This window comes from Salmo salar, chromosome 28 (genome assembly GCF_965601325.2).
Source record: "Salmo salar chromosome 28, fSalSal1, whole genome shotgun sequence".
Classification (NCBI taxonomy): domain Eukaryota; kingdom Metazoa; phylum Chordata; class Actinopteri; order Salmoniformes; family Salmonidae; genus Salmo; species Salmo salar.
This window is the reverse complement of record NC_138318.1, coordinates 35,135,049-35,206,934: the sequence shown is the minus strand read 5'-3', so window position 1 is coordinate 35,206,934 and position 71,886 is coordinate 35,135,049. Positions and strand designations below refer to the sequence as shown.

The 71,886-nt window shown below is 46.8% G+C and overlaps 3 protein-coding genes across 3 annotated transcripts in view; all 3 read left to right on the top strand.

Annotated features, from left to right (window-relative positions):
- The window catches only part of LOC106589873 (pre-mRNA splicing regulator USH1G-like), a 30,896-nt gene extending 17,440 nt beyond the window's left edge, over positions 1-13,456 (top strand). The window contains exons 3-5 of the mRNA XM_014180282.3: positions 11,490-11,720; positions 11,995-12,156; positions 12,698-13,456. Coding sequence (XP_014035757.2) covers positions 11,490-11,720; positions 11,995-12,156; positions 12,698-13,456 — 1,152 coding nt within the window. The remainder of the gene's footprint in view (positions 1-11,489; positions 11,721-11,994; positions 12,157-12,697) is intronic.
- Positions 13,457-20,486: 7,030 nt separating this feature from the next.
- Positions 20,487-40,633, top strand: LOC106589887 (fatty acid desaturase 6). Its single transcript, XM_014180301.3, has 6 exons — positions 20,487-21,586; positions 26,545-26,711; positions 26,797-26,977; positions 35,819-36,006; positions 37,564-37,743; positions 38,153-40,633. The coding sequence occupies exons 1-6, from the start codon at positions 21,235-21,237 to the stop codon at positions 38,300-38,302; spliced, it is 1,218 nt and encodes a 405-aa protein (XP_014035776.2). The 5' UTR covers positions 20,487-21,234; the 3' UTR covers positions 38,303-40,633.
- A 544-nt stretch (positions 40,634-41,177) lies between these two features.
- LOC106589889 (tripartite motif-containing protein 16) lies at positions 41,178-58,858 on the top strand. Its single transcript, XM_014180302.3, has 7 exons — positions 41,178-42,330; positions 49,585-49,680; positions 52,210-52,290; positions 52,496-52,648; positions 53,545-53,716; positions 57,436-57,531; positions 57,797-58,858. Exons 1-7 carry the CDS (start codon positions 41,449-41,451, stop codon positions 58,435-58,437), a joined length of 2,121 nt encoding a protein of 706 aa, XP_014035777.2. The 5' UTR covers positions 41,178-41,448; the 3' UTR covers positions 58,438-58,858.
- The last annotated feature ends 13,028 nt before the right edge of the window (positions 58,859-71,886 follow it).

The following is a 71,886-nucleotide window of genomic DNA, read 5'->3' as shown; positions in this document are numbered from 1 at the left end:
GTACGTTCCGTCTGCTGTCCGCGACCATTTGATCTATTGGGTCCACACGTCACCCTCCTCTGGTCATCCGGGCATCGGTCGGACAGTGCACTGTCTTAGTGGGAAGTATTGGTGGTCCACTTTGGCTAAGGATGTGAGGCTTTATGTTTCCTCCTGCTCGGTGTGCGCCCAGTGCAAGGCCCCTAGGCACTTGCCCAGAGGGAAGTTACAACCCTTACCCGTTCCACAATGGCCGTGGTCGCACCTGTCGGTGGATTTCCTTACGGATCTTCCTCCCTCACAGGGTAACACCACGATCCTGGTCGTTGTGGATCGGTTTTCTAAGCCCTGCCATCTCCTTGCTTTTCCCGGTCTCCCTACGGCCCTACAGACTGCGGAGGCCCTGTTTATACACGTCTTCCGGCACAAGGGGGTGCCTGAGGACATAGTATCTGATCGAGGTCCCCAGTTCACGTCAAGGGTCTGGAGGGCGTTCATGGAACGTCTGGGGGTCTCGGTCAGCCTTACCTTGGGTTTTCACCCCGAGAGTAACGGGCATGTGGAGAGAGTGAACCAGGATGTGGGTAGGTTTCTGCGGTCTTATTGCCAGGACAGGCCGGGGGAGTGGGCGGCATTCATGCCCTGGGCAGAGATGGCCAAGAACTCCTCCACTAACCTCTCCCACTTCCAGTGCGTTCTAAGGTACCAGCCTGTTCTGGCGCCTTGGCATCAGAGCCAGATCGAGGCTCCTGCAGTGGACGACTGGTTTAGGCGCGCTGAGGAGACATGAGACGCCGCTCATGTGCACCTTCAGCGGGCCGTGAGGCACCAGAAAACCAGCGCAGATCGCCACCGCAGTGAGGCCCCGGTGTTCGCACCGGGGGACCGGGTCTGGCTCCCGACCCGAAACCTGCCCCTTCGCCTGCCCTGCCAGAAGCTGGGTCTGCGGTTTGAGGGGCCATTCAAAGTCCTGAGGAGACTGAACGAGGTTTGTTACAGGTTACAGCTTTCCCCCGATTACTGTATTAACCCCTCGTTCCATGTGTCTCTCCTCAGGCCGGTGGTGGCTGGTCCACTCCAGGAGTCTGAGGCACGGGAGGTTCCTCCGCCCCCTCTGGACACCGGGCGTATGCAGTTCAATCCATACTCGATTTGAGGCGTCGGGCGAGGGGCCTTCAGTACCTTGTGGAGTGGGAGGGGTACTGTCCGGAGGAGAGATGCTGGGTGCCGGTGGAGGACGTGTTAGACCCGTCGTTGCTGCGGGAGTTCCACCGTCTCCATCCGGATCGCCCTGCGCCTCGCCCTCCGCGTCATCCCCGAGGCCGGTGTCGGCGCACTGCTGGAGCAACTGTCACGACTTCCGCCAAAGTCGGTCCCTCCCCTTGTTCGGGCGGCGTTCGGCGGTCGACGTCACTGGTCTTCTAGCCATCGCCGATCCACCTTTCATTTTCCAATTGTTTTGTCTTTGTTTTCTACACTCCTGGTTTCATTCCCCAATTACATGTTCATGTATTTAACCCTCTGTTTCCCCCATGTTTTTGTGCATGATTGTTTCATTGTTCATTCGGTAGGTTATGGCTGGTTTTCGACGGGTGCTGTTTTCACCCGTGCATAATTGATTACCGTTTATTGTTGGTCAAGTGTATTGTTACCTTGTGCCTTTATTTTGAGTAAAGTACATTGCTCACTCATTCTGCTCTCCTGCGCCTGACTTCATGCACCAGCAACACCCACCTTCTGACAGAATCACACACCACAACCATATGGAGTCAGCAGGAGCAGACACCCCCGTATTAGGGGTCGAGGAGCGTGTCCAGCAGCATGCGGCCATGCTACAACATCTCGGCACCGCCATGGATCGCGTCCTGCAAACTATGGATCGCTGGGAGAGAAGAGGAGTTCCTCCACCAGCACCACCAAGGGCACCACTACTCACCCCTCCTTCACCCAGTCCCAGTGGGATTCAGCTCGATCTTCCGAGGGAGTATGATGGGACGGCTGCGGGATGTCAGGGGTTCCTACTCCAGCTGGAGCTCTACCTGGCAACCGTCCACCCGGCTCCTTCGGGCCGTGAGAGCGTGTCCACCCTCATCTCCTGTCTCCCAGGGAAAGCCCTGGAGTGGGCCAATGCCGTATGGGGGGAAGGAGAAGAGGTGTTGGACCAATTCGAGGATTTCACCCGCCGCTTCCAGGCAGTTTTCGACCACCCGCCTGAGGGTAGAGCGGCGGGTGAACGTCTCGTCCACCTTAGGCAGGGGACGAGGAGTGCACAGGAGTTCGCTTTGGACTTTCGGACCCTGGCCGCCGGCGCGGGATGGAACGTCAGGGCCCTAATCGATCACTACCGTTGTAATTTGCGCGAGGACGTCCGTTGGGAGTTGGCCTGCAGGGACACCACTCTCACTTTTGACCAGCTGGTGGACCTGTCCATCCAGTTGGATAACCTGCTGGCTACCCGTGGACGTCCAGATCGGGGTCTGTCGATTCCATCCCCCAGCACCACCGCTGGGAGGTGCTGCACTTAGGACGACCGGAGGAGGGGCCGGTACATGCACCATCTGTGGCCGCAGAGGGCACACTGCCGGTTGGTGCTGGGGAGGCTCCTCTGGGAGTCGAGGCAGCAGGCAGGGCACTCTCGTGTCACGCCAGGTGAGTCGGCACCAGGCTCACCCAGAGCCCTCTGTTGCAGACATGTTTTTGTATATTAATTTTCCTGAGTTTTCCCCGCATTCCCAGCATAAGGCGCTCGTAGATTCAGGCGCAGCTGGGAACTTTATTGACAGATCATTTGCCCATAGTTTAGGGATCCCTATTGTTCCAGTGGATATGCGCTTCCCTGTTCACGCCCTAGATAGTCGACCATTAGGGTCAGGGCTAATTAGGGAGACCACCGCTCCACTGGGCATGGTGACACAGGAGGGTCACAAGGAGAGAATCAGTCTCTTCCTTATTGATTCTCCTGCGTTTCCCATGGTGCTGGGCCTACCCTGGTTAGCCTGTCATGAACCCACAATTTTGTGGCAACAGAGGGCTCTCACGGGGTGATCACGAAAGTGCTCGGGGAGGTGTTTAGGGGTTTCCGTTGGTGCGACTACGGTGGAAAGTCCAGACCAGGTCTCCACCGTGCGCATCCCCTCTGAATATGCCAATTTGGCTCTCGCCTTCTGTAAGAAGAGGGCGACTCAATTACCACCCCGTCGACGGGGGGATTGTGTGATAAATCTCCTGGTAGACGCAGCACTTCCCAGGAGTCGCATGTATCCCCTGTCACAGGAGGAGACGGCGGCTATGGAAACATATGTCTCCAAATCCCTGGGGCAGGGGTACATTCGGCCCTCCACTTCACCTGCCTCCTCGAGTTTCATTTTTGTGAAGAAGAAGGATGGAGGTCTGTGCCTGTGTATTGACTATCGAGGTATCAACCAGATCACTGATAGGTACAGTTACCCACTACCTCTCATAGCCAGTGCAATTGAGTCAATGCACGGGGCGCGCTTCTTCACCAAATTGGATCTCAGGAGCGCTTACAACCTGGTGTGTATCCGGGAGAGAGACGAGTGGAAGATGGCTTTCAGTACCACCTCAGGGCACAATGAGTACCTCGTCATGCCGTACAGGTTGATGAATGCTCCATCAGACTTCCGGGCCTTTGTAGATGAGATTTTCGGGGACCTGCACGGGCAGGGTGTAGTGGTGTATATTGATGACATCCTGATATACTCCGCTACACGCGCTGAGCATGTGTTCCTGGTGAGCAGGGTGCTTTGTCGACTGTTGGAGCATGACCTGTACGTCAAGGCTGAGAAATGCCTGTTCTTCCAACAGTCCGTCTCCTTCCTAGGGTACCGCATTTCCACTTCAGGGGTGGAGATAGAGAGTGACCGCATTTCAGCCGTGCGTAATTGGCCGACTCCCACCACGGTAAAGGAAGTGCAGCGGGTTTCTAGGGTTTGCCAACTACTACCGGAGGTTTATCCGGGGCTTTGGTCAGGTAGCGGCTCCCATTACCTCACTGCTGAAGGGGGGACCGGTGCATTTGCAGTGGTTGGCTGAGGCGGACAGGGCTTTTGGTCACCTGAGGACTCTGTTTACCTCGGCTCCCATGCTGGCTCATCCGGATCCCTCTTTGGCGTTCATAGTGGAGGTGGACGCATCCGAGGCTGGGATAGGAGCCGTGCACTCTCAGCGCTCGGGTACGCCACCAAAGCTCCGCCCCGTGCCTTCTTTTCAAAGAAGGTCAGCCCGGCGGAGTGAAACTATGACGTGGGGGACCGGGAGCTGTTGGCTGTCGTCAAGGCCTTGAAGGTGTGGAGACATTGGCTTGAGGGGGCTAAACACCCTTTTCTCATCTGGACTGACCACCGCAATCTGGAGTACATCCGGGCAGCGAGGAGACTGAACCCTCGCCAGGCAAGGTGGGCCATTTTTTTTACCCGTTTTGTTTTCACCCTATCCTACAGACCAGGTTCCCAGAACACGAAGGCAGACGCACTGTCCCGGATGTATGACACAGAGGAGCGGCCCATGGATCACACCCCCATACTCCCGGCCTCTTGCCTGGTGGCACCGGTAGTGTGGGAGCTGGACGCGGACATCGACCGGCGTTACGTACAGAGCCCATTCCCCTCCAATGTCCAGCTGGGTGTCTGTACGTTCCGTCTGCTGTCCGCGACCATTTGATCTATTGGGTCCACACGTCACCCTCCTCTGGTCATCCGGGCATCGGTCGGACAGTGCACTGTCTTAGTGGGAAGTATTGGTGGTCCACTTTGGCTAAGGATGTGAGGCTTTATGTTTCCTCCTGCTCGGTGTGCGCCCAGTGCAAGGCCCCTAGGCACTTGCCCAGAGGGAAGTTACAACCCTTACCCGTTCCACAATGGCCGTGGTCGCACCTGTCGGTGGATTTCCTTACGGATCTTCCTCCCTCACAGGGTAACACCACGATCCTGGTCGTTGTGGATCGGTTTTCTAAGCCCTGCCATCTCCTTGCTTTTCCCGGTCTCCCTACGGCCCTACAGACTGCGGAGGCCCTGTTTATACACGTCTTCCGGCACAAGGGGGTGCCTGAGGACATAGTATCTGATCGAGGTCCCCAGTTCACGTCAAGGGTCTGGAGGGCGTTCATGGAACGTCTGGGGGTCTCGGTCAGCCTTACCTTGGGTTTTCACCCCGAGAGTAACGGGCATGTGGAGAGAGTGAACCAGGATGTGGGTAGGTTTCTGCGGTCTTATTGCCAGGACAGGCCGGGGGAGTGGGCGGCATTCATGCCCTGGGCAGAGATGGCCAAGAACTCCTCCACTAACCTCTCCCACTTCCAGTGCGTTCTAAGGTACCAGCCTGTTCTGGCGCCTTGGCATCAGAGCCAGATCGAGGCTCCTGCAGTGGACGACTGGTTTAGGCGCGCTGAGGAGACATGAGACGCCGCTCATGTGCACCTTCAGCGGGCCGTGAGGCACCAGAAAACCAGCGCAGATCGCCACCGCAGTGAGGCCCCGGTGTTCGCACCGGGGGACCGGGTCTGGCTCCCGACCCGAAACCTGCCCCTTCGCCTGCCCTGCCAGAAGCTGGGTCTGCGGTTTGAGGGGCCATTCAAAGTCCTGAGGAGACTGAACGAGGTTTGTTACAGGTTACAGCTTTCCCCCGATTACTGTATTAACCCCTCGTTCCATGTGTCTCTCCTCAGGCCGGTGGTGGCTGGTCCACTCCAGGAGTCTGAGGCACGGGAGGTTCCTCCGCCCCCTCTGGACACCGGGCGTATGCAGTTCAATCCATACTCGATTTGAGGCGTCGGGCGAGGGGCCTTCAGTACCTTGTGGAGTGGGAGGGGTACTGTCCGGAGGAGAGATGCTGGGTGCCGGTGGAGGACGTGTTAGACCCGTCGTTGCTGCGGGAGTTCCACCGTCTCCATCCGGATCGCCCTGCGCCTCGCCCTCCGCGTCATCCCCGAGGCCGGTGTCGGCGCACTGCTGGAGCAACTGTCACGACTTCCGCCAAAGTCGGTCCCTCCCCTTGTTCGGGCGGCGTTCGGCGGTCGACGTCACTGGTCTTCTAGCCATCGCCGATCCACCTTTCATTTTCCAATTGTTTTGTCTTTGTTTTCTACACTCCTGGTTTCATTCCCCAATTACATGTTCATGTATTTAACCCTCTGTTTCCCCCATGTTTTTGTGCATGATTGTTTCATTGTTCATTCGGTAGGTTATGGCTGGTTTTCGACGGGTGCTGTTTTCACCCGTGCATAATTGATTACCGTTTATTGTTGGTCAAGTGTATTGTTACCTTGTGCCTTTATTTTGAGTAAAGTACATTGCTCACTCATTCTGCTCTCCTGCGCCTGACTTCATGCACCAGCAACACCCACCTTCTGACAGAATCACACACCACAACCATATGGAGTCAGCAGGAGCAGACACCCCCGTATTAGGGGTCGAGGAGCGTGTCCAGCAGCATGCGGCCATGCTACAACATCTCGGCACCGCCATGGATCGCGTCCTGCAAACTATGGATCGCTGGGAGAGAAGAGGAGTTCCTCCAGCGCCTCCACCAGCACCACCAAGGGCACCACTACTCACCCCTCCTTCACCCAGTCCCAGTGGGATTCAGCTCGATCTTCCGAGGGAGTATGATGGGACGGCTGCGGGATGTCAGGGGTTCCTACTCCAGCTGGAGCTCTACCTGGCAACCGTCCACCCGGCTCCTTCGGGCCGTGAGAGCGTGTCCACCCTCATCTCCTGTCTCCCAGGGAAAGCCCTGGAGTGGGCCAATGCCGTATGGGGGGAAGGAGAAGAGGTGTTGGACCAATTCGAGGATTTCACCCGCCGCTTCCAGGCAGTTTTCGACCACCCGCCTGAGGGTAGAGCGGCGGGTGAACGTCTCGTCCACCTTAGGCAGGGGACGAGGAGTGCACAGGAGTTCGCTTTGGACTTTCGGACCCTGGCCGCCGGCGCGGGATGGAACGTCAGGGCCCTAATCGATCACTACCGTTGTAATTTGCGCGAGGACGTCCGTTGGGAGTTGGCCTGCAGGGACACCACTCTCACTTTTGACCAGCTGGTGGACCTGTCCATCCAGTTGGATAACCTGCTGGCTACCCGTGGACGTCCAGATCGGGGTCTGTCGATTCCATCCCCCAGCACCACCGCTGGGAGGTGCTGCACTTAGGACGACCGGAGGAGGGGCCGGTACATGCACCATCTGTGGCCGCAGAGGGCACACTGCCGGTTGGTGCTGGGGAGGCTCCTCTGGGAGTCGAGGCAGCAGGCAGGGCACTCTCGTGTCACGCCAGGTGAGTCGGCACCAGGCTCACCCAGAGCCCTCTGTTGCAGACATGTTTTTGTATATTAATTTTCCTGAGTTTTCCCCGCATTCCCAGCATAAGGCGCTCGTAGATTCAGGCGCAGCTGGGAACTTTATTGACAGATCATTTGCCCATAGTTTAGGGATCCCTATTGTTCCAGTGGATATGCGCTTCCCTGTTCACGCCCTAGATAGTCGACCATTAGGGTCAGGGCTAATTAGGGAGACCACCGCTCCACTGGGCATGGTGACACAGGAGGGTCACAAGGAGAGAATCAGTCTCTTCCTTATTGATTCTCCTGCGTTTCCCATGGTGCTGGGCCTACCCTGGTTAGCCTGTCATGAACCCACAATTTTGTGGCAACAGAGGGCTCTCACGGGGTGATCACGAAAGTGCTCGGGGAGGTGTTTAGGGGTTTCCGTTGGTGCGACTACGGTGGAAAGTCCAGACCAGGTCTCCACCGTGCGCATCCCCTCTGAATATGCCAATTTGGCTCTCGCCTTCTGTAAGAAGAGGGCGACTCAATTACCACCCCGTCGACGGGGGGATTGTGTGATAAATCTCCTGGTAGACGCAGCACTTCCCAGGAGTCGCATGTATCCCCTGTCACAGGAGGAGACGGCGGCTATGGAAACATATGTCTCCAAATCCCTGGGGCAGGGGTACATTCGGCCCTCCACTTCACCTGCCTCCTCGAGTTTCATTTTTGTGAAGAAGAAGGATGGAGGTCTGTGCCTGTGTATTGACTATCGAGGTATCAACCAGATCACTGATAGGTACAGTTACCCACTACCTCTCATAGCCAGTGCAATTGAGTCAATGCACGGGGCGCGCTTCTTCACCAAATTGGATCTCAGGAGCGCTTACAACCTGGTGTGTATCCGGGAGAGAGACGAGTGGAAGATGGCTTTCAGTACCACCTCAGGGCACAATGAGTACCTCGTCATGCCGTACAGGTTGATGAATGCTCCATCAGACTTCCGGGCCTTTGTAGATGAGATTTTCGGGGACCTGCACGGGCAGGGTGTAGTGGTGTATATTGATGACATCCTGATATACTCCGCTACACGCGCTGAGCATGTGTTCCTGGTGAGCAGGGTGCTTTGTCGACTGTTGGAGCATGACCTGTACGTCAAGGCTGAGAAATGCCTGTTCTTCCAACAGTCCGTCTCCTTCCTAGGGTACCGCATTTCCACTTCAGGGGTGGAGATAGAGAGTGACCGCATTTCAGCCGTGCGTAATTGGCCGACTCCCACCACGGTAAAGGAAGTGCAGCGGGTTTCTAGGGTTTGCCAACTACTACCGGAGGTTTATCCGGGGCTTTGGTCAGGTAGCGGCTCCCATTACCTCACTGCTGAAGGGGGGACCGGTGCATTTGCAGTGGTTGGCTGAGGCGGACAGGGCTTTTGGTCACCTGAGGACTCTGTTTACCTCGGCTCCCATGCTGGCTCATCCGGATCCCTCTTTGGCGTTCATAGTGGAGGTGGACGCATCCGAGGCTGGGATAGGAGCCGTGCACTCTCAGCGCTCGGGTACGCCACCAAAGCTCCGCCCCGTGCCTTCTTTTCAAAGAAGGTCAGCCCGGCGGAGTGAAACTATGACGTGGGGGACCGGGAGCTGTTGGCTGTCGTCAAGGCCTTGAAGGTGTGGAGACATTGGCTTGAGGGGGCTAAACACCCTTTTCTCATCTGGACTGACCACCGCAATCTGGAGTACATCCGGGCAGCGAGGAGACTGAACCCTCGCCAGGCAAGGTGGGCCATTTTTTTTACCCGTTTTGTTTTCACCCTATCCTACAGACCAGGTTCCCAGAACACGAAGGCAGACGCACTGTCCCGGATGTATGACACAGAGGAGCGGCCCATGGATCACACCCCCATACTCCCGGCCTCTTGCCTGGTGGCACCGGTAGTGTGGGAGCTGGACGCGGACATCGACCGGCGTTACGTACAGAGCCCATTCCCCTCCAATGTCCAGCTGGGTGTCTGTACGTTCCGTCTGCTGTCCGCGACCATTTGATCTATTGGGTCCACACGTCACCCTCCTCTGGTCATCCGGGCATCGGTCGGACAGTGCACTGTCTTAGTGGGAAGTATTGGTGGTCCACTTTGGCTAAGGATGTGAGGCTTTATGTTTCCTCCTGCTCGGTGTGCGCCCAGTGCAAGGCCCCTAGGCACTTGCCCAGAGGGAAGTTACAACCCTTACCCGTTCCACAATGGCCGTGGTCGCACCTGTCGGTGGATTTCCTTACGGATCTTCCTCCCTCACAGGGTAACACCACGATCCTGGTCGTTGTGGATCGGTTTTCTAAGCCCTGCCATCTCCTTGCTTTTCCCGGTCTCCCTACGGCCCTACAGACTGCGGAGGCCCTGTTTATACACGTCTTCCGGCACAAGGGGGTGCCTGAGGACATAGTATCTGATCGAGGTCCCCAGTTCACGTCAAGGGTCTGGAGGGCGTTCATGGAACGTCTGGGGGTCTCGGTCAGCCTTACCTTGGGTTTTCACCCCGAGAGTAACGGGCATGTGGAGAGAGTGAACCAGGATGTGGGTAGGTTTCTGCGGTCTTATTGCCAGGACAGGCCGGGGGAGTGGGCGGCATTCATGCCCTGGGCAGAGATGGCCAAGAACTCCTCCACTAACCTCTCCCACTTCCAGTGCGTTCTAAGGTACCAGCCTGTTCTGGCGCCTTGGCATCAGAGCCAGATCGAGGCTCCTGCAGTGGACGACTGGTTTAGGCGCGCTGAGGAGACATGAGACGCCGCTCATGTGCACCTTCAGCGGGCCGTGAGGCACCAGAAAACCAGCGCAGATCGCCACCGCAGTGAGGCCCCGGTGTTCGCACCGGGGGACCGGGTCTGGCTCCCGACCCGAAACCTGCCCCTTCGCCTGCCCTGCCAGAAGCTGGGTCTGCGGTTTGAGGGGCCATTCAAAGTCCTGAGGAGACTGAACGAGGTTTGTTACAGGTTACAGCTTTCCCCCGATTACTGTATTAACCCCTCGTTCCATGTGTCTCTCCTCAGGCCGGTGGTGGCTGGTCCACTCCAGGAGTCTGAGGCACGGGAGGTTCCTCCGCCCCCTCTGGACACCGGGCGTATGCAGTTCAATCCATACTCGATTTGAGGCGTCGGGCGAGGGGCCTTCAGTACCTTGTGGAGTGGGAGGGGTACTGTCCGGAGGAGAGATGCTGGGTGCCGGTGGAGGACGTGTTAGACCCGTCGTTGCTGCGGGAGTTCCACCGTCTCCATCCGGATCGCCCTGCGCCTCGCCCTCCGCGTCATCCCCGAGGCCGGTGTCGGCGCACTGCTGGAGCAAATGTCACGACTTCCGCCAAAGTCGGTCCCTCCCCTTGTTCGGGCGGCGTTCGGCGGTCGACGTCACTGGTCTTCTAGCCATCGCCGATCCACCTTTCATTTTCCAATTGTTTTGTCTTTGTTTTCTACACTCCTGGTTTCATTCCCCAATTACATGTTCATGTATTTAACCCTCTGTTTCCCCCATGTTTTTGTGCATGATTGTTTCATTGTTCATTCGGTAGGTTATGGCTGGTTTTCGACGGGTGCTGTTTTCACCCGTGCATAATTGATTACCGTTTATTGTTGGTCAAGTGTATTGTTACCTTGTGCCTTTATTTTGAGTAAAGTACATTGCTCACTCATTCTGCTCTCCTGCGCCTGACTTCATGCACCAGCTACACCTACCTTCTGACACCCCGTCTGGGATAAGGGAGGCCTTTTGCTTTTTAGTAGGCCGTCATTGTAAATAAGAATTTGTTCTTAACTGACTTGCCTAGTTAAATAAAGGTTAAAAAAATATAATATTAATTAGGAACAACTTCCTAATATTGAGTTGCAAACTCAAACTGGTGCGCCTGGCGCCTACTACCATACCCCGTTCAAAAGCACTTAAATATTTTGCCTTGCCTATTCAACCTCTGAATGGCACACATACCCAATCCATGTCTCAACTGTCTCAAGGTTTAAATATCCTTCTTTAACCTGTCACCTTCCCCTTCATCTACACTGATTGAAGTGGATTTAACAAGTGACATCGATAAGGGATCATAGCTTTAACCTGGATTCACCTGCTCAGTCTATGTCATGGAAAGATGTTCCTAATGTTTTGTATACACAGTTTAAATTGTATAGCCTGAACTGCAATGGTGCATTTGTGATATTTAAATAGTGAATAAATAGATCTACTTCTTGTACAAGCTGGTGGGCAAGCTGAAAGACAGAGCATTCCGTGCAGCGGAAAGGAGGATAAAGGACTGTGTGAAGATGCAGCAGAAACACCACCAGCGGCTGGAGAGAAAGTTCCTGAAGGAGGGCATAGCGTCGGATAACTCAGACGCCATGAGTTTCTCTAGTTATAACAGCAGCAGCACGCTAAGCCGCAAGCTTCCTCAGTTCAACACTGTCACTTCCAACATGCCATACTCACAGGTCAGAGGTCAAAAGCATTTCTTCCCTGCTACTTCACTGTCAATTTCTCATGAATGCATTTCATATTATTTTGATAGTCAATGGCAGTTTGAGTAAATCATTTGATATTGTTTTACGTTCCCTGATGAATAAGTTTATGAGTAAGCTCAAGAAATTTCAGCTATTGATCATTGTCCTTTTTCATATGTCAAGCTCTGTCTTGCTTTACATTTAGTAAATTACCTGTTTAATGTCCTCTCCTGAGTCCACGTTTCGATCTTTGCAATCTATACAGGCCACTGTACACTCCACAGCCAAGGGGAGGACCAAGATTCACAAGAAGCTAGAGAAGAAGAAACAGGTGGACGGCACCTTTAAGATCTACGAGGATGGGAGGAAGAGTGTTCGCTCGCTGTCTGGCCTTCAGCTTGGCCAGGACGTCATGTTCCTCAAGCAGGTACAACAAGTAGCTACTGTATGTAAAGACATAACATCCAAAACAGTTGGTTCTGACTAATGGAAAGTTAACTTTAGAAAATAAACGCACTCTATTCTTCCAAACCCATTACATTTCCCACAGGCTTAGTGCTGAAACCTGGGTTATTTCCATTACATTTCCCACAGGCTTAGTGCTGAAACCTGGGTTATTTCCATTACATTTCCCACAGGCTTAGTGCTGAAACCTGGGTTATTTCCATTACATTTCCCATAGGCTTAGTGCTGAAACCTGGGTTATTTCCATTACATTTCCCACAGGCTTAGTGCTGAAACCTGGGTTATATCCATTACATTTCCCACAGGCTTAGTGCTGAAACCTGGGTTATTTCCATTACATTTCCCACAGGCTTAGTGCTGAAACCTGGGTTATTTCCATTACATTTCCCATAGGCTTAGTGCTGAAACCTGGGTTATTTCCATTACATTTCCCACAGGTTTAGTGCTGTAATCTGGGTTATTTCCATTAAAATTATTTCTCTTCATTGATGTTCCTTCAACAGGGCACTTACGCCAACTCTAAGGACCGCTCGCGCCTCAACATCCGGGACATGTTCCCTCACCACGGCAACAACCACGATTACCATGACAACGACCACTACGATGATAACGAACGTGCCGACACCATCTCCCACATCTCCCGTGCCATCAGCGACCCGGTTCTCCATGAGGCCGCCTATTCCGAGATCAGCACTGACTCGGGCCGTGACTCCCTTTTCACCCGGCCCGGTCTTGGAACCATGGTGTTCCGACGGAACTACGTCTCCGATGGCCTCTTCGGCATTGGAGCCCGGGACGAGGGTTCCGTGGCTGGCTCCGAGCCGGTGGGCCGTGCCCCTAACGTCCGCCTCCGTGGCCGTCTCCCCCGGCGCCAGCCCAGCCTGGATGATGCAATAAAGATAGACAGCATCGTGAGCGCCCTGAGCCTCCAGGAGAGGAACCTGCAGGGGCTGCCCTGGGAGGAGGCTGACGTGGGCCTGGACGAGGAGCTGCCCTGGGAGGAGACTGACGTGGGCCTGGACGAGGAGCTGGAGCCTGAGAGCGGACGCCTGGAGACTTTTCTGGCCTCCCAGAGCCTGGGGGAGTTCATGCCCATCTTCAGGAGGGAGAAGATTGACCTCGAAGCCCTGTTGCTCTGCTCAGACCAGGACCTGACCTCCATACACGTCCCACTGGGACCCAGGAAGAAGCTGCTAAAGGCTTGTAAGAGACGGCTGGACACCCTAGAGGAACCAGAGGGCATCAAGGACACTGAGCTCTGATGGTCAGTATTACTGTAGAAATTACTATATGAAGTCTATAACCGGCAAAGCACGTTACTTTGTTAAACATGGCTCAAACAGCAGAAGGAATCAAGGACACTGAGCTGTGAGGGTCAGAATTATATGATTTCTATGACAGGCAAAGCACGTTACTTTGTTAAACATGACTCAAACAGCAGAAGGAATCAAGGACACTGAGCAAGGACACTGAGAGGGTCAGTACAACAGACTTCCTTCCTATGTGTTTGTAGCTAATAGATAAATAGGGCCAGTTTGTAGCTGATAGATAAATAGGGCCAGTTTGTAGCTGATAGATAAATAGGCTCAGTTTGTAGCTGATAGATAAGTAGGGCCAGTTTATAGCTGATAGATAAATAGGGCCAGTTTGTATCTGAAAGATAAATAGGGCCAGTTTGTAGCTGATAGATAAATAGGGCCAGTTTGTATCTGATAGATAAATAGGAACAGTTTGTATCTGATAGATAAATAGGGCCAGTTTGTATCTGATAGATAATTAGGGCAGGTTTGTAGCTGATAGATAAATAGGGACAGTTTGTATCTGATAGATAATTAGGGCAGGTTTGTAGCTGATAGATAAATAGGGCCATCTAGTGGAGTGCTATAGTAAAACACCTGTCATTGAAATACATGTAGACTATTAGTAATATTTATTTCCTCTATATAAAAAGTCAATTTCTAGAACAGAGATCATATTGTATGTATTTTGTTTTTCATCCACAGAGAGATGACATGGTGACATCTGGATACTTTACTGTCATTCAAGATGACACAGAGTCCTGTCTGACTATCAGCTCTAGTCCATGGAGGGCTGTGGTCCTGTCTGACTATCAGCTCTAGTCCATGGAGAGCTGTGGTCCTGTCATGGAGGGCTGTGGTCCTGTCTGACTATCAGCTCTAGTCCATGGAGGGCTGTGGTCCTGTCTGACTATCAGCTCTAGTCCATGGAGTCCTGAGATGGTGTTAGGATTATCCACACAGAGCTGTGGTCCTGCCTGACTAATGCCTCTCCCCAGGGACAGCACTCCCTGGCTGGGGACACAGAGAACATTACACTGGGGTCTGGTAGAGTCCCTAGGGTCCTGGTGCCGTGCATGAGAGGGCGTCTTTAATTACACACCCAGATGGTCTGGCATGGCCGGGTGTGCTGTGGGATGGTGCCCACTCACTTACTGTCACTGGAACAGAACAAACACACTCACATGTTTCCCATATGGAATACTGTCATTCATTTGCAACAGATTTTGATCATGTTTTTGTCTATAAATTTGTGCAAACGTGTAACGTTATTTATGTATTTATTATTACTGTACAGTTTTGTTACTTTAGTATGTATAATAGTTGTACAGTACTCCAGTTAGCTCAGATGAAAAACTGACCATGTCCTTGACACAGAATATAAAAAGGATTAAACTCTGTTTAGTTTATTTTTAATGTTTATTTAACCTTTATTTAACTAGACAAGTCAGTTAAGAACACATTCTTATTTTACAATGACATGTGTGTGTCCCACATTGCACCCTATTCTCAACATAGTGCACTACTTTTGACAAGGGCCCATAGGGATCTGGTAAAAAAAAAAAAAAAAGTAGTGCACTACGTAGGGAATAGGGTACCATTTGGGACATAGCACATTTCTGTTTTTAAGGACAGTTAGCGTTTTATTGAAGATACTGGAACATGAGGTTCCTTGAGGTTATCAGTCAGTCTGTCTGTGGCTACCTCCCAAATAACACTCTATCCCCTATGTAGTGCACTACTTTTGCACAGGGCCCATAGGGATCTATATAAGGAACAGGGTACCATTTGGAATGCATTCTGTCTGTGCCAAGGTAAGTGTTATCTCAGGTTGCTCCGGGCATCCAGTTCGGGATATAGTGTTTCACAAGAGTTCTGCCTGTGGACTGGTGGACTCTTATGCATGACTGTGCATGAACAACCTCTCCCTCAATGGTTTTTTTTAACCTTTATTTAACTAGGCAAGTCAGTTAAGAACAAATTCTTTATTTTACAATGATGGCCTAATGTGAGCAAGACAAAGGAGCTGATCGTGGACTATAGAAAAAGGAGGACCAAACGGGCTGAAGTGGAGCGGGTCGAGAGTTTCAATTTCCTTGGTGTCCACATCACCAATAAACTATCATGGTCCAAACACACCAAGACAGTTGTGAAGAGGGCACGACATAACCTTTTTCCCCTTAGGAGACTGAAAAGATTTGGCATGGGTCCCCAGATCCTCAGAAAGTTCTAGAGCTGCACCATCGAGAGCATCCTGACCGGTTGCATCACCGCCTGGTATGGACACTGCTCGGCATCTGACCGAAAGGCACTACAGAGGGTAGTGCGTATGGCCCAGTACATCACTGGGGCCAAGCTTCCTGACATCCAGGACCTAGGCGGTGTCAGAGGAAGGCCCAACATTCTATCAGGCACATAATAACAACACAATTCCCAGAAAATAGCCTTAATTAAAGGTCCAAGCCTTTCTCCGGCAAGATTCTCACATGCCAAAGGAATAGATTAGCAAAGAGTTAAATCAACATTCATTGACTAGGAAACAGATCTTGTGCTTTTTTAATAAAAGTAGATTATGTTTTCTCATGCAACGTATTTCAATTACTTTACTACATCACATTAATCACGCAATGATAATTAGTTTGATGGATACACTAGGCTTTGTACGACATTATAAATTACGTTGAGATTCCATCTTAATTCGCTCTAACTTTATGGGGAACAGTTTATTCAATGAATCCAGCATCTCCTCTCATACTGGAAAGAGAAAAATAAAACACATTTTCAGGCCCTAAGTTAAGGGCAGTTTTATTTCAAATGTAGTAGTACCTGGACGGAGAAAATCCAATAAGCGTTTTATAGTTACATCGTTAGGGTAAGTTAACCAAAAGTGGACACACTCCAATCAGTTTCTGAGACAATTTCCCAGACTTTGTAGACAGTTTAATAATGCTTAAACCTCATCTTTATCAAATGATCCATTAAAGGGACCAACTCAAACCTACGTACGTCTATGTATTGGTGGTTTAAAATGTATCTAATTATATTCCCAGCATTACTTTATCAAATCTTTAGTAATCGATTATACATACATAGAATTCATCACATTTTCATATATTCACGGAATCCATATAGAACATTAGAAATTCTTAGGTACTCACATCAACCATTCCATTTGCGTTTTCAAGGACTCCACAGCTATGAAGCAGCTCTCTAAACATACTCCCAGCAGAACCAAAAAAGTAACTTTTGTTTCCCAGAGAATGACCGTCCCGTCATGGGATCCTCACCGGTTCTCTAACCTCCCAGAAACTACGGCAAAATCAAGCCTCACAGGAACTATAGAACTTCCACTGCTTTCTAAAATATCATCCCGCTCTCAATACCACCCCGCGATATTATATGATGGGCAAAGAAGGAACAGAACTCCAAGACAACGCTATATCAAAGCTTATTATCCACATTTCAATCATCTGATTAAGCATATTTCTATATGTTACTATCCAAACTTCAGATTAAGACTAATTTCCATATTCACACAACTCTCATATCACAGTCACACAATGCTATTCTCAAACATACCTAATCAGTTAGTTGTTTTTCAACAATATTTTAACCTGCAGGAATATTTTCTAATTTCTGTCTCATGATTAGTTCCTAGGATAATGCAACTCATACATTTACATCTTTCAATACTTCTAAAATGGGGTACATGTTTAAAACAATTACAGGTTTAAAACAATTACAGGTGCACCTTACTATCTTATACTATATCATAAATGGTCTTAACCTGTTAATCTAGTTCACACAGATTCCGGATGGTTTAACATTAAATGGCCAAAACTAGTTCACACAGATTCTAGATTTTTAACACTAAATTACCAAACCCAGGGCATACCTGTCTAGCACATTTAAAATAATTGGAATTCACCACCTCTGAAGATCACTTAGAAGGTCTCACAGACACTTTTCAGAATGAGGTCCTTCTTCCAATAGGGTTTCACCAGGTACCGTGCTTCACATAGAACCCACAGTCACCGTGGCCCCTCACCCCTAAAGACCGCACCAATCCCCACTGTGATCAATTCAGTGTCAGGACGGCTCTAGGTGGCCCGCAACCGACCAATGATAGGTGTCTGAGTTGACTAACTCTCAGATCATCCTCCACTGACTCTGCTCTGCTTACGCCTCCAAGGTGCCCCCCTCACACAGGAATACACACTCAGAGCCTACGTAACAGAGGCTTTTCTAAAAACTCAACTTTGCGTGTTTCGCTCACCTCTTTCTTTTTTTTAAACTAAGTTCGAGATGTGGTATCCACTCGGCTCGCTGCCTCTCAGATCAAAGATGGGTCCATCTGCTTTGTTCCTGAAGTATGGTCTCCCTGAGATCCCAAGTTTGAGGGATCCCTCGTGCACAATTTACCCAGGTCGACAGGTGCGGTCACCAAGTGAAGATTCACATCCCATCCTCGTCGCCAAATGTGGTGGTTAATTTCTTTACTACCAAATGAGGAGAGACAAACTTATCACACAAGTCAGAGTCCTACTTAAACTAAATCTTTAATCACTTATTAATAAGGGAGCAGATCAATACAACACACACATATGAAGTGAATCAATTGAGTTCTCTACGATAATGATGGTTGGTCATGGCTGGTCGACGATTCACGGTCAAATGATTCGTTGAGAGCCCCGAGTCAAAATTACAAAGGTCTTTTATAGCCAAGATACACCCCTTTCAACCTACATGACGAACAACCGATATATAGAATGGGTCACAAGGTTAACCTCTTACATCTAGACGTTCCGCTAGCGGAACACCTGCTCCAATATCCAATGATAGGCGTGGCGCGAATTACAAATTCCTCAAAAATCCCAAAACTTCAATTTTTCAAACATATGACTATTTTACACCATTTTAAAGACAAGACTCTCCTTTATCTAACCACACTGTCCGATTTCAAAAAGGCTTTACAGCGAAAGCAAAACATTAGATTATGTCAGCAGAGTACCCAGCCAGAAATAATCAGACACCCATTTTTCAAGCTAGCATATAATGTCACAAAAAACAAAACCACAGCTAAATGCAGCACTAACCTTTGATGATCTTCATCAGATGACACTCCTAGGACATTATGTTATACAATACATGCATGTTTTGTTCAATCAAGTTCATATTTATATCAAAAAACAGCTTTTTACATTAGCATGTGACGTTCAGAACTAGCATTCCCACCGAACACTTCCGGTGAATTTACTAAATTACTCACGATAAACGTTCACAAAAAACATAACAATTATTTTAAGAATTATAGATACAGAACTCCTTTATGCAATCGCGGTGTCCGATTTTAAAATAGCTTTTCGGTGAAAGCACATTTTTCAATATTCTGAGTACATAGCCCGGCCATCATGGCTAGCTATTTTGACACCCACCAAGTTTGGTACTCACCAAACTCAGATTTACTATAAGAAAAATTGGATTACCTTTGCTGTTCTTCGTCAGAATGCACTCCCAGGACTTCTACTTCAATAACAAATGTTGGTTTGGTTCAAAATAATCCATAGTTATATCCAAATAGCGGCGTTTTGTTCGTGCGTTCAAGACACTATCCGAAGGGTAAAGAAGGGTGATGTGCCCGGCGCGTTTCGTGACAAAAAATATCCAAATATTCCATTACCGTACTTCGAAGCATGTCAAACGCTGTTTAAAATCAATTTTTATGCGATTTTTCTCGTAAAAAGCGATAATATTCCGACCGGGAAACCCTGTTTTCGTTCAAAGATGAAAAAATAAAAACATGGAGTCGTCTCGTGCACACGCCCCCAGTCTCATTGTTCTCAGATCGACCACTATCCAAATGCGCTACTGTTTTTCAGCCATGGCCTGCAAAGTCATCATTCAATGTTCTGGCGCCTTCTGGGAGCCTATGGGAGCGTTAGAAAATGTCACGTTACAGCAGAGATCCCCTGTTTTGGATAGAGATGATCAAGAAGGCCAAGAAATAGTCAGAGAGGGCGCTTCCTGTTTGGAATCTTCTCAGGTTTTGGCCTGCCAAATGAGTTCTGTTATACTCACAGACACCATTCAAACAGTTTTAGAAACTTTGGAGTGTTTTCTATCCAAAGCTAATAATTATATGCATATTCTAGTTTCTGGGCAGGAGTAATAATCAGATTAAATCGGGTAAATTTTTTATCCGGCCGTGAAAATACTGCCCCCTATCCATAACAAGTTAAGACTTGTATGAAAGATAAAAATGTTTATTACAATTAATGAAGTAACTTTTTTGACACTGATTGTTAATATCCTGGTCATTGCAACTGTAATTACAAAGATGATTGAGCTGGGTAGGTCTTCCTACTGTTTCTGTCACCAGTGTTACAGTGTGATAACATGACTGACAGCTCCTGTTCTGATTAGAACAAAACAGAGTTGATGTAGAGGGAAGGTCTGATAGCCCAGTGCTCTGATGTCCCCTGGGTCGTGTTCAATTAGAGAGGAAATATTTTTTAAATGGTGAGATAATACCTGAACTTGTCCAATTAAAAACTGATATTTTAGTTTTCTGTTGCGAAACATTTTGCCAAGTGTGCTCAACTGAACACTACCCTGCACTCTGCTAAACCAGTTTCAGTGGTAGTCCAGTTCACTCAGGATCCCACCAGCGCTCCTATTCCCTTAAATCATTAAGAGCACTGCAGCCAACATTGTACCTGGCCAGCAAAGAACACTGGCCAACAGCCCATTAAAACACTAAACTACTCATCTCTCTCTCTCTCTCTCTCTCTCTCTCTCTCTCTCTCTCTCTCTCTCTCTCTCTACACAGTGAGCACTAAGCAGTCGCTGCTAATCCTGTCCTCCTGACTTAGCCCCCCTTTCCCCCACTCCCCCTCCTCCTCCTTTCCCAGGCCCTCTGCCAAGGTTACAACAGGGATGAGAGAGGGAGGAAAGAAAGGAGGGGGAGGGGAAACAAGGACTGCAGGGGAGGGACCTGCAGTATGCATGAGGAGCTTCGGTGAAGAGAGAGGGAATAAGCAGCAGAATCCTTTCTGGAGCTGAGCAGCTGCAGGGTATAGAGTTGTGTGTCCGTGCAGTATGCATGGCTTTGTGTGTGGTGTGTGACACAGGGACTTGCCCGGGCTCACTTAGCTCACACCCATAGAAGCCACAGGACGTCCCCAGAGCTGCTGCTGTATTAAACATGGACTGCACTACAGGAACAACCTGACAAGGAGAGAGGAGAGTAGAGAAAGGAGAGAGAGAGAACACAGAGAAGCAGAGGAGGAGAGGAGAGAGAGGAGAGAGAGAGAGAGAACACAGAGAAGAAGAGGAGGAGGACGGGGAAAGAGAGAAGTACACAGCGTGTTGGAGAAGAGGAGGAGAAGAAAAGAGGAGAGGAAGAGGAGAGGAGAAGAGGAGAGGAGAAGTGGAGGAGGAGAGGAGGAGAAGGGGAAGAGAAGGGGAGGAGAGGAGTGCACACCGCAGCTTGTAGTAGAAAGAGAAAAGGAAGGTGAGAACCGTTAGAGTGGTTGTAAAGGAGCTGAACTTCTCAGAGGAGAGTTCCTATCATGTTTACTTCAGTCCGGACCCTTTGTGTTCAGGGCACAATGTCCAGGCTACTATCCTCAGAGTCTGGCCGCTGCCTATGAGTCCGTCCATACGACCGCTGCACACACCGAGCACTGTCGCTTTTACCGTACTTTGTTGTTGGTCAGGAGGGAGGCACAAAGGGAGCTGAAATGCAGAATGTACCGGAGGAGTGGAGGGAAGAACAGAGAGCTGGAGGAGGAGGAGAGATGGATGCTAAACCCTGGGAGGGTAGAGAGGCCTTATTCCAAATAAACACGGGTAACTCCAAACAGGATATGGACAGAGGGAAAGAGAATGGAGAGACCGGGGTTAAGGAGAGGAGGAAGGAGAATGGAGAGATGATGAACAAAGGGGGAAAGGGGATGAAGGGGACGGATAAAGAGTCGCTGATGATGGAGCTGACCCGTTTGGTTCAGAAGACAGTGAAGGAGAGTAGCTGGTGGGAGAGGAGAGGCATCGACATCGCTATCCTGGTCCTGGCCTTTCTCCTGTTACCCCCAGGTAATCCATACACCTGTCTCACACACTTCATACACCTGTCTCACACACTTCATACACCTGTCTCACACACTTCATACACCTGTCTCACACACCCGTCTCACACACTTCATACACCTGTCTTACACACTTCATACCTGTCTTATACAGTTCATACACCTGTCTTATACAGTTCATACACCTGTCTCACACACTTCATACACCTGTCTCACACACTTCATACACCTGTCTTACACAGTTCATACACCTGTCTCACACACTTCATACACCTGTCTCACACACTTCATACACCTGTCTCACACACTTCATACACCTGTCTCACACACTTCATACACCTTTATCAAGGCCCACATGTTATTATACAGTATATGTATATAATGTAGGTTTACCTCATTCAGTTCATCCTACCCCAAGGTAAGACATCTACCTGCACACCGCAATACATACACCCGTCTCACAGAATTTATAGTGGTCCTCTCTGGCTCAGTTGGTAGAGCGCGGCGCATGAAATGCCAGGATTGTAGGTTCGATTGCCGCTGGGTCCACGAAAACGTATGCACGCATGACTGTAAGTCGCTTTGGATAAAAGTGTCTGCTAAATGGAATTATTATATACTAAAGGTAAACATATAGCATAGTTTTACCACATTCAGTTCACAAGGTAAGACACCGTGTCACAGCTTGATCTGAAACACCTGTCTTGTGCTTGTCTCCACCCCCCACCAGGTGTCTCCCATTTTCCCCATTATCCCCATTATCCCCTGTGTATTTATACTTGTGTTTTCTGTTTGTCTGTTGCCAGTTTGTCTTGTTTTGTCAGCTCTTACCAGAGTATTTCCTGTTTCTCCTGTTCTCAAGTTCTTGTTTTCTAGTCTTCCCGATTGTAACTTTTCTGCCTGTCCTGAACCTGAACCTGCCCTTTGCATGTCCATGCCCTTTGCATGTGTTATAATAAATATTCGGAGAACCGAACTATCCGCCTCCTGTGTCTGTATCTGGGTCATATCCTGAGTCGTGATAGTATGAACTGGCCACGACTGACCCAGCAGACTCGGACCAGCTCCGCAACGCTGTCTCCTTCCAAGGAGCTACGATTGGAAGACACGAGGAGTTACTTCAAACCCTTATGGAAGGACTGTAGATCTTGGCAGGATGCGATGACCACGCTTTCACTGCACTGCTTGAGTATTTTCCGCAGATTAACTACTAGGCAGCAAGCCTCTACGGTAAACCCCAAGACTCTCGGTAACCCCGCTACCAGCGGCGCTTCTTCCCAGCCTACCCGGCTTCCCGAGAACCCTGCTTACCTCCTCCGGAGCGCCATGCTGGAGATCTGAGAACCTGCTGCGCGTTTCTCTCTCAATGCTCCCTCATCTTTGAGCTGCAGCCCTCTTTGTTTCACTCGGATCGCTCGAAGATAACGTACCTGATAATGCTGATGTCCGGGAGGGCACTCGCCTGGGCTACGGCAGTGTGGGAGCAACAATCCACCGTTTGCCTCAGTTTGTGGCGGAGGTTAGAAAGGTGTTCGATTCTCCATTGTCTGGGAGAGAGGCTGCTCGGAAGCTACTTCAACTGTGCCAATGTGCCTCCCCCTTCTCTTTTTAGAGAAGAAGGACAAAACCCTGCGTCCGTGTATCGACTGTATCGAATTACATCACGGTTAAAAAACTTTACCCTCTACCACTCATCTCCTCAGCTTTCAAGCCTCTCCTGGGGATGACGATCTTCTCGAAGTTGGACCTTCAGAATGCCTACCATCTGGCTCGGATACAGGAAGGAGACGAATGGAAGACAGCCTTTAACAATGCTAGCGGGCACTACGAGTACCTTGTTATGCCATTCGGACTGACCAACGCTACCACAATGTTCCAGGCCCTGGTCAATGATGTGCTCTGTGACATGTTGAACTGGTTTGTGTTTGTCTACCTTGACGACATCCTTGTTTTTTCAGCTCAAGAGCACGTCCTCCACGTCCGACAGGTCCTTCCGCGTCTCCTGGAGAACCAGATTTTTGTTAAAGCAGATAAATGTGACTTCCGTCGCTCCATCATCTCCTTCCTAGGATACGTCATCGCTGCAGGAAATATTCAGATGGATTCTGACAAGGTGAAAGCGGTGGTATATTGGCCTCAACCCACATCCAGAGTGCATCTGCAACGTTTCCTGGGGTTCTCATTTTTACTGGCGTTTCATCCGGGGTTACAGCACCCTAGCTTCCCCTATCTGAGCCCTAACCTCTCCCAAGGTTTCATTTACGTGGTTTCCAGCAGCTGACCAGGCGTTCTCGGACCTCAAGCATCGATTCACTACAGCTCCCATCTTAATCCATCCGGACCTGTCCTGTCAGTTTGTGGTGGAGGTCGAGTCCCAGCGTTCTGTCCAGGACCAAAAGCTGCACCCATACGCTTTCCTTTCCCATCGTCTTAATGCTGCTGTGATGAACTATGACGTGGGAAATCGAGAACTACTCGTGGTCAGAATGGCATTGGAGGAGTGGAGGCGCTGGTTAGAGGGGGCGGAACATCCATTCTTAGTGTGGACTGACCATAAGAACCTGGAATATCTCTGCACCGCTAAGCACCTCAACTCAAGGCAGGCTCGATGGGCCCTGTTGTTAAATGAAATTTGACTATCTCCTACCGCCCTGGGTCCAAGAATGTGAAGCCTGACGCGTTCTCATGCCTGTATAGCAGGTTGATACACCGTCTGACCCTGAGACCATCCTCCGTACCTCCTGTCTAGCGGCTGCAGTCATCTGGGGTATAGAGAGCCTGGTCTGTACCCAGATGTTTGTCCCAGACTCTGCCCTTTCTCTCGGTCCTGAAATGGGTGCATTCCTCTAGACTGACCTGCCATCCTGGTTCCCGTCGGACCCTGGCTTTCATCCGACAAAGTTTTTGGTGGCCCACCATGGTTCCTGATGTCTCTTCAATCGTCGCTGCCTGCACTGTATGTGCACAGAATAAGACTCCACGGCAAGCTCCGGCTGGCCTCCTTCAACCACTCCCTGTTCCTCACCACCCTTGGTCCCATATATCCCTGGACTTCACTGGTCTTCCTCCGTCAGATGGCAACACCACTATCCTTTCGGTGGTGGATAGGTTTTCCAAAGCTGCCCATTTCATTCCCCTTCCCAAGTTACCCTCAGGCAAGGAGACGGCCCAGCTCATGATGCAGCACGTCTTCCAGATCCATGGACTTCCGGTCGACATGGTCTCTGATCGCGGTCCTCAGTTCTCGTCCCGATTTTGGAAGGCGTTCTTCACCCTCATCGGGTCGTCAGCCAGCCTGTCATCCAGTTTTCATCCCCAGTCTAATGGCCAGTTGGAGCGAGCCAATCAGGACCTGCAGATGGCTCTTTGTTGCCTCATCTCCGCCAACCCCATCAACTGGAGCAAGCAACTTGTTTGGGTGGAATATGTCCACAACACTCTTCCCTGCTCGGCCACTGGTCTCTCGCCTTTCGAGTGTTCCTTGGGATATCAGCCCCTGCACTTCCCTGAGCAAGAGGAAGAAGTCAGCATACCCTCTGCCCAGATGATTGTCCGCCGCTGTCGCTGTACCTGGAAGAGAGCCCGGTCCGCTCTTATCAAGACCACCTCCAGGTATCGTCTCGGGCAGAGGGTATGGCTTTCTACTCGGGATCTGCCCTTCCGGATGGAGTTACGCAAACTTTCCCCCCGTTTTATCATCCCTTTCCCCATCTCTAAAATCCATAGCCCCACTGCTGTTCACCTTCTATTGCCCCGCACCCTCCGTATACATTCCACTTTTCATGTGTCTAGGATTAAACCTCTGTCTCACAGCCCTTTGTCTCCTTTTGCCAGTTTGTCTTGTTTTGTCAGGTCTTACCAGCGTGTTTCTCGTGTTCTCCTGTTCTTGTTTTCTAGTCTTCCCAGTTCTGACCTTTCTGCCTGTCCTGAGCCTGCCTGCTGTTCTGTCCCTGATAGACTCTGCCTTGGATTACGAACCTCTGCCTGCCCCCAAACTGCCCTTTACCTGCCCCTTTGTTATAATAAATATACTGAGAACCAAACTATCCGCCTCCTGAGTCTGCATCTGGGTCATATCCTGAGTCATGATACACCTGTCTAACAACGGCAAAACTGGTTGAAATGACATATTTTCAAACTATTTTGCTCACTGGGTTTTAGCCTGGTCAAACCAGGTTGACAACTGGTTCAATAGTGAGAGTAACATTTAGTCTGGTTAAACCGGGCTAACAGCCTTATAGTCTTTATAAAGGTAAAACATATTTGTATAGGTTTACCACATCCTGTGTAACATGCAGATGTGTTGTAAATACACAGGGAGAAGGGAAGTGAGAAATCCACTGTACTAAAACATCAAGGATTTATGGCTGTAAAGTAATCCCAGATTTGAGTCATCTGGCCTAACAAGGTCCTCCAGAGGAGAAGGGGCAGGACCAGAAACGGATACCACGTGCTTGATAGCGGAATAGAATGTTCAGGGAAGCTGTTCTCTAATGTGTTTCAAATGGCAGGAGTAGAATGGAGTGGAATTGTGTTGCAAAATTGTCTAATGAAGATCTTTTTTATGCTTATTTATGTAGCCTGGTTGCAGAGCTGTTTGGCATGACAATGACGATAGCAGTTGGCAAGAGATGAAAAACAGATCTGGGACCAGGCTAACGCTAACGGCTAGATGTTTGCCTGTTCTACATTCCATCATGTGGAATATTTGCATCTAGAACAACGTGTAAACTTTCCACCCTTTGTTTGACCCCATTTCCTCTCAACTCCTTCCCCCATACCCCTCTCTCCTTATCTCCTCAACTACACCTCTCCTTCCCCATATCCCTCTCTCCTTATCTCCTCAACTACACCTCTCCATCCCCATATCCCTCTCTCCTCATCTCCTCAACTACACCTCTCCATCCCCATATCCCTCTCTCCTCATCTCCTCTACTCATCTCCCCTTCTTCGTTGTTCCTCCAGCCTTTCTGCTGCTGGGCTCATCCCAGGTCCTGGTGTTTGTCCTGGGCATGGTGCTGATGGGAGTGTCCCATGCTGTCATTACCGTTAAGGGAACCCACCTGGCCAGCCACGGATCGCTGAGCGAGTCCCCTGCCTGGGCCGAGTTCTGGGCTGTGTTCTTCATAGAGGTAAGAGAGAGTGAGAGGGGTGTCACCAGATAGATGGCATAATTGCTGTCATTTTAGCTAGTAATTCAGCTATCTGTCTGTCCAGGTGTGTGGGTCGTTCACAGCAAGGGCAGGTGTAACAGGCCACATTAAGATGCATCATGCCCACACCAACGTGATTGGCCTGGGTGACTCCAGCACCTGGAAGATACCCTGTCTACCCCGGAGCGTCTACCTGTTCACCGCACCCCTGGCTGTACCCATTATCACTCCTCTGGTGGCTCTAGGTGAGACAAAGACAGGGTCTGTGTATATGTGTGTGTGTGTGTGTGTGTGTGTGTGTGTGTGTGTGTGTGTGTGTGTGTGTGTGTGTGTGTGTGTGTGTGTGTGTGTGTGTGCGTGTGCGTGCGTGCGTGCGTGCGTGCGTGCGTGCGTGCGTGCGTGTGTGTGTGTGTTTCCGGGTGTAGCGTCTACATGTGCACTGTGTAAGATACATAATCCTCTGTCGCTATTAGGTTGCTGTTGTTTTGAAACAGGAACATGTTGATACCTGTGTTAAGCTAATCATGTTTGAAAGGCTGACAATAACATTATTGTTTAGGCCCCTTCTTATTTACATTGATATTTTCACTCCAGGCTGTGATGGTGAACTGTCTGTGTCTGTATCTGTCTGTATCTGTGTGTCTCTGGTCTCTGGTCCCTGTCTCTGGTCCCTGGTCCCTGGTCCCTGTCTCTGGTCTCTGGTCCCTGTCTCTGGTCCCTGGTCCCTGGTCCCTGTCTCTGGTCTCTGTCTCTGTCTCTGGTCTCTGGTCTCTGGTCCCTGGTCTCTGGTCTCTGGTCCTGGTCCTGGTCCCTGTCTCTGGTCTCTGGTCTCTGGTCCCTGGTCTCTGGTCCCTGGTCCCTGGTCCCTGGTCTCTGGTCTCTGTCTCGGTCTCTGGTCTCTGGTCTCTGGTCCCTGTCTCTGGTCTCTGGTCCCTGGTCTCTGGTCCCTGGTCTCTGGTCTCTGGTCCCTGGTCCTGGTCCCTGTCTCTGGTCTCTGGTCTCTGGTCTCTGGTCTCTGGTCTCTGGTCCCTGGTCTCTGGTCTCTGGTCTCTGGTCCCTGGTCCCTGGTCCTGGTCTCTGGTCTCTGGTCTCTGGTCCCTGTATCTGGTCTCTGGTCTCTGGTCTCTGTCTCTGGTCCTGGTCTCTGGTCCCTGGTCTCTGGTCTCTGGTCTCTGTCTCTGGTCCCTGTCCCTGGTCTCTGGTCTCTGGTCTCTGGTCTCTGGTCCTGGTCCTGGTCTCTGGTCTCTGTCTCTGGTCTCTGGTCTCTGGTCCCTGTCTCTGGTCTCTGGTCTCTGGTCTCTGGTCCCTGTATCTGGTCTCTGGTCTCTGGTCTCTGTCTCTGGTCCTGGTCTCTGGTCTCTGGTCTCTGGTCCTGGCCTGGTCTCTGGTCTCTGTCTCTGGTCTCTGTCTCTGGTCTCTGTCTCTGGTCTCTGGTCCCTGTCTCTGGTCTCTGGTCTCTGTCTCTGGTCTCTGGTCTCTGGTCTCTGGTCCTGGTCTCTGGTCTCTGGTCTCTGGTCTCTGGTCTCTGTCTCTGGTCTCTGTCTCTGGTCTCTGGTCCCTGTCTCTGGTCCTGGTCTCTGGTCTCTGGTCTCTGGTCTCTGTCTCTGGTCCCTGTCCCTGGTCTCTGTCTCTGGTCTCTGGTCTCTGTCTCTGGTCTCTGGTCTCTGGTTTCTGGTCTCTGTCTCTGGTCCCTGGTCCCTGGTCCCTGTCTCTGGTCTCTGGTCTCTGGTCTCTGGTCCCTGGTCTCTGGTCCCTGTCTCTGGTCCCTGGTCTCTGGTCCCTGGTCTCTGGTCTCTGGTCTCTGTCTCTGGTCCCTGTCCCTGGTCTCTGGTCTCTGGTCTCTGGTCTCTGATCCCGGTCTCTGGTCCCTGTCTCTGGTCTCTGGTCCCTGGTCCCTGGTCCTGGTCTCTGGTCTCTGGTCTCTGGTCCCTGTATCTGGTCTCTGGTATCTGGTCTCTGTCTCTGGTCCTGGTCTCTGGTCTCTGGTCTCTGGTCTCTGGTCTCTGGTCCTGGTCCTGGTCTCTGGTCTCTGTCTCTGGTCTCTGTCTCTGGTCTCTGGTCTCTGTCTCTGGTCCCTGTCCCTGGTCTCTGTCTCTGGTCTCTGGTCTCTGTCTCTGGTCTCTGGTCTCTGGTTTCTGGTCTCTGTCTCTGGTCCCTGGTCCCTGGTCCCTGGTCCCTGTCTCTGGTCTCTGGTCTCTGGTCTCTGGTCCCTGGTCTCTGGTCCCTGTCTCTGGTCTCTGGTCTCTGTCTCTGGTCCCTGTCCCTGGTCTCTGTCTCTGGTCTCTGGTCTCTGGTCTCTGTCTCTGGTCCCTGGTCCTGGTCCCTGTCTCTGGTCTCTGGTCCCTGGTCTCTGGTCCCTGTCTCTGGTCTCTGGTCTCTGGTCTCTGATCCCGGTCTCTGGTCCCGGTCTCTGGTCTCTGGTCTCTGGTTCCTGTCTCTGGTCTCTGGTCTCTGGTCCCTGGTCTCTGGTCCCTGTCTCTGGTCCAGGTCTCTGGTCTCTGGTCTCTGGTCTCTGGTCCTGGTCTCTGGTCTCTGGTCTCTGGTCCTGGTCTCTGGTCCCTGTCTCTGGTCTCTGGTCCCTGTCTCTGGTCTCTGGTCTCTGGTCTCTGGTCCCTGGTCCCTGTCTCTGGTCTCTGTCTCTGGTCTCTGTCTCTGGTCCCTGTCTCTGGTCCCTGTCTCTGTCTCTGTCTCTGGTCTCTGTCTCTGGTCTCCGGTCCTGGTCTCTGGTCCTGGTCTCTGGTCTCTGGTCCCTGTCTCTGGTCTCTGGTCTCTGGTCTCTGTCTCTGGTCCCTGGTCCCTGTCTCTGGTCTCTGGTCCCTGTCTCTGGTCTCTGGTCTCTGTCTCTGGTCTCTGGTCTCTGGTCTCTGGTCTCTGGTCCCTGTCTCTGGTCTCTGGTCTCTGTCTCTGGTCTCTGGTCTCTGGTCCCTGGTCTCTGGTCCCTGGTCTCTGGTCTCTGGTCTCTGGTCTCTGGTCCCTGGTCCCTGGTCTCTGGTCTCTGGTCCCTGTCTCTGGTCCCTGGTCTCTGGTCTCTGGTCCCTGGTCTCTGGTCTCTGATCTCTGATCTCTGTCTCTGGTCTCTGGTCTCTGGTCTCTGGTCCCTGGTCCCTGGTCTCTGGTCTCTGGTCCCTGTCTCTGGTCCCTGGTCTTTGGTCCCTGGTCCCTGGTCTCTGGTCTCTGGTCTCTGATCTCTGGTCTCTGTCTCTGGTCTCTGGTCTCTGGTCCCTGGTCCCTGGTCCTGCTCTCTGGTCTCTGGTCTCTGTCTCTGGTCCTGGTCTCTGGTCTCTGGTCTCTGGTCTCTGTCTCTGGTCTCTGTCTCTGGTCTCTGGTCCCTGTCTCTGGTCTCTGTCTCTGGTCCCTGTCTCTGGTCTCTGGTCCCTGGTCCCTGTCTCTGGTCTCTGGTCTCTGGTCCCTGGTCTCTGGTCTCTGGTCTCTGGTCTCTGGTCCCTGGTCTCTGGTCCTTGTCTCTGGTCTCTGGTCTCTGGTCTCTGTCTCTGGTCCCTGTCCCTGGTCTCTGTCTCTGGTCTCTGGTCTCTGTCTCTGGTCTCTGTCTCTGGTCTCTGGTCTCTGGTCTCTGGTCTCTGGTCTCTGGTCCCTGGTCCCTGGTCCCTGTCTCTGGTCTCTGGTCTCTGGTCCCTGGTCTCTGGTCCCTGTCTCTGGTCTCTGGTCTCTGGTCTCTGGTCCCTGGTCTCTGGTCCCTGTCTCTGGTCCCTGGTCTCTGTCTCTGGTCCCTGTCCCTGGTCTCTGTCTCTGGTCTCTGGTCTCTGTCTCTGGTCTCTGGTCTCTGGTCTCTGTCTCTGGTCCCTGGTCCTGGTCCCTGTCTCTGGTCTCTGGTCCCTGGTCTCTGGTCCCTGTCTCTGGTCTCTGGTCTCTGGTCTCTGATCCCGGTCTCTGGTCCCGGTCTCTGGTCTCTGGTCTCTGGTCCCTGTCTCTGGTCTCTGGTCTCTGGTCTCTGGTCCCTGTCTCTGGTCCAGGTCTCTGGTCTCTGGTCCTGGTCTCTGATCCCTGTCTCTGGTCTCTGGTCCCTGTTTCTGGTCTCTGGTCTCTGGTCTCTGGTCCCTGTCTCTGGTCTCTGGTCCCTGTCTCTGATCTCTGTCTCTGGTCTCTGTCTCTGGTCCCTGTCTCTGTCTCTGTCTCTGGTCTCTGGTCTCTGTCTCTGTCTCTGGTCTCCGGTCCTGGTCTCTGGTCTCTGGTCTCTGGTCTCTGGTCCTGGTCTCTGGTCTCTGGTCCCTGTCTCTGGTCTCTGGTCTCTGTCTCTGGTCTCTGGTCCCTGTCTCTGGTCTCTGTCTCTGGTCTCTGGTCTCTGGTCTCTGGTCCCTGGTCTCTGGTCTCTGGTCTCTGGTCCCTGGTCTCTGGTCTCTGGTCTCTGGTCTCTGGTCCCTGTCTCTGGTCCCTGGTCCCTGTCTCTGGTCTCTGGTCTCTGGTCCCTGGTCTCTGGTCTCTGGTCCCTGTCTCTGGTCCCTGGTCTTTGGTCCCTGGTCCCTGGTCTCTGGTCTCTGGTCTCTGATATCTGGTCTCTGTCTCTGGTCTCTGGTCTCTGGTCCCTGGTCCCTGGTCCCTGGTCCTGGTCTCTGGTCTCTGGTCTCTGGTCTCTGGTCTCTGGTCTCTGTCTCTGGTCCTGGTCCCTGGTCTCTGGTCTCTGGTCCTGGCCTGGTCCTGGTCCTGCCTGGTCCTGCTCGGTCTCTGGTCTCTGTCTCTGGTCTCTGTCTCTGGTCTCTGGTCTCTGGTCCTGGTCTCTGGTCTCTGGTCTCTGGTCTCTGGTCCTGGTCCCTGTCTCTGGTCTCTGGTCTCTGGTCTCTGGTCTCTGTCTCTGGTCTCTGGTCCCTGTCTCTGGTCCTGGTCTCTGGTCCCTGGTCTCTGGTCTCTGGTCTCTGGTCCCTGGTCCCTGTCTCTGGTCTCTGGTCTCTGGTCCCTGGTCTCTGGTCTCTGGTCTCTGGTCCCTGGTCTCTGGTCTCTGGTCTCTGGTCTCTGGTCTCTGTCTCTGGTCCCTGTCCCTGGTCTCTGGTCTCTGGTCTCTGTCTCTGGTCTCTGGTCTCTGTCTCTGGTCCCTGGTCCCTGGTCCCTGTCTCTGGTCTCTGGTCTCTGGTCCCTGGTCTCTGGTCCCTGTCTCTGGTCTCTGGTCTCTGGTCTCTGGTCCCTGGTCTCTGGTCCCTGTCTCTGGTCCCTGGTCTCTGGTCCCTGGTCTCTGGTCTCTGGTCTCTGTCTCTGGTCCCTGTCCCTGGTCTCTGTCTCTGGTCTCTGTCTCTGGTCTCTGGTCTCTGTCTCTGGTCCCTGGTCCTGGTCTCTGTCTCTGGTCCCTGTCCCTGGTCTCTGTCTCTGGTCCTGTCTCTGGTCTCTGGTCCCTGGTCTCTGGTCCCTGTCTCTGGTCTCTGGTCTCTGGTCTCTGATCCCGGTCTCTGGTCCCGGTCTCTGGTCTCTGGTCTCTGGTCTCTGGTCCCTGTCTCTGGTCTCTGGTCTCTGGTCCCTGGTCTCTGGTCCCTGTCTCTGGTCCAGGTCTCTGGTCTCTGGTCTCTGGTCCTGGTCTCTGGTCCCTGTCTCTGGTCCCTGTCTCTGGTCTCTGGTCTCTGGTCCTGGTCTCTGGTCTCTGGTCTCTGGTCCTGGTCCTGGTCCCTGTCTCTGGTCTCTGGTCTCTGGTCTCTGTCTCTGGTCTCTGTCTCTGGTCTCTGGTCCCTGTCTCTGGTCCTGGTCTCTGGTCCCTGGTCTCTGGTCTCTGGTCTCTGTCTCTGGTCCCTGGTCCCTGTCTCTGGTCTCTGGTCTCTGGTCCCTGGTCTCTGGTCTCTGGTCTCTGGTCCCTGGTCTCTGGTCTCTGGTCTCTGGCCTCTGGTCTCTGGTCTCTGTCTCTGGTCCCTGTCCCTGGTCTCTGTCTCTGGTCTCTGGTCTCTGTCTCTGGTCTCTGGTCTCTGGTCTCTGTCTCTGGTCCCTGGTCCCTGGTCCCTGTCTCTGGTCTCTGGTCTCTGGTCTCTGGTCTCTGGTCCCTGTCTCTGGTCTCTGGTCTCTGGTCTCTGGTCCCTGGTCTCTGGTCCCTGTCTCTGGTCCCTGGTCTCTGGTCCCTGGTCTCTGGTCTCTGTCTCAGGTCCCTGTCCCTGGTCTCTGTCTCTGGTCTCTGGTCTCTGTCTCTGGTCTCTGGTCTCTGGTCTCTGTCTCTGGTCCCTGGTCCTGGTCCCTGTCTCTGGTCCCTGTCTCTGGTCTCTGGTCTCTGGTCTCTGGTCTCTGATCCCGGTCTCTGGTCCCGGTCTCTGGTCTCTGGTCTCTGGTCTCTGGTCTCTGGTCCCTGTCTCTGGTCTCTGGTCTCTGGTCCCTGGTCTCTGGTCCCTGTCTCTGGTCCAGGTCTCTGGTCTCTGGTCTCTGGTCTCTGGTCCTGGTCCCTGTCTCTGGTCTCTGGTCTCTGGTCTCTGGTCTCTGGTCTCTGTCTCTGGTCTCTGTCTCTGGTCTCTGTCTCTGGTCTCTGTCTCTGGTCCCTGTCTCTGGTCCCTGTCTCTGTCTCTGTCTCTGGTCTCTGGTCTCTGTCTCTGGTCTCTGGTCTCTGGTCTCTGGTCTCTGGTCCCTGGTCCCTGGTCTCTGGTCTCTGATCTCTGTCTCTGGTCTCTGGTCTCTGGTCTCTGGTCCCTGGTCCCTGGTCTCTGGTCTCTGGTCCCTGTCTCTGGTCCCTGGTCTTTGGTCCCTGGTCCCTGGTCTCTGGTCTCTGATCTCTGGTCTCTGTCTCTGGTCTCTGGTCTCTGGTCCCTGGTCCCTGGTCCCTGGTCCTGGTCTCTTGTCTCTGGTCTCTGGTCCTGGTCCTGGTCTCTGGTCTCTGGTCTCTGTCTCTGGTCTCTGTCTCTGGTCTCTGTCTCTGGTCTCTGGTCCCTGTCTCTGGTCTCTGTCTCTGGTCTCTGTCTCTGTCTCTGGTCTCTGGTCTCTGTCTCTGGTCTCTGGTCTCTGGTCTCTGGTCCTGGTCCCTGTCTCTGGTCTCTGGTCTCTGGTCTCTGGTCTCTGGTCCCTGTCTCTGTCTCTGGTCTCTGGTCCCTGTCTCTGGTCTCTGGTCTCTGGTCCCTGGTCTCTGGTCCCTGTCTCTGTCTCTGGTCCCTGTCTCTGGTCTCTGTCTCTGGTCCTGGTCTCTGGTCTCTGGTCCTGGTCTCTGGTCTCTGGTCCTTGTCTCTGGTCTCTGGTCCCTGTCTCTGGTCCCTGGTCCTGGTCTCTGGTCCCGGTCTCTGGTCCCTGGTCTCTGGTCCCTGGTCTCTGGTCTCTGTCTCTGGTCCCTGTTTCTGGTCTCTGGTCTCTGTCTCTGGTCCCTGTCTCTGGTCTCTGGTCTCTGGTCCCTGTCTCTGGTCTCTGGTCTCTGGTCCTGGTCCTGGTCTCTGGTCTCTGTCTCTGGTCTCTGTCTCTGGTCTCTGTCTCTGGTCCCTGGTCCTGGTCCCTGGTCTCTGGTCCCTGTCTCTGGTCTCTGGTCCCTGTCTCTGGTCCCTGTCTCTGGTCTCTGGTCTCTGTCCCTGGTCCCTGTCTCTGGTCTCTGTCTCTGGTCTCTGGTCTCTGGTCTCTGTCTCTGGTCTCTGGTCTCTGGTCCCTGGTCTCTGGTCCCTGTCTCTGGTCTCTGGTCCCTGTCTCTGGTCCCTGTCTCTGGTCTCTGGTCTCTGTCCCTGGTCCCTGTCTCTGGTCTCTGGTCCCTGGTCCCTGGTCTCTGGTCTCTGGTCTCTGGTCCCTGTCTCTGGTCCCTGGTCCCTGTCTCTGGTCTCTGGTCCCTGTCTCTGGTCCCTGTCCTTGTCTCTGGTCCCTGTATTTGTACCTGTCCCTTGTCCCTTGTCCCTTGTCTCTATCTCTGTCCTTGTCCCTGTCCTTGTCTCTGTCCCTGTCGTGTGACTGTATCTGACTGTGTGTTGTAACTGATTGTGTGTGTGTCTGACTGTGACAGTATTTGACGGTGTGTTGTAACTGATTGTGTGTGTGTCTGACTGTATCTGACTGTGTGTCGTAACTGATTGTGTGTGTGTCTGACTGTGACTGTATCTGACTGTGTGTTGTATCTGACTGTGTGTGTCTGACTGTGACTGTATCTGACTGTGACTGTATCTGACTGTTACTGTATCTGACTGTGTTGTCCCCGGGTGCTTTTGAGTGGATCACTTATGTCAATTTACCACAATGCAACACACCTTTCAAAGTGTGTTGCATTATTGGGAGAAACATTCTCAGACTTGCGCCTACATGCATGAACTTTACAAAAATCATATGATCAAAGGTCATGAAGTTTTGCCTTCAGTTGACTGCAAGTTCCTGCAGTTGTTCTTCATCAACTTCATCCTGCAGTGATGTGATAATGTGATATTTGAGTCTCTCTCTCTCTCTCTCTCTCTCTGTCTCTCTCTCTCTCTCTGTCTCTCTCTCTCTCTCGTCTCTCTCTCTCTCTGTCTCTCTCTCTCTCTGTCTCTCTCTCTCTCTCTCTCTCTCTCTCTCTCTCTCTGTCTCTCTCTCTCTCTCTCTCTCTGTCTCTCTCTCTCTGTCTCTCTCTCTGTCTCTCTCTCTCTCTCTCTCTCTTTCTCTGTCTCTCTCTCTCTCTCTCTCTCTCTCTCTCTCTCTCCTCTGTCTCTCTCTCTCTCTGTCTCTGTCTCTGTCTCTCTCTCTCTGTCTCTCTCTCTCTGTCTCTCTCTCCGTCTCTCTCTCTGTCTCTCTCTCTCTCTCTCTCTGTCTCTCTCTCTCTCTCTCTCTCTGTCTCTGTCTCTGTCTCTTCTCTCTCTCTCTCTCTCTCTCTCTCTCTGTCTCTCTCTCTCTCTCTCTCTCTCTCTCTCTCTCTCTCTCTCTCTCTCTGTCTCTCTCTCTCTCTCTCTCTCACACCAATTGATTGTTCCCTTACCAGTCAAAAGTTTGGACACACCTACTCATCCAGGGGTATGTCTTTACACACATATAGTCAGTGAGTGTATGATATTGTGGTTGGAGACATGTTTATCTGGTCATTATAAAGAACAACTTCAGTGAGCCTTGCGGTTGGAAAACCACATTACTGTCGTAGATGCGCCTCTCCCCGACTTCACTCCTCTACTTGTCTACAGACAGTTGCTTTTGCACTACCATTCAAACGACCCCCCCCACCCCACCTGTCTGTGTGTGTCCTGCAGGTCAGCTGAAGGACCACTCGGTGAGCCAGGCCCTGAGGACAGTCCTGATGGTGTTCCTGGGGTTCTACTCTCAATACTGGCTACTGATGCATGTGTCTGGGTTCCAGCATCTGTACAGCAGTCTCCTCTGTATGCTGCTCTGCAGGGCCATGTTCTCTATACCCTACATACACGTTAACATCTTCCAGGTGAGATGGTGAACAACACGCATGTACACACCCGGACGGACGCACTCACACACGCACACGCGCACGCGCGCGCACACACACACACACACACACACACACACACACACACACACACACACACACACACACACACACACACACACACACACACACACACACACACACACACACACACACACACACACACACACACACTTGACTAAATTGTGTTACGTTTTATTATTTTTTTACTTTACTTTATTTGGTAAATATTTTCTTAACTCTTTCTTGAACTGCGCTGTTGCTTAAGGGCTTGTAAGTAAACATTTCACGGTAACTTGTATTCGGCGCATGTGACAAATAACGTTTGATTTGATAACATCAAAGTCAGGAATAAATTGGTAGTTGCTGATCGGGTCATTATTTGGGTTGATTAGTATTTGGGTCAAACTGTTAACTCAGTCTTTCGTAGAAAAAGCTCACCCCCGTCATACTTCACAATGCAGCATTGTGTCCTCACAGCTTCTACCAGGAATTCGAACATTTCAGGCAGTTCAAAGGCTACAGAAAAAAAACCATTCATGCATAACTTTCCCAGATGGAGCCTTTCGTTTCCAGTCTATTGTGTTAATGAGTACAAAAGGTTTTTTGAAGTGGGATTGAATGAAACAGTGGTTATTGATGTGGTTAAACCCATGGGGAGAGGTGGGGGGAGGGAACGCTTGTGTCAAAGGTAGTGCACTAAAATGGGAACACCGTGCAATTTGGGATGCAGTCCTTATGTTCTTCAGGGTTGAGTACTAAATGTGAAGGAAAAACCTCTTCCCCTAATCGTGTATTGTTGTCCCCATCCTCCCCGGTACTCCCACTGTGGCTGTCCCTCTCTGGCCCTGTATTGTTGTCCCCATCCTCCCCGGTACTCCCACTGTGGCTGTCCCTCTCTGGCCCTGTATTGTTGTCCCCATCCTCCCCGGTACTCCCACTGTGGCTGTCCCTCTCTGGCCCTGTATTGTTGTCCCCATCCTTCCTGGTACTCCCACTGTGGCTGTCCCTCTCTGGCCCTGTATTGTTGTCCCCATCCTTCCTGGTACTCCCACTGTGGCTGTCCCTCTCTGGCCCTGTATTGTTGTCCCCATCCTTCCCGGTACTCCCACTGTGGCTGTCCCTCTCTGGCCCTGTATTGTTGTCCCCATCCTTCCTGGTACTCCCACTGTGGCTGTCCCTCTCTGGCCCTGTATTGTTGTCCCCATCCTTCCTGGTACTCCCACTGTGGCTGTCCCTCTCTGGCCCTGTATTGTTGTCCCCATCCTCCCCGGTACTCCCACTGTGGCTGTCCCTCTCTGGCCCTGTATTGTTGTCCCCATCCTTCCTAACTGAACGGATTAATGTCTATAGGTAGACCTCCAGCAGCCTGATGACGCTGGACTCTGCATCCCAACTTTCTACTATATTGTGAATGTGTCCAGGGCAGCAACAACAGTTTCTCTCTGGGTATCGTTCTCTTTACTGAATCAGCAGGGTTTTACACACACCCTGAGCAGGTCTTTCCTTTAAATCGTCCTCTCCTGTTCCGTACAGCACATCGGCCTGTCTATGTTCTCCCCGACCCGCCGGCCCAAGAGGATTTACCAGATGACCCACGGGGTTCTGAACCTTCCCCGGAACCCCCTGCTGGACTGGATCTTCGGACACTCCCTCATCAACTGTCACGTGGAACACCACCTGTTCCCCTTCCTCTCTGACAACATGTGTCTCAAGGTACAATGTGTTTGTGTCCCAAATGGCACCCTATTCCCCATAGGGCTCAGGTCAAAAGTAGTGCACTACCTAGGGAATAGGATACCATAAGACACAGACAGTGTGTCTGTCAAATATGTGTGGGCAAAGTCAGGGTTGGGGCCAATTCCATTTCACATTACTAATTGAAAAGCTATGAGGAATTGACCGAATTCAAATGGAATTGACCCCAACCTTGTTTACATTGCAATAACAGTATATCTGTCAAATATACATTAATCAAATAAGCTTCTTTCAAGAAAATTACATTCACTTTCACCTCTTAACTACGTGGAACTTTATGACTACTGCTGATGTAAAAAAAAATGGCTTGATAAAATAAATGTGATCGATATGAACCAATTTCCTTTCCTCCCTCCTCTCCTCTCAGGTAAAGCCCATCGTGTCCCAGTATCTAAAGGAGAAGGAGCTCCCATACCAGGAAGACACATATCTCTCCCGTCTGCAGCTCTTCTTTCACAAGTACCAGGAGCTCATGGTGTTCGCCCCGCCCATCACCGAGCTGGTGGGGGTGCAATGATGGAGGGGGGAGGAGAGAGGGAGACAGAGAGAGGGAGACAGAGAGAGGGAGACAGAGAGAGGGAGACAGAGAGAGGGAGACAGAGAGAGGGAGACAGAGAGAGGGTGACAGAGAGAGGGAGACAGAGAGAGGGAGACAGAGAGAGGGAGACAGAGAGAGGGTGACAGAGAGAGGGAGACAGAGAGAGGGAGACAGAGAGAGGGAGACAGAGAGAGGGAGACAGAGAGAGGGAGACAGAGAGAGGGTGACAGAGAGAGGGAGACAGAGAGAGGGAGACAGAGAGAGGGAGACAGAGAGAGGGAGACAGAGAGAGGGAGACAGAGAGAGGGTGACAGAGAGAGGGAGACAGAGAGAGGGAGACAGAGAGAGGGAGACAGAGAGAGGGGGACAGAGAGAGGGTGACAGAGAGAGGGAGACAGAGAGAGGGAGACAGAGAAAGGGAGACAGAGAAGGGTGACAGAGAAAGGGAGACAGAGAGAGGGCAGAGGTGGAGGATGACATGTAGGTCAGGAAACAGGAACTATACCTACTAACTAACCCATGCTGCTGAATGCTGTCACTGGAATAACAGATTGTTAACACTGTCCTATCTAGGAGGATCAATAAGAGCACAAGCTCAAACTAACTCGCATTAACACAGCTGCAAATTCATCAATTATTCCTGTGGAAAAACGATTAAATTAATTGTAACAAATACATTGTCCGTTTGTCTTCATAATCTAAGACTGTAAGATGATAGCTACCAATGATCTCTATTCAAGACAATGTGTGTACTTAAGGCATTTTATGGTGCATACATATTTTCATAAACTGACCTGTATTGTTCCCTTATGTGATCTATCATAACAAAACAATACAAAAACACACCACATAACCTAGACAGTGTCCAAATCTTATTAACATTTAACAATATTAAACAGCTAATATCAATGTGATGTAATTGAAAAACCTTTTGATAGCTGCTACAGATGTCTTTTTGATTTCAAGGATCATAGGCCTCTCGTCAAAACTAATGCACTACTTTTGACCAAGGCTCATAGGGCTACCGTCCAAACTAGTGCACTACTTTTGACCAAGGCTCATAGGGCTACCGTCCAAACTAGTGCACTACTTTTGACCAAGGCTCATAGGGCTATCGTCCAAACTAGTGCACTACTTTTGACCAAGGCTCATAGGGCTACCGTCCAAACTAGTGCACTACTTTTGACCAAGGCTCATAGGGCTATCGTCCAAACTAGTGCAGTACTTTTGACCAAGGCTCATAGGGCTACCGTCCAAACTAGTGCACTACTTTTGACCAAGGCTCATAGGGCTACCGTCCAAACTAGTGCACTACTTTTGACCAAGGCTCATAGGGCTATCGTCCAAACTAGTGCACTACTTTTGACCAAGGCTCATAGGGCTATCGTCCAAACTAGTGCACTACTTTTGACCAAGGCTCATAGGGCTACCGTCCAAACTAGTGCACTACTTTTGACCAAGGCTCATAGGGCTACCGTCCAAACTAGTGCACTACTTTTGACCAAGGCTCATAGGGCTACCGTCCAAACTAGTGCACTACTTTTGACCAAGGCTCATAGGGCTATCGTCCAAACTAGTGCACTACTTTTGACCAAGGCTCATAGGGCTATCGTCCAAACTAGTGCACTACTTTTGACCAAGGCTCATAGGGCTATCGTCCAAACTAGTACACTACTTTTGACCAAGGCTCATAGGGCTACCGTCCAAACTAGTGCACTACTTTTGACCAAGGCGCATAGGGCTACCGTCCAAACTAGTGCACTACTTTTGACCAAGGCTCATAGGGCTACCGTCCAAACTAGTGCACTACTTTTGACCAAGGCTCATAGGGCTATCGTCCAAACTAGTGCACTACTTTTGACCAAGGCTCATAGGGCTACCGTCCAAACTAGTGCACTACTTTTGACCAAGGCTCATAGGGCTATCGTCCAAACTAGTGCACTACTTTTGACCAAGGCTCATAGGGCTACCGTCCAAACTAGTGCACTACTTTTGACCCAGGCGCATAGGGCTATCGTCCAAACTAGTGCACTACTTTTGACCAAGGCTCATAGGGCTATCGTCCAAACTAGTGCACTACTTTTGACCAAGGCTCATAGGGCTATCGTCCGAACTAGTGCAGTACATGGAGTAGGGTGTCATTTAGGACACAAGCTGAGTATGTCTAACTGACTGAGGAGATGAATCAGACCAGGAGCGTATTTACTACAGATCGATGGTGTTGGTTGTGTTTCTTTATTAGTGTCTGAAACAGAAAACCGTTGTTTGCACTGAAATGACAGTAAATATGAAATAAATCAATGAATCATGTCTGTGCCATTGTGCTATGTTTTCATTCTGAGAAATGTCCCTTAAAAAACCTGAGATGCTGTAGTATGAGACCAGTTTTTATTGCCAGTCAATACCATGTGTTGTACTGTGTGGATCTGTATGCTATTCCGTTCCACTGGGTGGCAGAGTTGGATCAGTCTTTCCAATCAAAGCTCTGGCCTCTGACAACTCAAGAGAATAAAGAATCAATATTTGCTTCTCCATTGTATTGCCCTTTGCACTTTGGAACTTGGAATTTGTCCAACCACTTAGATATACAAACGACGCTTGTCGTAGGATACCATTGTTTCTTATCAGAAAATACATAGGGAATAAATGATTAATTCAAACGCTTGATTGATCTTTTAATATAATCATCTGATAGTATAGAAAGGTTATCCATCAATGATCAACTCCAGCTGTGCAAATCATTACAGAGACAAGAGGAATACTACACCTCTGTGTGTCCAGTCTGAGCTCCACCCATCTTGCTACTTTTACTCTGTCATCTGATACACAAGGAAATAAAAGGGAGGGACGTGATTGCATGGAGAAAGGCGTGTGGGTGTGTTTGTTTCGGTGCGGGTGTATGTGTGTTTGTTTGTGTGTGTGTGTGTGTGTGTGTGTGTGGTGTGGAGTTAGCTGAAACTATGAGAGATGCAGCTGAGACATTCACATAGTTGAGGTGTGGCTTGTTCGAGGCTCCAGGAAGGAACTAACTCAGGTTAGCCAGAGGCAGACAGAGTAGAACAGAACAGAACAGCGGAGCGGCTGAGGCAAGTTCGTCTGAAGGAGAAAGTGAGCGAGAGTGCGGTATGGCAGACACAGGACTCAAACCAGAATCAAAACCAGACCAGAAACTCTGCTGCACTGTGTGTTCTGGTGCTCTCAATGGTGACAAGTCCTCTACCTGTGGACACTCAGTCTGTGCCTCCTGCCTGGGCAAGAAAAGTGAGGGCTGCCCCCAGTGTTTACAATGCTCTGGCAAGCCTATACCGGCACCTGTGGAACAGAACGGAACAATGAATGAAATAGTGGCTGAGTCTCCACTGGTGATCAAAACCGAAGAAAAAAAGAAAAAGGACATACAAACTGAAATTTCAAAGACAGCAGAGGAGGCAAAGATACAGGAAGACCAGAAGGAATCAGAGGACCCTAAGAAATCAGAGGAGGCAACGATACAGGAAGACCTGAAGGAATCAGAGGACCCTAAGAAATCAGAGGAGGCAACGATACAGGAAGACCTGAAAGATTCAGAGGAAGAAGAGAAAAATAAAGAGAGTGATCCTCCACAGGCTGCAGAGGAAGTGAAAGAGGATGTGGGGGTTGGGGAGGGAGATACATTAAGGGAAGAGAAAGCAAAAGGAGAGGTGAAATTAGAGCCGTTGGGGCCCGATGATGTTGTGTGTGACTCGTGTATGGAGATGAGCCCGTGCCGGGCCCTCAAGTCCTGCCTCACCTGCCTTGTGTCCTACTGCGAGGCCCACCTTAGGCCTCACCTGGAGAACCCCAAGTTCCAGAACCACAGGTTGGTGGAGCCGCTGAGGGACATCGAGAGACGGACCTGTGAGACCCACAAGTGGCCCCTGGACCTTTTCTGCTGTGCCGACGCTGTGTGTGTCTGTCAGGACTGTGTGACAGAGGACCACAGGGGACACAACACTGTGCCTGTGGTGGAGGCACGCAGAACCATCGAGGTATTGCACTTTCTCTCTTCAGCATGCATACTTTCCTTCTTTCTCTTACGTTTCTTTCTCTCTCCTTCTCTCTCCCTCTCTCTCTTTCTCTCAGTTTGTCTGTCTCTCTTTCTCTCCCATTCTCCCTGTTTCTCCGTCTCTCCCTCTCTCTCCCTTTCCCTCAGTTTCTCCGTCTCTCCCTCTCTCTATTCTGTCTCCCTTCCTCTGTTTCTCTCTCTCTCCCATTCTCTCTTTCTTTCTCTCTCTCCCTCGCTCTCTCTCCCTTTCTCTGTTTCTCTGTCTCTCCCTTTCTCTCCCTCTCTGTCTTTCTCTCTCCCTCTCTCTCCCTCTCTCTCAACCACTCTGACGTTCTTTGATACACATGCGCAAACAAACATTTGCATAGATTTGATATCTAAAGGAAACACCTTGTGCATAGGGCCAAACCATTCTGAAATTACAGAACACCGTATCAGTTGTGTGGTGTTGTTATCTATGAAAATTGGCCACCTCATGTTTGTAAGTAAAGAGTCACCTATGTTTCTATACGTGGCGGGAGTGGAATAAAAACAGGATGTTTTCTTCACAAACTCATCCAGAGCACTCAAGCCGCTGTGGAAGTGATCAGTCTGAAACATCCCACTATATTGTATTAGTCCATACATTTTCCAAATTCTATAGCCTACATTGATTTTAAGTAAGTATCTTCAACTATTCGTTACACTTTACAATTTGTCCTTGGCTTACTAAGTAGATTTCATCTTTCCAAAGTCTTAATATCAAAGGCAGCTGCTCTTTATTAGACGTATTAATATACTTGTACCATGCACACATTTGACAACAGGTACAACAGTGTACAAAACATTATGAACACCTGCTCTTTCCATGACATAGACTGACCAGCTGAATCCAGGTGAAATCTATGACCCCTTATTGATGTCACTTGTTAAATCCACTTCAGTCAGTGTAGATGAAGGGGAAGGAGACAGGTTAAACATGGGCCAGCATCCTTGTGTAATGCTTTCGACACCTTGTAGAGTCCATGCCCTGACGAAGTGAGTCTGTTCTGAGGGTAAAATGGGGTGCATCTCAATATTAGGAAGGTGTTCTTAATGTTTTGTACACTCAGTGTATATAGTAGTGTCTGACTGGTGGTAGGCAGGGCTGGCCCTTGCCTTTTACGGGGCCCTAAGTGAGATTTGGTGGGGGGCCCACCCACCTCGCGGACAAAACGTTTTATTGGCCCCCCTCTACAACAGTGGAAATAAACATTTACGTTTTTAAAGTTAATTTCCTGCTAATCTACATATTTTATCATTGGGAGTAGAGAAGTTTAGCAGTTTAATTTAAAAAATATGCAATTCTACTCATTTTGCCGTGGGACAGAGAGAAGAAGTTGCGGTTTTACAGCGAATTTCCTGCAATTCTACACATTTTTCCCTGACTTATGCCACGTTAATGATATCTGACTGAGAGTGACTGACAAAATCAAATGGGGGCCCCGTGGAGGTCAGGGCCCCTGGGCACATGCCCTGCGTGACTGGTCGGTATTCTGCCATGATTACTACAGATTTAGATAGCTGGCTAGACTAACTAGACTAATTTACCAATCTAAAAATTGTTAGCTGACATGACTCATGGGGCGGCAGGTAGCCTAGTGGTTAGAGCGTTGGACTAGTAACCAAAAGGTTGCAAGATCGAATCCCTGAGCTGACAAGGTACAAGTCTGTCATTCTGCCCCTGAACAAGGCAGTTAACCCACTGTTCCTAGGCTGTCATTGTAAATAAGAATTTGTTCTTAACTGACTTGCCTAGTTAAATAGGCTATGAAAGTGAACTGTGTTTGCTGGTTATCAGGGGTGTATTCATTCCTCCAATTCTGTTGAAAAACGTTTCTTAAACAGAAAGGGGATAACATACCTGAATTCAAAATCTTTCAGACACTTTCACTATCCTGCTATATGAAATTGTATTAAATAAATGCATGTTAAAGATAGCGTTGCAGGTCTGTGGAGATCTTCACCATTGCTGTAATAATCTGTGCAGAATCTCAAACGGCATTGATCATCATGTACTTTTAATGTAATCTCAACTGAAATCCAGGCCATTTCGTTCTGCTATTAGATTAAGCACATTAATCTAAACCAAAAATCAGACATTGTTTTCCCATGGTTGTGCTTTTAGATGGTTGAAAGCATAGTGATAACACATTGGAAATTCAACTAACTTTAAGCAGTTTTTTTTGGAGTGATTGAATATAGGTGGTAATCTCATTGTTCAACATCTCAACAAAATAATACCCAATTATCCACATTGAAATGACGTGGTGTGACCCTCAGGTTCAGTCATTCATTCCAACAGAGATCCAGGTTTTAGCTCACACCTGTTATTTGCAAATGAACCCTTTGTTGCGAAACTTAAAATAATGACATTCTAAATCAAGGAATGTTTGAAAAATCCCATATGGCGTTGACAATAGTCATGCAACAACTCAATTACTATTAGCTGAATCCTTGGTAATTCACATGTGCAATGTAAATAGAATAATCTCATAATGCGGAACTAAACTCAACGTATGACTGAGGAGGGAAGGCTCCTCTTTATCTACAGTTCTTCTTGTGTGTTCACAAGCAAATACCTCTTTTGAGGAATTGCATAACTCACAATGGAATGGTGAAGGCGTTCTTTGATCTGATCTGACTGACACATTGTTGAACAGGAGGCAGAGCTTGTCTGTGTTGATCCAGGATAGTCTACAACGATTCAGTATATGCCATTTATCCTGACTTATCCAAACCTCTTTGTTACTGTTTAATGCTGGCTCAGGGAACATCCAAACAAGATCATTCTGTTGACATTCAGTTTGACACATGATTTGGGACTCAGTTTCCCTTCAAGGGTTCTCGGCTGTTGTCTCACTAAGCATAACACCATTTACATTAACAAGACACAATATGTGAATAGTTGTAAGTAATGTTTTGTGAGATATTTGTCTCTGTGCCAAATCATGAGTATAGGATAATAAGGATAACTAACATTCATGCCTCATCTACAAATTGTTTAAGCCCAAACAGGTCGAACGACTTTGTTGTTCCACTGTTCTGTAGAACACGATATTTGTTTTTTTCAGAGCAATGAGAGCGTGCTCAGACCAGAACAGGAATCTACTGAGGGGAAAGGAGAGGGTAGGACACAAGAGCAGTTGTTGAGTGAGTAACCTGCTCCCAGATCTGTTTGTGTTGTTTTGCTAACTCTGTCATTGATAATGACCATAGAGAGTTGGCAAGACAGCACAATCAGATCTGGGAGCAGGCTAGCTCTTAAATGGCTGAGGAATATGAAAATGCTACATTAACAGTCACACACTAGGCTGTCTGGGAGGTTTTCAAAGTGTTGCGTTTCAATAAAGGGGCGCTCATTTTGAGCACTCTCACAGCTACACCAGCACAGGTTTCTAGAATGATGAGAAAATAGTTTATGGAAATATGTATATTGACAAAGACGCACTCATCTGAAACTTGTGTTCATCAAATCTTAAAGCGATCCGATACACAGGCCTCTGTGGGTGGTGTAGAGACCTCACAATACTTCTCATTGTTGATAAATGTTTGTAAATGTAAGTGAGCTCCAATTCTTTCAAGCTGCCAGTACAGTTTGAAGGTGGCATTGTGAAATAAGTCCTTTTCAACTGTCAAAGCAACAATGCGTAACTGTCAAAACTATGCTCGCACAAACTAATAGGTTCCCCAGTAAACATATTGTGCTGCAGCAAGCCATACTCGCTAGCTAGCTAGCTAGTTAGTTGTCAAGCTAACACAAAACGACAAGTTTCTATTTCTTGATCCAACCAAAAAAACAGAACAAATGAGTTATATACACACATTGATTTGTTGCTACCAGATCCACTACACAAAATCATCTGAAAACTTTTATTTCCCGTTTATTATCTGATTGCTCTGATGGCGTTGCCTACATTTGGCTAGCATAGCAAATAACCCCAGAGCTAGCATGATAAGGTAGAGAAAGATCAGCTTAGCCAGCTCGACCTTGTTAGCCAGCTAGATAGATGCACTTCTCTCACAACAGCCAACAATATACAGTAATTAAACAAAATCTATAGCTAGTGTACGAGTCCAATGTTTGACGGCCACATTGTTTACATCAAACGTTAGCTAGCAGCATCAATTACCCCACTATCAACCCCTCTCTCCCCTCTCACCAATCTGTCCTCCTCCAAACTCTTTGTCTGCTTCTTCCAAAACATTTTACCCAGGTGTATTGCCCACTTAGTTTCAATTAGGAAACATAGTGTAGTTTTAATGAACCACTAGCTTGTGCTAGGCGTGTTTTATTGACCTCACGTTACGAGACCTAGCTAGTGGTTTCTTTACATGTAGTGAAGCTAGACTAAAATACAAATGCTTGTGATGACACCTTGTGGTGATAATGTTGAACTGCATACAATTACGCCAGGATAATACATAACACGAAGAAAACAAATTGCTACTTTATTTCAAGCATCATACATTTTGAAATTAAACCAAATGAACCTATGATAGTGATATTTGCTAATAATGTCTCTCTCCTGTGCACTCGTGGGAATTGGCCTATATGGATACGACTACATTGAAATGTTTCTTATAGAAGAAATATGGACCGCATATGCATAACCATGGTAACAATTAAAAGGAAACAGCTTGGGAAAAGTATTAGACTAAAGGTGAGGACACAACAGTTCACCTGAAAACAAGACTGAATCCAAACATTACACTATTGATTTTATGTGCATTTTACTTTTACTGTACTTCTCGACCACATTTGTTGATAACGAAATCTGAAAATACTCTAGATACATTCAGTAACATTCAAAGAATATTCTTGGAAAATGTGGGGTAGGTAGGTACAACTTAAAACAAAACAAAAATGACAAGGGTTTGAGTAAGAAGTCAAACTTGTCTGCAAGTCTTCAACTATAAGGTGTTTTTTTGAGCTCTCCTAACTGTACCGCTGAGGAACTAGAACAAGCACACTTGTAGCTGTTAAGTTTGGAACACAGCCGGCATTCCCACCATCACAAAATTACTGTTGTTGTTTACGTAATCCATTGTAAATCGCAATCTGTGTCAGGTTGGCATCATTTGAAAACGTGTTCTACTGCCAACATGACTAGCTAAATTATACAATATGATCTTACAGGTTTAGGCTTCACAAGGCAATTCAGAGAAGCAGACCGAAATTTTGGTGTGCATAGAATGGAGTCATGAGTACATTCAGATGTGGGGTCCACAGCAAATGTTCTTCACAATACTACAAACACAGACTCATTCTGTTCAGGACAACCCAGGGTATAACGCCATGTCATCATGTAACTGTACATCAAAACACAGAGATCATAAACGTTGACTCTGTATATTACGTGAGTTTAACGATAAGGAAATGTGAAGTGCACAAGTGCACATTTGGACTCACAGATATTTTTGCTTACTTGTATGACATCAACGCAGTATGTATTATAATCCTTAGAGTCTCATCTTTCAAAATACATTGAGCCCTCTTAATTTACAGCATTTCCCTCACTCAGAGAACAAAACATTTGCAAAAGAGGTCTAATGTCCATTGCTCGTGTTTCTTGCTCGTGTTTCTTGGCCAAAAGTAAGTCTCTTCTTCTTATTGGTGTCCTTTAGTAGTGGTTTCTTTGCAGCAATTTGACCATGAAGGCCTGATTCATGCAGTCTCCTCTGAACAGTTGATTTTGAGATGCCTGTTACTTGAACTCTGTGAAGCATTTATTTTGGCTGTAATCTGAGGTGTAGTTAAATCTAATGAATTTATCTTCTGCAGCAGAGGTAACTCTGGGTCTTCCTTTCCTGTGGCTGCCCTCATGAGAGCCAGTTTCATCATAGCGCTTAATATTTTTTTTGCATTTGCACTTTAAAAGTTCTTGACATTTTCCGCATTGACTGACCTTCATGTCTTAAAGTAATGATGGACTGTCATTTCTCTTTTCTTATTTGTGCTGTTCTTGTCATAATATGAACTTGGTCTTTTACCAAATAGGGCTATCTTTTGTATACCACCCCTACCTTGTCACAACACAACTGATTGGCTATAATGCATTAAGAAGGAAAGAAATTCCACAAATGAACTCTTAACAAGGCTCACCTGTTAATTGAAATGCATTCCAGGTGACTACCTCATGAATCTGGTTGAGAGAATTCCAAGAGTGTGCAAAGCTGTCATCAAGGCAAAGGCTGGCTACTTTGAAGAATCTCAAATCTAAAATATATTGTCTTATTTGTTTAACACTTTTTTGGTTACTACATGATTCCGTATGTGTTATTTCATAGTTTTGATGTCTTCACTATTATTCTACAATGTAGAAAATAGTAAAAATAAAGAAAAACCCTTGAATGAGTAGATGTGTCCAAACTTTTGACTGGTACTGTAATTCAAAGAATCAACACTTTATTTCATATCATACAAAGAATGCCTATGTAAATGGTTAGTGGGTTTACACATCCATCTTACATCAAAACAAGAGATGATTGAATAGTGAAATGAATAGTGTCTAATACAAATGATCATCAGAATGTCAGGACTGGAACAGAAACCTGCACGTCCAGTAGCTAGATCTCTAAGAGCAAGGTTGGCCATGCGTGTTCTAGGTTTATGCATTGTTACTTTTAGCAGTATCATTGTAGTCCTACAACCAATTCTAACAGTAAACCAATAGCATATATAACCCATTGGGAGATATACTCTTCAGTCTCTCCGGAACTTGTGACTTTCCTTGGGAACTTAATCCGCAGACAGTTTCACAGTTATCTGTATCTGAGGTTAGGAAACATAGAAATTAGACCAGGACTTGTTTCATTATTTTCAGATAGGAATAGGAATTCTAACATGAGTACCAGTTGCAACTCAAGAGTCACTCGAACCTAAGAAATTCAGGCCCTACCTATACTGGAAACACAATTAATCAAACTGTAGTGAATCAGATTCCTTCCCTGAAAACCACAATAGAATAACATAGAAATCAGATCATATCAGACAATAGAGAAACGGGCAGGAAAATACTCTGTTCCTGTGACTCAGCTGCATTGTAAACGTTTAGATAAATTGGTCAATTAAATGAGTTGAACAGAATTGTTCAAATAAGGCATAGCTTCAGCATGACAACCACTTGGCTATAATGTGTGCGTTCATTGAATTTTCCTCTCCTTCTCTTCCTCTCCTTCTTCCTGTCGTCCTTCCTGTCCTTTTTTTTCCTGACAGAGGGAACTACTAGATAAGCAAGCAGAGATGGTGAAGACAGTGACAGCAGCAGAGAATGCCATCAACAAACTTCAAGTCAACACTGTCTCTATTGAGGTACGGTAGGCTGCAGTGCCCTTCTTGTTACACGTTTAAAGGATGATGTCAAAGACTGATGGATCTGTGACTGTTAAACAAAGTGCTGTGTAGCATTCGCTTTAGCCGAGTGTTTCTAGATTCCAGAATTCCTACACAATGAGTGACAGAACAGAGGCATGTCACAACGTTTTACAAGAAGTAAATAAAAGTCCCAAGAAAAGAGCAAGAGATACCTCTAATCTATAAGTAGTCCCCAGGTATCGGAACCGCCCACCCCAACCTGACAGGTTTACCCAGGTGTGGTAAAAGGAATGAATTTGTATAGGGTTTGGCTCCACCGTCATGTCATGTAGCATTCCTTGTCCCCTAGGGATTGATTGTGTAAGCAGACATTCAATACCTGAAGCATAGACACCTTTATGGGAAAATTGCAGACTGTGGAGAAACACACACCACACACACACACACACACATGCCAGCACACCCACACCACACACACGTATGCATGGTGGTATTATAAATGTTGTATTGTAGATATGTAGTGGTGTAATGATGTTATATGTAGTGGTGTAATGATGCTATATGTAGTGTGTGTAATGATGTTATATGTAGTGTTGTAATGTAGATATGTAGTGGTGTAATGATGTTATATGTAGTGGTGTAATGATGTTATATGTAGTGGTGTAATGTAGATATGTAGTGGTGTAATGATGTTATATGTAGTGTTGTAATGTAGATATGTAGTGGTGTAATGATGTTATATGTAGTGGTGTAATGATAGTTATATGTAGTGGTGTAATGATAGTTATATGTAGTGGTGTAATGATGTTATATGTAGTGTTGTACTGTAGATATGTAGTGGTGTAATGATGTTATATGTAGTGTTGTAATGTAGATATGTAGTGGTGTAATGATGTTATATGTAGTGGTGTAATGATAGTTATATGTAGTGGTGTAATGATAGCTATATGTAGTTGTGTAATGATGTTATATGTAGTGGTGTAATGATAGTTATATGTAGTGGTGTAATGATGTTATATGTAGTGGTGTAATGATGTTATATGTAGTGGTGTAATGATGTTATATGTAGTGGTGTACTGTAGATATGTAGTGGTGTAATGATGTTATATGTAGTGGTGTAATGATAGTTATATGTAGTGGTGTAATGATGTTATATGTAGTGGTGTAATGATGTTATATGTAGTGGTGTAATGATAGTTATATGTAGTGGTGTAATGATGTTATATGTAGTGTTGTAATGATGTTATATGTAGTGTTGTAATGATGTTATATGTAGTGGTGTAATGATGTTATATGTAGTGGTGTAATGATGTTATATGTAGTGGTGTAATGATGTTATATGTAGTGGTGTAATGATGTTATATGTAGTGTTGTAATGATGTTATATGTAGTGGTGTAATGATGTTATATGTAGTGGTGTAATGTAGATATGTAGTGGTGTAATGATGTTATATGTAGTGTTGTAATGATGTTATATGTAGTTGTGTAATGATGTTATATGTAGTGTTGTAATGATGTTATATGTAGTGGTGTAATGTAGATATGTAGTGGTGTAATGATGTTATATGTAGTGTTGTAATGATGTTATATGTAGTGGTGTAATGATGTTATATGTAGTGTTGTAATGTAGATATGTAGTGTTGTAATGATGTTATATGTAGTGTTGTCATGTAGATATGTAGTGTTGTAATGATGTTATATGTAGTGGTGTAATGTAGATATGTAGTGTTGTAATGATGTTATATGTAGTGGTGTAATGATGTTATATGTAGTGGTGTAATGATGTTATATGTAGTGGTGTAATGATGTTATATGTAGTGTTGTAATGTAGATATGTAGTGTTGTACTGTAGATATGTAGTGTTGTAATGATGTTATATGTAGTGTTGTAATGTAGATATGTAGTGGTGTAATGATGTTATATGTAGTTGTGTAATGATGTTATATGTAGTGGTGTAATGATGTTATATGTAGTGGTGTAATGTAGATATGTAGTGAGGTAATAATGTTATATGTAGTGGTGTAATGATGTTATATGTAGTGGTGTAATGATGTTATATGTAGTGTTGTAATGTAGATATGTAGTGGTGTAATGATGTTATATGTAGTGTTGTATTGTAGATATGTAGTGTTGTAATAAAGGTATATGTAGTGTTGTACTGTAGATATGTAGTGGTGTAATAAAGGTATATGTAGTGTTGTATTGTAGATATGTAGTGGTGTAATGATGGTATATGTAGTGGTGTAATGATGTTATATGTAGTGGTGTATTGTAGATATGTAGTGTTGTAATAATGTTATATGTAGTGTTGTATTTTAGCCTTACTTAGTTTGGACCCCAGGAAAATATAATCACAAGAACAAATAAAAGCCACTTCAATCAGACCACAGTCTGTCCGTCTGTCCGTCCGTCCGCCCGCCCGTCCGTCCGTCCATCACCTCAGCCCCTATATCTAAATATACTGTACCTAGTGTGTACACAATTATAAAACGGACCTGATAACACCTCTTCCATCTCACCATGCAGAATTCAGTGACAGAGGTCCGTGAGGTCATTGAGAACCAGTTTACGGTGCTCCAGGCTGCGGTGGAGCGGGCCAAGAGAGAGGTAATCCTATTTATTGATGAAGTGATGTGCCTAGCTGTTTTATGCACTGTCCCTATATTTATGCAGATCTATTCTTTTTACCTGCTTTAAAAAAATACATATTGTATGACATCACATTTGATGTATGTTTTATGTACTGTTTGTTTCTGTAAAACCTGCATATAAACCAAAGATTTTGTAATAAACTTTAAACCTGAACCTAAAGGTGACGGAGATCCTGGAGGGAGAGGAGAAGCAGGCTCTGAGACAGGCCGAGGGGATCAAGGTACACCTGGAGCAGAGGTGCACTGAGCTGAAAAAGACACAGGCGCAGGTGGAGAAGCTCTCCAAGAACAAGAATGACGTGGACTTCTTACAGGTAAGGTCTTACTTGGTCTGGTGGTTTATGATGGATTGAGACTGAGATAGAGGTGGTGCCAAGTCAGTAGTTCTAGTCACTGACCTAAGGTGATTATCATGGTGGTAGGTAATGCACATACAGTAGCCTAATTTACAGGTGCAAAATCTATTTGGTGGTTAACCATGGACTCTGATACAGTGGTGCCACTGCCAAGTGACTCATTAGGGTTATTCACTGACCTAAGGTGGTTCTCATCAACATTAACACAAACCACAGTGCTGCTATCATTCGTATTCACTTTAATCATGAAACATGACTCAGGTGGACTTCCTACAGGTAAGGTAGTTTTCACTGGTCTGGTGGATTCGGTGTTGGTTGTGTTGTGGTGCCGGACAGTGCCAAGTGACTCTATAGTGTTATTAACAAACCTTAAGTGCGTATGTGCTGCTATCTTACGTATTTACTTTAATCATGAAACACGACTAAAGTAGAAAATAGTGGAGGCTGGTGGGAGGAGCTATAGGGGGATGGGCTCCTTGTAATGGTTGGAATGGAACAGAAAACAAACGCATCAAACATATGGAAACCACGTTTGACTCCATTCCTTTAATTCCTTTCCAGACATTACAAAGAGCCCCTATAGAGCCTCACAACTGCCTCCACTGGTAGAAACTAACCTAATGTTTTACCCAAGCCATGTTTCATCATTAGTATTCACTCAGGTTCCCATTAACGTAAGTAAGTAAGCCTTGTCCAGTGGCCAATAAGGGCAGGTACCTATATCCTGTTCCTGTAGCATGAGACAGCTTGATGTACAATTACATCCCCTGGACAGGACGCCATTAGCTATACTTCATCAGTAATTTCCAACGGTGTACAAAATAGTGAACCGAGGTGTGTTGTGTGTTTTACAGGAGTACTCCGAGTGGAAGAAGGACTGCTCTGACATCACCCTACCTGGGGTCTACATCGGCCTCATGGACCGGCTCAACTCCTTCAGCAGACAGATTGTTACTTCCACAGAGGAGCTGTGTGAACTGCTGCTGTCCAAGTACACTGAGACACTCAAAGAGACCTGCAAAAATGGTGAGTGCAGTCAACATCTGGATGGCAGAGGCAAACTGCCATAGTGGCTGGCGGCAAGCCTCTGCAAGTCTCTGCTCCCCCATTAGTGGCAAAAAGACAACGGCCCGAGCTTGCAGTTGCGGTTCAGGCACACAAAGAAATCCCTCAGGCTGGTCACAGACAAACACAGAAAGTAGAGGAAGTGATGGTGTGTTAGGAGGAAGAACGACACTTCAGGTTTGTGCCCCAGATGCAAAGAGAATCTATGGACTCCCTACCTGGGTGTGTTTAAACTTGTCTACACACCTGAGGTATCTTTCAGGCAGTGTGGCATAGGTGTAGAGCCCTTGTTACAACTGGTAGACTGGAGTAGAGTAGACTGGTAGACTGCTAGACTGGAGTAGACTGGTAGACTGGAGTAGACTGGAGTAGACTGGAGTAGACTGGTAGACTGGAGTTGACTGGTAGACTGGTAGACTGGAGTTGACTGGTAGACTGGTAGACTGGAGTAGACTGGTAGACTGCTGTAGACTGGAGTAGACTGGTAGACTGGAGTAGACTGGTAGACTGCTGTAGACTGGTAGACTGGTAGACTGGAGTTGACTGGTAGACTGGTAGACTGGAGTAGACTGGAGTAGACTGGTAGACTGCTGTAGACTGGTAGACTGGAGTAGACTGGAGTAGACTGGTAGACTGGAGTAGACTGGAGTAGACTGGTAGACTGCTGTAGACTGGTAGACTGGAGTAGACTGGTGTAGACTGCAGTAGACTGGTGTACACTGGAGTAGACTGGTTAACTGGAGTAGACTGCAGTAGACTGGAGTAGACTGGAGTAGACTGCAGTAGACTGGTGTAGACTGGAGTAGACTGGTTAACTGGAGTAGACTGGTGTCAGAGAGATAAAACTAGTTAAAAGCCTCTAACCTAAGGCTGTCTGTCACTAGAGGGGAAACCCAGCTGTGTGTTGTGTGAGTCAGCATGTTTGATTGTCATGGAGACATAGTATAACAATGACAGTATAGCGATGTGTTCTTTGTTGCTAACTCTGTCTTTACTAATGATTCACCTTCAGTAATGAACAAAGCAAGAGTGGTCATGTATGCTGATGACTGTACAATGTATAGCGCAGCATCACAATGTAATGAGCTAACAGATGTACTGAGCAGTGAACTAAGAATGGTGTCTGAGTGGGTTGATATGAACTAATTGGTGTTGAACATTTCTAAAACTAAATGTATTGTATTTGGTTCTAGATATATGCTTGCTGATGATCCCCAATTGAATTTGTCCGATGAATAGAACACATGTAGAGCAAGTGAAAAAAACTACTAGGCATCATGTGGAACGCAGCTTCATCATGGTCAGAACACATAGATAATATTGTTTTTAAGATGGGTAAGGGAATTGCTGTTACAAGAAAATGTTCAGTGTATGTAACATCTAACACTGAATCAGGTGATTCAATCCCTGGTCCTATCACACTTAGAGTACTGTCCAGTTATATGGTCAATCCCTGGTCCTATCACACTTAGAGTACTGTCCAGTTATATGGTCAATCCCTGGTCCTATCACACTTAGAGTACTGTCCAGTTATATGGTCAATCCCTGGTCCTATCACACTTAGAGTACTGTCCAGTTATATGGTCAATCCCTGGTCCTATCACACTTAGAGTACTGTCCAGTTATATGGTCAATCCCTGGTCCTATCACACTTAGAGTACTGTCCAGTTATATGGTCAATCCCTGGTCCTATCACACTTAGAGTACTGTCCAGTTATATGGTCAATCCCTGGTCCTATCACACTTAGAGTACTGTCCAGTTATATTGTCATCTGCAGCAAAAAAAGCTCCAAATGGCTCAAAACAGGGCTGCCAGATTAGCTCTTCATTGCTCTATCCGTATGAATATTATCCAAATGTATCAGAATCTCTCATGGCTTCACGTTGAAAACAAATTTCTTTAGTAATGTTATTGTCACGCCCTGACCATAAAGAGCCCTTTTATTTCTCTATTTTGGTTAGGTCAGGGTGTGATTTGGGTGGGCATTCTAGATTTTGTATTTCTATGTTCTATATGTTTTCTATTTCTTTGTGTTTGGCCGAGTATGGTTCCTAATCAGAGGCAGCTGTCTATCGTTGTCTCTGATTGGGAATCATACTTAGGCAGCCCTTTTTCCCACCTTCAGTTGTGGGATCTTGTTTTTGTACAGCTCAGTAAAGCCTGCAGAACGTGATGTTCGGTTTCCTTTGTTTGTTGTTTTGATTTAGTGTTCTGAGTTATAATAAATTAGGAATCATGAGCACTTACCACGCTGCACCTTGGTCTCCTCATTACGACGATCGTCACAGTTATATATATTTTTTTTAAACACAGTATTTGTCAGGCCAGTTAGTACATAGTAGCAACACGCATAACCACCGAACCAGACAGGTCATTTCAGGGCATCCAAGACAACCCAAGCCAAGGACAAATCGCCTTAAACATATAGTTTTATATAGAGCCATAGCTGAATGGAACTCTTTATCAATCCATATTTCTCAGGTAAGAAGTAAATCCACCTTCAAGAAAAAAATGAAAGAACATCTAATGTGATAGACCATATGGCTGGACAGGAAATAGAACATCTAATGCGATAGACCATTTGACTGGACAGGAAATAGAAAGAACATCTAATGCGATAGACCATATGAATGGACAGGAAATAGAAAGAACATCTAATGTGATAGACCATATGGCTGGACAGGAAATAGAACATCTAATGCGATAGACCATATGACTGGACAGGAAATAGAAAGAACATCTAATGCGATAGACCATATGGCTGGACAGGAAATAGAAAGAACATCTAATGCGATAGACCATATGACTGGACAGGAAATAGAACATCTAATGTGATAGACCATATGGCTGGACAGGAAATAGAAAGAACATCTAATGCGATAGACCATATGACTGGACAGGAAATAGAACATCTAATGCGATAGACCATATGGCTGGACAGGAAATAGAAAGAACATCTAATGCGATAGACCATATGACTGGACAGGACATAGAAAGAACATCTAATGCGATAGACCATATGACTGGACAGGAAATAGAAACAACATCTAATGTGATAGACCATATGACTGGACAGGAAATAGAAAGAACATCTAATGTGATAGACCATATGACTGGACAGGACATAGAAAGAACATCTAATGTGATAGACCATATGACTGGACAGGAAATAGAAAGAACATCTAATGCTAAAGACCATATGAATGGACAGGAAATAGAAAGAACATCTAATGCGATAGACCATATGACTGGACAGGACATAGAAAGAACATCTAATGCGATAGACCATATGACTGGACAGGAAATAGAAAGAACATCTAATGCTAAAGACCATATGACTGGACAGGAAATAGAAAGCATCAACTGAATGTTAAATGTGTTTCCTTCAGGTATTTTAACTGTCTGTATTATCTACTTGTTAAATGTTTGTAAAGTCTTAATTTGTAATTGTTTGTAATGTCTTATTAATTGGGTTGGACCCCAGGAAGATTAGCTAAAGTTACGGCGTTGGCTAATGGGGATCCTAATAAAATTCACTAAATTCACAAACGTGTCCATGCAAAAACAAATGGCTACATTCAAATGGAAACTTCATGCTTGTGAGTTAAAAAGTGAAGTAGGCCAATGTGATTAGTTCTGACCATAAAACATGTTATATTTCTCTCTCTCTACTCTTCAGACATGATGGGGATAAAAACCACAGTCCATGAAATAATCGCAGCCAAACAGAACAGGGATGTTCCAGAACCAAAGACGCGGGATGACTTTCTAAAGTGTAAGTCTCTTCTATCATATTGAGGTCATCCATACACAAACAAAACAAGGCTTCAAATCACTTGAATGATATTACAGTAGTCCTTCAAGGTTATCATAATATTACAGTAATACTTCAAGTAGTTATCATAATATTCTGTAGAAATATCCAAATCTTTGTATGACGTAATCGTAGTTTTGAATCTGTAAAGTTGGCCTTACCTAAGTTGTTGATTCTGTTTAACTTTTATAATTTCTGTTATGTTATTCTATCTCACGCTGTGCAGATGCCAATCCGGTGAGTTTTGATGCAGACACGGCCCATAAGTTCCTGCGTCTGACTGAGGAAAACAGGAAGGTGACCAACACCACACCCTGGCAACACCCGTACCCCGACGTCCCTGAACGTTTTGAGAACTGGCGCCAGGTACTGGCCACAGAGAGCTTCTACGTCGGCCGACACTACTTCGAGGTGGACGTGAGCGGTGAGGGCACGCATGTTGGACTCACCTACAAGAGCATCGACCGCAAGGGTCCTGAAAGTAACAGTTGCATCGCCGGCAATGACTTTTCATGGTGCCTCCAATGGAACGGACGTAGCTTCTCTGCCTGGCACGGTGATGTGGAGACGCCTCTAAGCGTGGACAAGTTCACACGTATTGGGGTCTATGTGGACTATAGCCGTGGATTACTGGCTTTCTATGGGGTGGATGACGTCGTCGGCATGACCCTCATCCACAAATACAAGGCTGAGTTTCTGGAGCCCCTTTACCCAGCCTTCTGGCTGTCGAAGAAGGAGAACGTGGTAGTGCTTGTTGAACCTGGAGAGCCACTGCCACTGAAAAGCTCCTCTCCCCCTAAAATACCCCTAAACACTGATGTTGCACCCCGAAGCCGTTTCACAGTAACTCTTGTTGTTGAACAATGATCAATTTGTCGGTAGTCAAGCCTGAAAAGATTCAGAATGCAGGAAGCGATGGAAAAAGAAACCTAAAACCTCATCAGGTGACAGGAAACCTCACTAGATCTGTATATTATGTTCTAAATGAAAGTTGAATATTTATAATATATTTCCAGAGAGTATATTGGTTGTTCTTATTCTTGTTGTGTTGCATGAATAATCTTGGTATAATGTCAGTGGTTAGGTTACATCTAATGTGATGGGTCACTTTCTATTCATATTTTTTGTTTAAATCTGATGCAAAATAGTTTTGATACTGTGACTATTTGAATGGTGGATTTCTTTGGGAATGTTGGGACTGCTGTTACTGTTTACTACAAACTGTGACTTTGGAATGTACTGTATTTGAGAGATACCACAGTAAATTAAATTAAATTGTATTTGTCAACTGGTTGGTATTTGTCACATGCTCTGCAGACTAACAGTGACATGCTTACTTACAGGTCATTTTCCAACAGTGGAGAGTTAAACAAATACATACAACATTTAAATAGTGACACAAGGACTAAATACACAGTGAATAATGAACAACAATAATGAGTAAAAATAACATGGCTATATTCAGGGTGTACCAGTACCGAGTTGATGTTCAGGGGAAGGAGGTAATTGAGGCAGTTATGTATAGTGCCTTAGGAAAGTATTCAGACCCTCTGACTTTTTGCACATTTTGTTATGCTACAGCCTTATTAAAAAATATATATATCTCATCAAACTACACACAACACCCCATAATGACAAAGTGAAAACAAGTTTTTAGAAATGCTAGCAAATGTATTCAAAATAAAAAACATAAATACCTTATTTACATAAGTATTCATACCCTTTGCTATGAGATGCTTTGCTATGGGAGAAATTGAGCTCAGGTGCATCCTGTTTCCATTGATCATCCTTGAGATATTTCTACAACTTGTCCACCTGTGGTAAATTAGTCCACCTGTGGTAAATTAAATTGATTGGACATGATTTGGAAAGGTACACAACTGTCTATATAAGGTCCCACAGTTGACAGTGCATGTCAGAGCAAAAACCAAGCCATGAGGTCGAAGGAATTGTCCGTAAAGCTCCGAGACAGGATTGTGTCGAGGCACAGATCTGGGGAAGGGTACCAAAACATTTCTGCAGCATTGAAGGTCCCCAAAAAAACAGTAGCCTCCATCATTCTTAATTGGAAGAAGTTTGGAACCACCAAGACTCTTCCTAGAGCTGACCACCCGGCCAAACTGAGCAATCAAGGGAGAAGGGCCTTGGTCAGGGACGTGACCAATAACCTGATGGTCACTCTGACAGAGCTCTAGAGTGCCTCTGTGGAGATGACAGAACCTTCCAGAAGGACAATCATCTCTGCAGCGCTCCACCAATCAGGCCTTTATGGTAGAGTGGTGAGACGGAAGCCACTCCTCATAAAAGGCACATGACAGCCTGCTTGGAGTTTGTCAAAAGGCACCTAAAGACTCTCAAACCATGAGAAACAAGATTCTCTGGTCCGATGAACCCAAGATTGAACTCTTTGGCCTGAATGCCAGGCGTCATGTCTGGAGGAAACCTGCCACCATCCCTCCGGTGAAGCATGGTGGTGGCAGCATCATGCTGTGGGGTTGTTTTTCAGCAGCAGGGACTGGGAGACTAGCCAGGATCGAGGCAAAGATGAACGGAGCAAAGTAAAGAGAGATCCTTGATGAAAACCTGCTCCAGAGCGCTTAGGACCTCAGACTGGGGTGAAGGTTAACCTTCCAACAGGACAAAAACTCTAAGCACACAGCCAAGATAACGCAGGAGTGGCTTCGGGACAAGTCTCTGAATGTCCTTCAGTGGCCCAGCCAGAGCCCGGACTTGAACCCGATCAAACATCTCTGGAGAGACCTGAAAATAACTGTGCGGGCAACGCTCCCCATCCAAGCTGACAGAGCTTGAGAGGATCTGCAGAGAAGAATGGGAGAAACTCCCAAAATACAGATGTGCCAACCTTGTAGCGTCATAGCCAAGAAGACTCAAGGCTGTAATCACTGCCAAAGGTGCATCAACAAAGTACTGAGTAAAGGGTATGAATACTTATGTACATTTGATATTTCAGTTTTTGCTTTGTCATTATGGGGTATTTTGTCTGGACTGATGAGGGGAAAAAAACATTTGAATCAACTTTAGAATAAGGCTGTAACGTAACCAAATGTGGAAAAAGTCAAGGTGTTTGAATACTTTCAGAATGCAAAGTACAAGCTCAAACATACAAGCTGATATGATATCAGTGGTGATCCGTCACTCAGGGCAGGTGGGGCAGATCCCCACCTGTTTTGAGCTACACCTGTTTAGCTACAATTTAATTTTTTATTTTTTTTACATGTTTTGCATGTTATTTTAGGATTAAAATGAGTCACATATCAGTTTGCAAACAATATATATATACAATATATATATACAATATATACAATATATATATACAATATATACAATATATATATATATATATAAAACAAAATCATTGAGTCAATAAAGCCTCATACAAACATGGTCTCTTTTTTGCTTTCTTAAGGCAGCTCCAAAACGCAGGTGTTTCAGCCTAGCTCAGTGCTTTCTGGGGTGGTGCGGCAGCAAGCGGAAAATATGGGGCGTAGGGGTTGGTAAATGTTCTCTAGCTTCGCCGTGATTGACAACATGTGTAAAAAGTCAAGGGCTCTGAATACTTTCTGAAGGCAATGTATAGGTAGGGGTAAAGTGACTTGGCAACATGATGGATAATAGACAGTAGCAGTAGTGTATGTGGTGAGGTTGAAAGTGTGTGTGTGTGTGTGTGTGTGTGTGTGTGTGTGTGTGTGTGTGTGTGTGTGTGTGTGTGTGTGTGTGTGTGTGTGTGTGTGTGTGTGTGTGTGTGTGTGTGTGTGTGTGTGTGTGTGTGTGTGTGTGTGTGTCTGGCTCAGCCCAGTCAAAACTGTTCGCTGCTCTGGCACCCCAATGGTGGAACAAGCTCCCTCACGACGCCAGGACAGCGGAGTCAATCACCACCTTCCGGAGACACCTGAAACCCCACCTCTTTAAGGAATACCTGGGATAGGATAAAGTAATCCTCCTAACCCCCCCCCCCTTTAAAAGATTTAGATGCACTATTGTAAAGTGGTTGTTCCACTGGATATTATAAGGTGAATGCACCAATTTGTAAGTCGCTCTGGATAAGAGCGTCTACTAAATGACTTGGCGTATGTGTGCGTTGTGGTTTCAGTGTAAGTACAGTACCAATCAAAAGTTTGGACACTCATTCCAAGGTTTTTCTTTATTTTTACTATTTTCTACATTGTAGAAAAATAGTTTAGACATCAAAACTTTGAAATAACACATATGGAATCATGTAGTAACCAAAAAAGTTCTAAACAAATCAAAATATATTTTATATTTGAGATTCTTCAAAGTAAACACCCTTTGCCTTGATGACAGCTTTGCACACTCTTGATGTGGACACCGAGGAACTTGAAGCTCTCGAACCCGCTCCACTAAAAGGTGTGTCTTCATTTTCACAGCGACTGATTGCTTCCATTCACATAAAGGTCAATAAAGAGGAACTCTGGATCAGTGTACACTAGTTTGACAGGTTCCTAATGGCTTATTATTGGAATTACAAAATTAACACCAGTTTGTTCACTATTAATTATGGATCCTAATATCTACAATAGAACAGTGAAGAGCCAGGATGTTGCATTAAATACGAAAGTAGTTTCTTATCCATACACAGCAGCAGGGATATTACAATGTCAATCCTGCTTTTAAAATCATATTCTTTCATTCAGAATAATTTATAGCAAAATAATAAGGTAAGAAAGACCAGTGAAACTTCCTACATTTGGCACCCAGGAGAGAAGAAATCTAGACTTTGGGGTTCTTCGGACATGACGTGGCCACCTGACATATGCGCTAACCTAGGTTGAAGATACCCTTCTCTCCACCAGAAGCTTCACAGGAAGCGGCGATTAGCTTGAGCACGCAATCACTGTTTCTGGACTGGTAATATTGATGGTTTCTCAGAACTCATGGCTTCTACGTTTGTGGCTAGATAGAGTACAGCATTTTAGCTAAGCTTTTTTCCAAACCTTAACCTAATTCTCCTAACCTGCTAAATAAATTATCCTATCCTGCTACTTTAATTATCCTAACCAGCTACGTTAATTCTCCTAACCTGCTACTTTAATTATCCTAAACTGCTACGTTAATTCTCCTAACCTGCTACTTTAATTATCCTAACCTGCTACGTTAATTCTCCTAACCTGCTACTTTAATTATCCTAATCTGCTACGTTAATTCTCCATCTAGCCACAGCAGCCTTGTGGATGGCGTTCTGTCCTTGGTTATCCCGAGTGTCCACACTGATGGAGATCTGTATGGAGTACAGCTACAGACAGAAGTGACTTTACATAGCAGGTTAAGAGAACTAACGCAGCAGGTTAGGAGAACTAACCCAGCAGGTTAGGAGAACTAACGCAGCAGGTTAGGAGAACTAACGCAGCAGGTTAGGAGAACTAACCCAGCAGGTTAGGAGAACCAACGCAGCAGGTTAAGAGAACTAACCCAGCAGGTTAGGAGAACTAACCCAGCAGGTTAGGAGAACTAACGCAGCAGGTTAGGAGAACTAACCCAGCAGGTTAGGAGAACTAACCCAGCAGGTTAGGAGAACCAACGCAGCAAGTTAGGAGAACTAACCCAGCAGGTTAGGAGAACTAACCCAGCAGGTTAGGAGAACCAACGCAGCAAGTTAGGAGAACCAACGCAGCAAGTTAGGAGAACCAACCCAGCAGGTTAGGAGAACTAACCCAGCAGGTTAGGAGAACCAACGCAGCAGGTTAGGAGAACCAACGCAGCAGGTTTGGAGAACCAACGCAGCAAGTTAGGAGAACTAATGCAGCAAGTTAGGAGAACTAACCCAACAGGTTAGGAGAACTAACCCAGCAGGTTAGGAGAACTAACCCAGCAGGTTAGGAGAACCAACGCAGCAGTTAGGAGAACCAACGCAGCAGGTTAGGAGAACCAACGCAGCAGGTTAGGAGAATTAACGTAGCAGGTTAGGAGAACTAACGCAGCAGGTTAGGAGAACCAACGCAGCAGGTTAGGAGAACTAACGCAGCAGGTTAGGAGAACTAACGCAGCAGGTTAGGAGAACTAACGCAGCAGGTTAGGAGAACTAACGCAGCAGGTTAGGAGAACCAACGCAGCAGGTTAGGAGAACCAACGCAGTAGACTAGGTGAACTAACCTAACTAACGGAGCAGGTTAAGAGAATTGAGAAAGGTGGAAGGAGGGTGAGTCTGTTTGGGCTAGCTATTATGCCAACTTCTTCTCAAGCATTCTCATGCCAGACATGGAATGTCTGGCTTCACGATGACAGCAATCGAGTTGGCGTGATAGCACAAAGAGATCTGGGACCAGGTTGGAGGCAGGGGTGGTAGGAAGAAGACGGAGAGAGGGTGCGTCTCAATAAACTGAGACACTAAGACATAGGGGAGTACGTGCTTGTGGTAATGACTGGAGGGGAACTAGTGGAATGGTATCAAGTACTGTAAATCAAACATATGGTTTCCAGGTGTTTGATGCCATTCCTTTTGCTCCGTTCCGGTCATTATTATATGTTCTGTTCTCCAGTCAGCAACCTCCTGTGCACTCAATAGATTCACTTTTACAGCTGACGTTACTTCCACACACCAGAGGAGAAATGTTTTTTATTAGTAGCTTTTTTCTTACTTCTTCTTTGGTATCATGGCGTTCTCACATTTTGCTTGTGCATGCCGCCACCTACTGTGCGGTAGTGTGTGGTCAATCACATTACATTTTGTGATAGAATAATAAAAAAAGGAAAGGGGGAAGAAAAAAAAGCTCCACCAACTAACATCTATATACCACTATTACATACCACCAACTAACATCTATATACCACTATTACATACCACCAACTAACATCTATATACCACTATTACATACCACCAACTAACATCTATATACCACTATTACACACCACCAACTAACATCTATATACCACTATTACATACCACCAACTAACATCTATATACCACTATTACATACCACCATCTAACATCTATATACCACTATTACACACCACCAACTAACATCTATATACCACTATTACATACCACCAACTAACATCTATATACCACTATTACATACCACCAACTAACATCTATATACCACTATTACATACCACCAACTAACATCTATATACCACTATTACATACCACCAACTAACATCTATATACCACTATTACACACCACCAACTAACATCTATATACCACTATTACATACCACCAACTAACATCTATATACCACTATTACACACCACCAACTAACCCTCCATCTATATACCACTATTACATACCACCAACTAACATCTATATACCACTATTACATACCACCAACTAACCCCCATCTATATACCACTATTACACACCACCAACTAACCCTCCATCTATATACCACTATTACACACCACCAACTAACATCTATATACCACTATTACATACCACCAACTAACATCTATATACCACTATTACATACCACCAACTAACATCTATATACCACTATTACATACCACCAACTAACATCTATATACCACTATTACATACCACCAACTAACATCTATATACCACTATTACATACCACCAACTAACATCTATATACCACTATTACATACCACCAACTAACATCTATATACCACTATTACATACCACCAACTAACATCTATATACCACTATTACATACCACCAACTAACATCTATATACCACTATTACATACCACCAACTAACATCTATATACCACTATTACATACCACCAACTAACATCTATATACCACTATTACATACCACCAACTAACATCTATATACCACTATTACATACCACCAACTAACATCTATATACCACTATTACATACCACCAACTAACATCTATATACCACTATTACATACCACCAACTAACATCTATATACCACTATTACATACCACCAACTAACATCTATATACCACTATTTTTACTTTTAAAATAATTTGTATTTATTTCACCTTTATTTAACCAGGTAAGCTAGTTGAGAACAGGTTCTCATTTACAACTGCGACCTGGCCAAGATAAAGCAAAGCAGTGTGACACAAACAACAACACAGAGTTACACATGGAATAAACAAGCGTACAGTCAATAACACCATACAAAAAAAAGAAAGTCTATGTACAATGTGTGCAAATGGCATGAGGAGGTAAGGCAATAAATAGGCCATAGTAGCAAAGTAATTACAATTTAGAAGATTAACACTGGAGTGATAGATGAGCAGATGATGATGAGCAGATGATGATGTGCAAGTAGTGAAACTGGGGTGCAAAAGAGCAGAAAAGTAAATAAAAACAATATGGGGATGAGGTAGGTAGATTGGGTGGGTTATTTACAGATGGACTAGGTACAGCTGCAGCAATTGGTTAGCTGCTCAGATAGCTGATGTTTAAAGTTAGTGAGGGAAATGTAAGTCTCCAGCTTCAGCGATTTTTGCAATTCGTTCCAGTCACTGGAAGCAGGGAACTGGAAGAAAAGGCTGCCAAAGGAGGTGTTGGCTTTGGGGATGACCAGTGAGATATACCTGCTGGAGCGCATGCTACGGGTGGGTGTTGTTATCATGACCAGTGAGCTGAGATAAGGCAGAGCTTTACCTAGCATAGACTTATAGATGACCTGGAGCCAGTAGGTCTGGCGACGAATACGTTGCGTTGGCCAGCCGACTAGAGCATACAGGTCGCAGTGGTGGGTGGTATAAGGGGCTTTGGTAACAAAACGGATGGCACTGTGATAGACTGCCTCCAGTTTGCTGAGTAGAGTATTGGAAGCTATTTTGTAGATGACATCGCCGAAGTCGAGGATCGGTAGGATAGTCAGTTTTACTAGGGTAAGTTTGGTGGCATGAGTGAAGGAGGCTTTGTTGCGAAATGGAAAGCCGATTATAGATTTGATTTTGGAATGGAGATGTTTAATATGAGTCTGGAAGGAGAGTTTACAGTCTAGCCAGACACCTAGATATTTGTAGTTGTCCACATATTCTAGGTCAGAACTGTCCAGAGTAATGATGCAAGTCGGGCGGGTGGGTGCGGGCAGCGAACTGTTGAAAAGCATGCATTTGGTTTTACTAGCATTTATAAGCAGTTGGAAGCCACGGAAGGAGTGTTGTATGGCATTGAAGCTCGTTTGGAGGTTAGTTAACACAGTGTCCAAAGAAGGGCCAGATGTATATAGAATGGTGTCGTCTGCGTAGAGGTGGATCAGGGAATCACCCGCAGCATGAGCGACATCGTTGATATACACAGAGAATAGAGTCGGCCCGAGAATTGAATCCTGTGGCACCCCCATAGAGACTGCCAGAGGTCCGGACAACAGGCCCTCCGATTTGACACACTGAACTCTGTCTGAGAAGTAGTTGGTGAACCAGGCGAGGCAGTCATTTGAGAAACCAAGGCTATTGAGTCTGCTGATAAGAATACGGTGATTGACAGAGTCGAAAGCCTTGGCCAGGTTGATGAAGACGGCTGCACAGTACTGTCTTTTATCGATGGCGGTTATGATATTGTTTAGTACCTTGAGCGTGGCTGAGGTGCACCCATGACCAGTTCAGAAACCGGATTGCACAGCGGAGAAGGTACAGTGGGATTCGAAATGGTCAGTGATCTGTTTATTAACTTGGCTTTCGAAGACTTTAGAAAGGCCGGGCAAGATGGATATAGGTCTATAACAATTTGGGTCTAGAGTGTCACCCCCTTTGAAGAGGGGGGATGACCGCGGAAGCTTTCCAATCTTTAGGGATCGCAGAAGATATGAAAGAGAGGTTGAACAGACTGGTAATAGGGCTTGCAACAATGGTGGCGGATAATTTTAGAAAGAGAGGTTCCAGATTGTTTTGCCCAGTTGATTTGTACGGGTCCAGGTTTTGCAGCTCTTTCAGAACATCTGCTATCTGGATTTGGGTGAAGGAGAAGCTGGGGAGGCTCGGGCAAGTAGCTACGGGAGGTGCGGAGCTGTTGGCCGGAGTAGCCAGGAGGAAAGCATGGCCAGCCGTAGAGAAACGCTTATTGACATTTTCGATTATCATGGATTTATCGGTGGTGACCGTGTTGCCTAGCCTCAGTGCAGTGGGCAGCTGTGAGGAGGTGCTCTTGTGTTCCATGGACTTTACAGTGTCCCAAAACATTTTGGAGTCTGACCTACAGGATGCAAATTTCTGTTTGAAAAAGCTAGCCTTTGCTTTCCTGACTGACTGCGTGTATTGGTTCCTGACTTCCATGAACAGTTGCATATCGCGGGGATTATTCAATGCTATTGCAGTCCGCCACAGGATGTTTTTGTGTTGGTCAAGGGCAGTCAGGTATGGAGTGAACCAAGGGCTATATCTGTTCTTAGATCTACATTTTTTGAAAGGGGCATGCTTATTTAAGATGGTGAGGAAATTACTTTTAAAGAACGACCAGGCATCCTCGACTGACGGGATGAGGTCAATATCCTTCCAGGATACCCGGGCCAGGTCGATTAGAAAGGCTTGCTCGCAGAAGTGTTTTAGGGAGCGTTTGACAGTGATGAGGGGTGGTCGTTTGACCGCGGACCCATAGTGGATGCAGGCAATGATGCAGTGATCGCTGAGATCCTGATTGAAAACAGCAGAGGTGTATTTGAAGGGAAAGTTGGTCAGGATAATATCTATGAGGGTGCCCATGTTTACGGGTTTAGGGTTGTACCTGGTGGTTTCCTTGATAATTTGTGTGAGCAATTGATAATTTGTGAGGGCATTTAGTTTAGATTGTAGGACTGCTGGGGTGTTAAGCATATCCCAGTTTAGGTCACCTAACAGAACGAACTCTGAAGATAGATGGGGGGCAATCAATTCACATATGGTGTCATGGGCACAGTTGGGAGCTGGGGGGGGGGGGGGGGGGGGCTATAACAGGCGGCAACAGTGAGAGACTTATTTCTGGAGAGATTAATTTTTTTTATTAGAAGCTCGAACAGGGCATAGACCTGGAAAGTATGACAGAACTTTGCAGGCTATCTCTGCAGTAGATTGCAACTCCTCCCCCTTTGGCAGTTCTATCTTCACGGAAAATGTTGTAGTCGGGTATGGAAATCTCCAAATTTTTGGTGGCCTTCCTAAGCCAGAATTCAGTCATGGCAAGGACATCAGGGTTGGCGGAGTGTGCTAAAGCAGTGAGTAAAACAAACGTAGGGAGGAGGCTTCTGATGTTAACATGCATGAAACCAAGGCTTTTTCAATTAAAGAAGTCAACAAATGAGAGTGCCAGAGGACACGCAGGGCCTGGGTTAACCTCCACATCACCCGAGGAACAGAGGAGGAGTAAGATAGGGTTCGTCTAAAGGCTATCAAAACTGGTCGTCTAGTGCGTTGGGGACAGAGAGAAGATTTCTGGGCGTGGTAGAATAGATTCAGGGCACAATGTGCAGACAGGGGTATGGTGGGGTGTGGGTACAGTGGAGGTAAGCCCAGGCACTGAGTGATGATAAGAGAGATTGCATCTCTGGACACGCTGGTTTTACTGGGTGAGGTCACCGCATGTGTGGGAGGTGGGACAAAGGAGGTATCTGAGGCATGTACAGTGGAACTATCCTAGACAACAGTATACAAGGCATATTGACATTTGAGAGAGACATAAAGCGTGGCATAAAGCAATCACAGGTGTTGATTGGGAGAGCTAGCTAAGACAACAACGGGTAAGACAACAACAGCTAATCAGCTAAGACAACAACAACAGGTAAAATAAATAAATAACTTTACCTTTATTTAACGAGGCAAGTCAGTTAAGAACAAATTCCTATATTCAATGACGGCCTTGGGGCAGTGGGCTAACTGCCTTGTTCAGGGGCAGAACGATAGATTTTTACCTTGTCAGCTCGGGGATTTGATCTTGCAACCTTCCAGTTACTAGTCCAACGCTCTAACCACTAGGCAACCTGTTGCCCCCAGGCGATGAATGGCGATGAATGGGCAGAGAGGGTCGGTTAACTACACACAGGGCCTGAGTTCGGGGCTAGGGCCGACAGATAAACCAAAATAAACAAAGTGGAGTACCGTGATAAATGAACAGTCCAGCAGGCATCAGCTATGTAGCCACCAACTAATATCTACATACCACTACTACATACCACCAACTAACATCTATATACCACTATTACATACCACCAACTAACATCTATATACCACTATTACACACCACCAACTAACATCTATATACCACTATTACATACCACCAACTAACATCTATATACCACTATTACATACCACCAACTAACATCTATATACCACTATTACACACCACCAACTAACATCTATATACCACTATTACATACCACCAACTAACATCTATATACCACTATTACATACCACCAACTAACATATATATACCACTATTACACACCACCAACTAACATCTATATACCACTATTACACACCACCAACTAACATCTATATACCACTATTACACACCACCAACTAACATCTATATACAACCACTACATACCACCATCTATACCACTATTACACACCACCAACTAACATCTATATACAACCACTACATACCACCATCTATATACCACTATTACACACCACCAACTAACCCTCCATCCATATACCACTATTACACACCACCAACTAACATCTATATACCACTATTACACACCACCAACTAACCCTCCATCTATATACCACTATTACACACCACCAACTAACATCTATATACAACTACTACATACCACCAACTAACATCTATATACCACTAATACACACCACCAACTAACATCTATATACCCCTATTACACTAACATCTATATACCACTATTACACTAACATCTATATACCACTATTACACACCACCAACTAACCCTCCATCTATATACCACTATTACATACCACCAACTAACCCTCCATCTATATACCACTATTACATACCACCAACTAACATCCATATACCACTATTACACACCACCAACTAACATCTATATACCACTATTACACACCACCAACTAACATCTATATACAAGTATTACACACCACCAACTAACATCTATATACCACTATTACACACCACCAACTAACATCTATATACCACTATTACATACCACCAACTAACATCTATATACAACTACTACATACCACCAACTAACATCTATATACCACTATTACACACCACCAACTAACCCTCCATCTATATACCACTATTACATACCACCAACTAACATCCATATACCACTATTACACACCACCATCTAACAGATATATACAACTATTACATACCACCAACTAACCCTCCATCTATATACCACTATTACACACCACCAACTAACATCCATATACCACTATTACACACCACCAACTAACCCTCCATCTATATACCACTATTACATACCACCAACTAACCCTCCATCTATATACCACTATTACACACCACCAACTAACATTCATATACCACTATTACACACCACCAACTAACCCTCCATCTATATACCACTATTACACACCACCAACTAACATCTATATACCACTATTACACACCATCAACTAACCCTCCATCTATATACCACTATTACACACCACCAACTAACATCTATATACAACTATTACACACCACCAACTAACATCTATATACCACTATTACATACCACCAACTAACATCTATATACAACTACTACATACCACCAACTAACATCTATATACCACTATTACACACCACCAACTAACATCTATATACAACTATTACACACCACCAACTAACCCTCCATCTATATACCACTATTACACACCACCAACTAACATCCATATACCACTATTACACACCACCAACTAACCCTCCATCTATATACCACTATTACACACCACCAACTAACATCTATATACCACTATTACACACCATCAACTAACCCTCCATCTATATACCACTATTACACACCACCAACTAACATCTATATACAACTATTACACACCACCAACTAACATCTATATACCACTATTACATACCACCAACTAACATCTATATACAACTACTACATACCACCAACTAACATCTATATACCACTATTACACACCACCAACTAACATCTATATACAACTATTACACACCACCAACTAACCCTCCATCTATATACCACTATTACACACCACCAACTAACATCTATATACCACTATTACACACCACCAACTAACATCTATATACCACTATTACATACCACCAACTAACATCTATATACCACTATTACATAACACCAACTAACATCTATATACCACTATTACACACCACCAACTAACATCTATATACCACTATTACACACCACCAACTAACATCTATATACCACTATTACATACCACCAACTAACCCCTCCATCTATATACCACTATTACAC

Bases quoted from the DNA above. Each gene is read 5' to 3' on its own strand.
- LOC106589889 (XM_014180302.3), top strand. From the start codon at position 41,449: ATGGCAGACACAGGACTCAAACCAGAATCAAAACCAGACCAGAAACTC. The intron at 42,331-49,584 runs GTATTGCACTTT...TTTTCCTGACAG, and splicing joins AGGCACGCAGAACCATCGAG to AGGGAACTACTAGATAAGCA. The intron at 49,681-52,209 runs GTACGGTAGGCT...CTCACCATGCAG, and splicing joins TCAACACTGTCTCTATTGAG to AATTCAGTGACAGAGGTCCG.
- LOC106589887 (XM_014180301.3), top strand. From the start codon at position 21,235: ATGCAGAATGTACCGGAGGAGTGGAGGGAAGAACAGAGAGCTGGAGGA. The intron at 26,978-35,818 runs GTGAGACAAAGA...TGTGTCCTGCAG, and splicing joins CACTCCTCTGGTGGCTCTAG to GTCAGCTGAAGGACCACTCG. The intron at 37,744-38,152 runs GTACAATGTGTT...CTCTCCTCTCAG, and splicing joins CTGACAACATGTGTCTCAAG to GTAAAGCCCATCGTGTCCCA.